This window comes from Notothenia rossii (assembly GCF_949606895.1).
Source record: "Notothenia rossii genome assembly, chromosome: 1".
Classification (NCBI taxonomy): domain Eukaryota; kingdom Metazoa; phylum Chordata; class Actinopteri; order Perciformes; family Nototheniidae; genus Notothenia; species Notothenia rossii.
The window spans coordinates 73,952,447-74,023,401 of NC_136912.1; the positions used below are offsets into that span (position 1 = coordinate 73,952,447).

Genomic DNA, 70,955 nt, shown 5'->3' on the forward strand with positions numbered 1-70,955 from the left:
GAACAAAACGTGATCCCTCTCTTAAATGTGTGTCAACCACAGACCTTATTTCGAGCTATTTTCCAAAATCCTATGGAGAAATTGCATTGGTTTTTCAAGAAGGAACCGGAAGAAGTTTACTTCCGGGTTTTATGACGCGTCACTGCGGTTCTCTATGCAGTGCGCAATAGCTTAATGTGAGCGGGAGCTCAACGTGGGCGGAGCTTCACAGATGACGCGTTACATCCTGTTTCCGGGGTAGCAGTTCTGTTCTGTTAATCGTCAGAGTACGATGGAGGTAAGTATCCCTAAATAAATTAACTATTGGTTTTTCCTGCGGTTTAAAATGTGTTGATTTTAAGTCTCACTTATTTGCTGTCAAATGTGCGCTGTCGCTACTAGTGTTACAATAGTTGTTATATGTTTCCACACGGACCCTGTTGAGGGGAACACACACCGGAGCAGGCATGCAGATGAAGCCAGGGTGTAAATGTTATGCTACGTTCTATGTAAAAGTTTAATTGTGTTAATTAAGTGTAAGCAGCTAAAAGTGCTTCAACCGTCCATTCTTGTAATATGAGGGGCAAGAATGAAACATGGTGGCAGCGGAAATTGGAAACTTGGAAGTAAGAGAGCAGTACAAAAGAAGAAAAAGAAAACAAACTTTTGCTGTGCAGCTAACCAGCTAGCCTGTAGCTAATAACAAGCAGTGGGCTGGGGAAGACCAGTGGCGTAGCCAGGAATTATTGTGTGGGTGGGCCTGGAGAAATGTAGGTGGGCCAGGGGGAGACATATTAAGCGTGGGATCTGAGCTGAAACTTCATTAATGATTTTAATGATTTTTTAATGCACTAATAGAACATAAGCATAAATTAGCAGTGAAAATAAAACATAGGCACGGCGGCCTCAGAATGTGTGTAAAACTGACAGGGATGGGTATCGTTAAGGTTTTAACTTTTATCGATAGCGCTTATCGATCCGGTCCTTTTAACCAGTGGTGTAGTGGGCGTTGGACGCGGGGATACGCCGTACCCCCACTTATTTGAAGCATGATTTCCTTTTTTAATAGTCTAATACATCTAAAATCATTGCCAGTGTTATCAGTTGCAAGTGTGTGTTTGTTGTATTAATGACGAAAACATAATAGGCAGATTTCACAGTAATAAAAACGTAGCTCAAGCATTTATGCAACTTGATTTGAAGCGTATGTGTGTGAAAGGCAGAACCGTGTGTGTAGGGTGACCAGGTGTCCCGCACTGTGCGGGACTGCACACACAGCATTTTTATTATTTGTCCCGCGTCCCACACATTGAGACTATGTCCCGCATTTGAGTGATAGTCGCGCAGAAAGGCCGGATCGGTTCGCTGACAGCCGGCACCGCCCTTTATTATTATATTGTCTAAACGGCATCATGTAAGTTGCGCTGACAGGCGACACAGAGGTCTCACTGTTCTGTACAGCAAGAGAAACCACTGGGTCACTTTGTCCACTTCCAGCGACAGAAGAGCAGCTTGACTCAAGATCTTCATCACCTCCCACGGGGAGAAAACTCACAGGAAGCAGGAGATTCCTGTGAACAACTTTTTCCTTTGACGTCACAGGGTCTCTAATGCAGTACACATTGATTCCTGGCTTCACAGATATCACTTCATAAACTGTGGAAACCCATCTGTCTGCAATCTTTCTTTTCCCTCTCTCACCACGATTTGCAAGCAAGACTCTGTCACCAATAGTGAGAGGTGACCCTTTTGCTTTGCAGTTGTAGTTCTTTACCTGACGCGCCTGTTCAGTCCGACTGTTCTGCCGGGCAATGTGAGCAGCTTCAGCCAGGTCACGTTTCAAGCGGGAATCAAACTCACAATGGTCAACAACAGCACTGCTAGAGAGGGGATGCTGGAACACAACATCAACTGGCAGATGTGGGATCCTCCCAAACATGAGAAAGAAAGGTGCAAAGCCTGTTGTCTCATGCTCAGTGCAATTGTAACAGAATGTCAGCATTTGGAGCATTTGTAGCCACCTGGCCTTGGAATGTGGAGGCAGGGCCCTTATCATGCCCCCAAGTGTTCTGTTGTACCGCTCGACAACTCCATTCCCCATAGGATGGTAAGGGGTGGTGTGTGACTTCTGGACGCCAGCTACCTCCATGAGCTCTTTAATGAGTTGACTCTCAAAATTGGCTACTTGATCTGAATGGATGCGTTTGGGGAAACCATATACAGTTGCAAGAAAAAGTATGTGAACCCTTTGGAATTACCTGGAGTTCTGCATAAGTTGGTCATAAAATGGAAGAAGCCACTGCTGTCCAGAAAAAACATTGCTCCACGTTTGAAGTTTGCAAAAGAGCACCTGGATGTTCATATTCTGTGGACAGATGAAACCAAAGTTGAGTTGTTTGGAAGGAACACACAACGCTATGTGTGGAGAAAAAAAGGCACAGCACACCAACATCAAAACCTCATCCCAACTGTGAAGTATGGTGGAGGGAGCATCATGGTTTGGGGCTGCTTTGCTGCCTCAGGGCCTGGACAGATTGCCATCATCCACGGAAAAATGAATTCTCAAGTTTATCAAGACATTTTGCTGGAGAACTTAAGGCCATCTGTCCACCAATTGAAGCTCAACAGAAGATGGGTGATGCAACAGGACAACGACCCAAAGCACAGAAGTAAATCAACAACAGAATGGCTTCAACAGAAGAAAATACGCCTTCTGGAGTGGCCCAGTCAGAGTCCTGACCTCAACCCAATTGAGATGCTGTGGCATGACCTCATGAAAGCGATTCACACCAGACATCCCAAGAATATTGCTGAACTGAAACAGTTTTGTAAAGAGGAATGGTCCAAAATTCCTCCTGAGCGTTGTGCAGGTCTGATATGCAACTATAGGAAACGTTTGGTTGAGGTTATTGCTGCCAAAGGAGGGTCAACCAGTTATTAAATCCAAGGGTTCACATACTTTTTCCACCCTGCACTGTGAATGTTTACATGGTGTGTTCAATAAAAACATAAAAACATATAATTGTTTGTGTGGTTTTAGCTTAAGCAGACTGTGTTTGTCTATTGTTGTGACTTAGATGAAGATCAGAACACATTTTATGACCAATTTATGCAAAAATCCAGGTAGTTCCAAAGGGTTCACATACTTTTTCTTGCAACTGTATGCAGAAAAAGTCATTCCAAAGTTGACGAGCGACCTGTTTAGCTTACTGATTTTTACACGGGAATGCATGAGACATTTTAGTAAAATGATCTGTGACTACCAAAACATCCACACACTTTTTGTCAGTCTGTTCAGCAGTCCAGAAATCAATACAGACTAGTTCCATCGGTTCAGAGGTGCAAATGCTTTCAAGAGGAGTACGGTCGTTAGGCTCAGGTGTTTTTCCAACCACACATCGGAAGCAATTCCTCCCATGATTGATGATGTCACGTTCCATTCTTATCCAAAATAATCTCTGCCTGGCAAGAGAAAGTGTGCGGGCCTGTCCCTGATGACCAGCTGAGCCATGTATGCCATTGAGGACTTGGGCCTTAAGGGAGTCTGGAACCACAATTTGGTGGATCGTCGTGTTCATTCGTCTGTCTTTCTTTACCTTGCACAAAATGCCATCCTTGATGGAGAGTTTGGGCAAGTGTCTTAGCAGTTTTGCCACTCAGCGAGACTCAGCAGCACGCTCACGTCTTGTGGGTCTCCTGCGGCGCTGGATGTAATAGAGAGCCCTGCCTATAACATCATCCTGTTCTTGGAGATTAACAAGTTCACTCTTCGGTAGAGAGGAAGTCTGGTCGACACCAGGAACCTGAAAAACAGCTGGTCCTGTTCCTCTCACTTGGCCGACACCTCCAGTGTCGTGTGCATCTAACAGTGCTGAGACGTCATGTGATGACAGGGACCCCTGAGAAGGAGACTGGGTGACGACTTCCTCATACTGATCAACAACCACCTGGCAGTTATTAGTACACCTAAATGCATCCTGCATTGTTCTATCCACCATCCCAGACATGTGGTTCAGTAAAAACGCATAAGGTTCAGTCACAAGACGGTGGCTCATGCACGACTGGACAAATGGCTCTCTACTTAATGCATCAGCGACCACATTCTTTGGACCAGGGATATAGTTCAGGTCAAAACTGTATGCTGCGAGCTTTGAAACCCTCCTCTGCTCACAAGCATCCAACCTAGGCTTAGTCAAGATGTATGTCAATGGGTTATTATCTGTCCAGACCGTGAAGAGTCGCCCTTTTAGCCAATGGCTAAATTTGTCACAAACTGCCCATTTAAGAGCGAGAAACTCAATTCGATGTGCTGGATAGTTCAGCTGAGAGTGGGAAAGTGTCTTGCTAGCAAATGCTACAGGTCTGGCCATCTTTCCATCAGGAGGCAACTGTGAAAGGACGGCCCCTATGCCATCAAAGGAGGCATCAACTGCAAGAATGAATGGAGCGTTAAAATCTGGATGTGCTAAAGTGACACTGTGCACCAGCTCATACTTCAATGTTCCAAATGCTTCTTTGCACTCAGCATTCCAGTCTGTTGGAGAGAGTCTGACATAGCATTTTTTAGACTTTGGTTTGTGGCCTCTCCCTCTTTTGTGTGGTGTGGCAGGCTCAGACACAAGGTTGAACAGCGGCTTAGCTTTGGCAGACATCCCTCAATGAAATGGTGGTAATAGAGAACCATCCCTAAGAAAGACCGGATTTTCTTAGCACACGGTGTTTGCCCATCTTGCTCCATCAAGTCAGCTTCCTGCATATCATTTATAACCTCCACTTTACTCGGGTCGGTTTTAACACCATCCTCACAAATAATGTGTCCCAGAAATTTGACTGACCTGCGTAGAAAATAGCACTTCTTAGGGGACAGCTTTAAGTTGTTGGCAGCAAGACGTGAGAAAACCATCTGTAGACGCTCAAGTGCAACCTGTTCAGATGGAGCATAGACCATGAGGTCATCCATGTAGCATAGCAGACTTGTGAAGTTCTCATCCCCAAAGATGGACATCATCATTCGCATGAAAGTGGCAGGGCTGTTCGACAAGCCCTGGGGCATCCTGTTGTATTCATGAAGACCGAATGGGGAGGAGAACGCCGTATATTTTCTGTCATCTTCATGCAGCCCGACATTGTAGAACCTTGACGTGAGGTCCATTGTGGAAAAGAACACATTTCCACCAAGCGCAGCAAGGGCATCAGTCTGATGGGGCAATGGATGTGCATCTTTTACTGTTTTTGCGTTCAACCACCTGAAGTCATTGCAGAGGCGAAGGTCACCATTTGGTTTGACAACGAGGACAAGGGGTGATGAGTATTCACTCTGAGATTTGCGAATGATCCCTAATTCCTCCATGTCATTCAGAGCAGTCCGTAGCTTGTCATAGTGGCATGGCGGAACCCGCCTGTATGGAAGTCTGAAGGGCTTGTCATCAACCAGGTGTATTCTGTGCACAAAACCCACTGCCTCGCCACAGTCCATTTTGTGCTCCGAAAATGTTGATTCATACTGCTCAATGATTTTCATCAGCTTATCTTTCCACTCGAGAGAGACCTCACAAGATGAGAGGTCCAAATCCTGCAAACCCATGTCACTCAAGATGCAGGACATCTCCTCCTCTGACCTTGGCTCAGGCGACGGGCTGTGTGTGTACTGTGCACTGGATTGGACGTGAACTGGATCTGGTAAATCCTGCACTGAAAGACAGGGGGACACATCAGCAACCTTTGCATTCTTTTTAAGGGTGAGTGGCTTTTCAGTGGGGTTTACAATTTTGACAGGAACCCAGCCATTTCCCCATAAGGACCAGACAACCCTCCCCACCACAATTTGTGCAGGTCTGGCTTTTGACTGGGTGGGCTCAATGATGACTGTACTCCCTACTGCAGAGACATCAGACTCAGGTACTTTCGCCCACACCAAACTTTCAGACATTGGCTGCAGAATTACACATCTTTTCAGTTTTGCCGTGCCAATTTTGTTAGTCACAGCTCCACCTTTGCATCCATCTGAGGAGGACAGCAGAGACATCAACTTGGGCAAACTATCATTCTGAACACTTGTCACAGGAGATGTGATATTTTGGCAACTTACAGTTTTTTTCATCTGCGAAATGAGCCACTTGATGGCATTGCTGTCCAGAATCATTTCATCAGTCTGGCCTGGCACAACTAGAACAGGAATTATTACCTTATAGCCATAAACTGATGCAGTAAGATCATACATGGCAGATGGAGTAACAAGGTGACCACCACAACCAACTATGACAAAGTCTTCAGCTGATTTCCTTTCCATGTTAGGGATAGATTGTGAAAGTCTTCTGTCAGCTGCCTCACTAATTGTACATGCCATAGATCCACTGTCCACTAATGCTTTGAGAGCATGTCCATTATCGGTGGTCACAGCCGTGTGGAATAGACTATCAGTCTGCGGGAGTCTTTGAAGCCTTTGTACAATCAGTGTCTTATTTGATGGCACCATGCTGCTGTAGGTGTCATACAATGTTTCACAATCATCAATGTCTTTCATACCCAAGGTGGGAGGCTCACTCACATAATCTGCACTATCCTCCCTCTTGCGCAGATCATTCAGTTTCCCTGCTGGTTGTAGTGAGGAGGACGTCTCCCCTCTGGGCAGTCACGTCTTGGGTGGCCAGGTAAGTGACACAGGAAGCAAAGTCTGTTCTCTCGACAGTGTATGAAAGCAGAATGAGAGCTGTCATTACATATAGAACAAGGCATGTCCGTAAAGCCCTCAATCTTTGGTGGCTTGTTGCTAGTATGTTGCCTCCTATTAGCTTGAGCATACCCAGGGGCCTGAAGCAACACCTTCTCCAGCATGCCAATCAACCTCTCGAAAGCAGGGGTGTTCTGGCTCACAGCTTGTGCCTGTTTGGGAATGTCTGACACTAAAGCAGCATTAGTGCTCACCTCAGCTACATTCATGTTTATCCTGCCTCTCTCTGTGGAAGACCTCAGTCCCTTCTCTAAATGGTATTCATCTAGCACTTCCTGAACTTCTCGTGCTGACCATTTATCAATTGTCTTGGACCTAAACGTAAGAGCTAAATCTCTGCTGGGGCAGTGTCTGATGAACATACGTGTGACTTCAATACTGGGATTATCAAACACCTTACCCTGTTCCCTAAGACAACTGTCAGCCACATCGACAGCTCTGTTTAGTCTGAGCCAGTACTCATATGGTTTCTCTTGTTCTTTTGGTAGGGTGGAATAAAAGTCAGTCAGGGGCACAGAAGAGCAATGGCTGGAGCTGAAATGTTTGCGGAGGAGTCCATAGATGGCCTGCGGGTTCTCTTGGACATCAATTCCACTATTTCTTATCCCAAACTTCACAACATCCTTTGCTCTGCCCCTCAGGTGAATCAGAATTTCTTCAGCTTGATGCTCTGGCTGGATACTGCTTTTCCTGATGTAATTTCTCATCAAATCAACAGGCAGTGTGTCTGAACTCTCTCCTCTGAACACAGGTGGGTCTTTAACTCCTCTCTGAGTGACTAGCTGGACTTGGGAGAGATCCAGTGTTTGGCTGGGGAGTGTGTCTTTTTTAATGCATGTTTCTTCCTGACTCGTGTGCATAGCAGCTGTAGTGTTAATGCGTGACATAATGCTATCAGCTAGCTGCTGTACAATAGTGCTCATTTGGTCAGCTAGTCTGACATCATCAGGAGGGTTGGGGACTGATGTGCTAAAACACTTTGGTGTAGATAACTGTACTATATGCTGGATGGAAGGTGTCATCACATCTCCACTTCTGATAGGACTGTGCACTGAATCCCCATCAAAAGTTTTCCTATCCCCCACCTTAAAGTCACCTAGTGGAAATGGAACAGGTGTGCTACATAGTCCTCTACCAACATTGAAAGGAGTCATTTCAAAGATATTAAATCTACTGGAACTCATGTTTCATCGATAGTAAACCAAAATAAAATGACAAGTTCAAAAGAATAAGGCTTATACATAGCCGTGGGAACATGTTTCAAATGGGGGGTGCTGTGGGGATGACACCAGGGCTGGTTCCGACCAATGTGCTGCTAGGCAAGATTCTAGCTGGCAATGAAAAACCTCTACAAAAGACCAATACACTGCAAAAAGAGAAATATATTGACATGGTGCACAGCTTATATAACAAGGCTTCAAATGTATTATATATTGTTTCAATTGGGGGGGTGGACTTCACATCCTCTAGGGGGGTCCGGGGGTACCCCCCCGGGAAGATTTTTTTAACATTTTAAAGTAAAATGCTTCAATTTGGTGCACTTTGAGCGCCCAATTAGAGACTGATCTAGGGGGTACAACTCTAAACACCCATATGAAAAAGATCGGTTTGCATTTTATTAATCAAATAAGTAGGTATGTGAACATTTCCAATAACCTACCATAGCCAATAACAAATACATGTAACTTATTTTATTTGTGTTGTTCATTCATATCTTATTTGACCAGTTAACATTTATTTATTTATGTATATTTTAAAATCTCTCCAGTTTTAAACGATATTTTTGGTTTACTGTCCGATAGTATACATTGGAATGATTTCAAACCTGTTTTTATTTATCATAATAATTATAAAGGTGTGCCTTGGAAATATTTGTTTACATAAATTGTGATCAAAACGTTTGAGACCCACTGAGATAACTTAGACTAAAGTGAACTATCTAAGCCCTCAGAGTCCTTTACCTCACTGAGGCTCTCAGTCTGACAGGAGAGGACCCTCCCTCCACATTATTGTAGAAACAGCTTCTTATATCCGTTAGCGCAGCAGAAGCTAACAACAATCCCCGCCGGTACCGCGGTATCCCCTCTCTCTATCTCTCTCACTTTGGCTGTGAGCTGCGGGCGCCTGCTAAGCCAACATCCCACACTTTCATCACTTACAGCGCCCATCGTACAGGGCAAATGGAAAATGTAACCGGGGTGAAAAGGGTGTTATCTTTACTTAATTATGAATGTTGTTACATCAAGGCTGATTTTTTTTTTTTTTTATCATATCTTGTGGAAGTGCAGATCCCCTGTCCTCCACCAGGGGGTACTGCAGCACCCTCAGCACCCCTACTTCCCACGGCCCTGGGCTTATATCAACAAAATAAACCTGAGAGTCCAACACACTGAAGGAATTGAAGCTCCAAAACGTTGCAGCGGCGAGAAGACATCCACCCTGGTCCGGTGAAGAACGGGTCACGGCACCAATGTAACCCCCGGTGTAGTGTCCCCTCGGCAACAAACCACTCAGAGCTGGTGAATACTTTGGTTTATTTCACTGCGTTTCTGCGTTTGAATTAGGGCTGGGCGATATATCGAGTTTACACGACACATCGTGGATTGCACTACATGCGATGTCGTAAATGACCAAATCTTGAACATCGAGTATTATGTTGTCAAATCAATTTCCCGCCGCGTCCAAAATGAGCTCTCCTTTCTCCCTCATAGACACAGTCACACACGCAGGCACACACGCAGGCCCAGTCTAACTTGCACACAAACATTACACACATGCACAGTGACAGAGAAGGGCTCGACATTATAAATGGCCCGCTGGCTCGGAAGCACTATTTAGACACCCCGGGCCATCATAACGTACTTTCCACTTGCCCGCTCGGGCCACTAAAAATATTGCTTGAAAGAAATAAAATTGTCCTGTGGTATAGGTATTTTGACAAGCAATGTTGTTAAATTGTTTTCGTTTATTACAACATTGCGTTTTGTGAGGCGGTTGTCGTTGTTGGGTGAAAAGCAAACAGCTGTTTGCTGCGGAGCCAGCGCGAGCAGGCTCCCGTTTGCCCGTGAGCGTCGGGCATCTTCAAATAAAAGAAAGTCACCGGAGGAGTTAAAGGAGAGTGACAGGTAGCATGAGAAGAAGAGGGAGAGAAAGTTTCAGCCAGCTTGATCGATGGAGTTGTTTTCTAGTGGTGCAGTGACGCGTCCTAAAACCCTTTTATAATCTATTGATTAGATTTATGATTCGAAAATTATAAAAGTAGGGTAGACATGTGGATATTATCCGGCTGAACAAAACGTGCATTTATCAAACAGGTTTGTTTTCCACAGACCTTATTTCCAGCTATTTTCCAAAACCCTATGGAGAAATCCCATTGCTTTTTTGTTGAGGGAACCAGCAGCTTACTTCCTGGTTTTAGGACGCGTCACTGCACCTCTCAATAGAGAGGCGAAGTCCCTCCCCTTCCGGGAGCCTCCATGGGACCCCGGAAGCGGAAAATTATACATTGGATTCAATGGAGAGAGAAAACGTATCTTTTGATCCCGTTTGAATTGTGCCACGAACTACACATATGATGTTTGTCAATTTAAAAGAACATTTTGCAAGTCAAAAAAATAAAAATGTGTCGTAAAACTGTGAAGTAACAATTTTTTTTGTGTTAAGCCGCTCAGTGAACTACATGTCTCTGGTCCCGCATAATACGCGTCACCAACACAAAGATGGCCGTCACGTTGGTACATTTCACCTCATTCTTTCAGAATGAGAATAAAAGTATAAAACGAGGTGAAAATCACTACAAGTCTGGGCACGTTGAGAGCTGTACATACACGAAAGGGGAGTTAGTCGGTTCTGTAAGAGCCAGCATGCGGGACCGGCTTTACAAGGTTTCGGTGAGTAACATGAGTGCAATGTTTAACGTTAATGTCAGTCAATAAGGAGGAGAATGAAAAAGAAGATGATGAACCACAGACCCGGCATATAATCACTGCAGTGTGCAGGGCTGTGTTAATTTATGTTACTGTTATCAATAGCATTAGTTGACTGAGAAAACCGTCAAGAAAAAAAGTTTAGCGATGTTACGAGTCGACTAGTATAATATGCCCACGGCTGTGATTGACAACCTGGACAGCCAGTCAGAAGCTAGAATGCCAACCTAGAGAGCCAATCAGAACCTAGAACGGGTGTACTGCATACGGGTGTGTATGCTGTGGATAACATTAGTGTTCACAAGAACAAGGTACACTCCCGTGTTTTGTTTTAGTTGCTCTTCAGATTGAAGCGGCCAGTTTTATATCGACTATACTGTATGTGTGATCTCCTTTTACATCTCGTTGTGTCATTTGAGTTTATTTGCTGTGTGTAGATTCAAGGATTTTGGTTATCTTGTCAATTTGTTTGGTTATCTAGGCACAGCTGTGTGTGACTCCCTCTGGTAAACTGGTATGTGTTTTCCTAATATAGAGAGCATTGATTAATTAATAAACTACACACTGAGTCTAGATCCTGACCAAATCCTTTTTTTTTGTTGATAAAATGTTTTTCAAAAATGCAATACACATTTAAAAAATACAATGTACAATCACAACCAATACAACACAAATTTTAAAAAAATACAGAAAAACAAACAATAACAACAATCAGACACATGGACAAAACTATGGAAAAATAAACCCTCCCACCCCCAGATCTGGACCATCCTTGTATTGATCATTCAATCTATTATAGCATGTTAACAAACATGGTACTTACTTTATTTGTACAGATCTACATGGGAGACGATGGCGCGATGCAGATCGCTGTCTGTGATTGTGCACGGGGGATGTACAAATGCAGCTACGCTGCAGCATTGGCAATATTTGCCATGTGGCAGATCAGCTCCACAGAAGTTGAGTGCCAGTGGAGGAAGCCTGGCACTTCAAAAGTAGTCCAGCCGGTGTCTCAACTCTACCAACAGCAAGAGGAGACATACAACCCACTGGCCAGAGACATCGCTACTGAGGATGTAGACTGGTTCAGGTCTGCACTGAGGGGCACACAGTGTGGCATGGCATGGCTTTTGTCACCTGAGCCAGGGCTGCAGCCTCAACATCAGGCCATTTTCACCGTGCCGGAGCTGGTGAAGGAGCATGGGGGTCGGGGGCTTGAGGCAATTCTTGCCTCAATGCGACTGAGCAGAGACCAGCAAGCTGCCATCCAGACAGCCACCGTAGGACAGCGGACAAATCCTCAGTGGCAGTTACAAAGGCAGGGCAGGTTGACAGCCAGCAATTTTGGTGCTGTGCTGAGGTCGGGACTTTCATCCACTCCATGCGCGTCCCTCATGAAGAGGGTGCTTGGAGGGTACAATTTAGACGGAGTCATGGCTGTCAACTGGGGAGTTGTAAACGAGGCCGAAGGGGTGAAGGCTTTTTTGCAGGCCTATCGGGTGACAGTGATCGACTCTGGTCTATTTGTGAGTGAGTCGGGTGTTTTGGGAGCATCACCTGATGGACTTGTGCAAACATCTGCCCTGCTGGAGGTGAAGTGTCCACACAGCCAGAGGAACATGACCATCGCGGAGGCAGTCCAGTTACCATCCTTCTGTCTCCGTGAGGAGGGTGGGTCATACATTCTCAAGAAGAATCACCCATACTGGCATCAGGTCCAAGGGCAGCTGCACATCACAGACCGGAGTCTCTGCTACTTTGTTGTGTGGACCACGAAGGAGGCGATCATCATCCCCATCCCCAAAGACCCTGCATGGCATGGAAATCTCCTCCTCCTGGAGAACTTCTACACTCAGCATATGCTCCCTGTGTTGGCCAGTAGGGAGGAGGACATGTAAATAAACACACAAACAAACACACACACACACACACACACACACACACACACACACACACACACACACACACACACACACACACACACACACACACACACACACACACACACACACACACACACGATATTTAACTAATAAACAATAAATCCCATGTTGTTGGAAAAGTAATAATGCTGCATGTATACGTTTTTGTTCAAATATCGCAAGTGTTATCGTGTTATGTGTTCCTGATATCGTGCAGCCCTAATATTAAGGCCTTATTGTCACATGCACAATAACTACAGTGCAGTTTTGGGCAATGAACATGTTAAGTCTCAGGCCCCTCTAAAATAAATGATATTTAAGACATATAAATAAAGAATTACTTTTACTGACCTACTACATAACTGTATTACATGGTTATATAAATAGTTTGAATGATTCATGACTGACAGAAGCTTGTTTTTACACTGACCTGTTATACTCATATCTATTAATGTCTTTGTAACTTCAGTAAACCTCAACAATTCCCCTTCTGGTTTCATGCATCACAGTTCAGTAAACTGAGTAAAATATGAACTAGTGTAATCATTATAATAACTTAGGATTGTAACTCTTTAAAAAAGGTGTAGGTGGCTCTTAAAAGAGCCGTTGTGTGACTTTGGGCTGGTCTCAGCAGTTTAAGCCCTCTCCGCGGATGCAGCGGGCCAGCTGGATGCTCCCCCCGGGGATCGCAGGCTGAAAGGTTTGGGAACCCCTGGCTTAGTCAACTTAGTCATCCCCCTTTATCAGGGGATTTTGCAGGTTCACCAAGGCACAGCAAAGCTGTACCAGCACATTTGCAGTGTTCCTGAGGTGGCAAGGGATCAGGTCCAGAATCCTGAACTCCTTTATTCTGGCATTTGCCCTCTCCACATGGATCCTGTTCTTGGCTATTTCCCTGGTAGCTCTCACTTCACTCTCTGTGAACTTACCCTTGTTCAGGAAAGGGGGAATGTTCACAATCACACCCGCAGGCACAATATCTGAAATTAAAAAGCCCTTGTCTGCCAGGATAAGGTCGCCAGCCACTAAATGTTCCAGAATGCCTGAATGCTGCATAATGGCCTTATCAGACACAGAGCCCGGGAAGAGTTGGCTGCAGAAGTTGATGACTCCATTTGGGGCCACAGAGATGAGCACTTTGAAGGAGTGCATCCCTCTGTAGGAGGAGTACGTCAGTTTGGCTTGGTCCATCTGACTTGGGGCGGCCACGTGGATGTCGGTGCAATCTACAATCATTCTGCAGTTGAATGCAGAGGACTGGAAAGCAGCAGGCATGCTGTTTTGTTTTTTTTGCCTACTGGGCACAGTGGACATCATTTTTTCGAACAGCAACCTGTGGAGCAGATGGACCATGGTGTTCACCACATTACCCACTGTTGCGGTACTGCAGTGGAACAGCTGTGCAAGGTGCAGGTGAGGATAATTCTGCCGGATCTTCATCATGGCCATGAAAACCTGGTCTGCCAGCAGGATGCCCTCCACTTTCCATCCAGCGTAATACACAATGGAGCCCTCAAAGCGCTCCACCAACCCCGCCACCCTTTTAAACATGGCCTGGTCAGGAAGCCCTGTTTCCATACGGATGACATCATCAGGTAAGCCTGCTGCTGAATATTTGGCCATTCGCATCCAAGTATCCCCTGCCAGGTCTGCGGAACAACTGGACTGCACACTGGAGGGTCCAGGTTCGGTGTCTGCGGACTGCACGCTGGAGAATTCGGGGTCAGTTTCTGCAGACTCAGGCCCTTTGCTGTAGCTGTGGTCGCTGGACTGATTAACCGCTAAGCTCCCTTTCTCTTTGGTCCACTCAAATACAGTTGGCCCTTTCTCTTTTCCATGAGGAAAATGGCAGCTGCATATTCTGCTTTTCTCATCTGGCTCCCTGTCTGCTTGTCTACAATGAGAAAATTATATAATTCATTACTAACAATCATTTAAACCTGCCAAATAGCCCCCCTGCCCATAGTTTAAACAGTCTGCACTCTTTTATTTATCTTGTGAAGCACTTGTAACATTCAGCTTGTGTGTGTTTTAGTTGTCTTTATTTCCAGGTAGAAGAGGACCAAGAGTGAGGAAGTGAGACAGAGCTCTTAAAAGGCCAAACAGTGTGTTTGGCCTTTTAAGTGTGACACATATGTAGTGATAAATGCTTCACCTGACCACTGTTCCTAAATAAAAAAAGTTTTCTGCATCGTCAGTCATTTTTTCCAAATAATTACCAATATTTCACAAATTCTTAATGTCAACTTAAGAGCACAGCTGTATGTTGACTGTCAACTTTGCTTGGTTCATCTTACTGGGGGGGCAGCTACATGGATGTCGGTGTAGTCCACAATCATTTTGCAGTTGAAGGCAGAATGAATGTATTATTGACTCAGAATGAAGCACAACTTCATGTCATACAATACATTGACTTTATTTGTAATTGTGTAAAAAAATAAAGCATTGATTAGCAAGCAGGACCTGCAGGAACAGAGAACGGTGATGGATGGAGCTGGGAAGAGAGAAGAATAAAGAAAACAGATCAACTTTATTGTCGGATATTAAAAATTCAATTTTCAAATCAAGTTGCCGCTCCTACAGTTTTCTAGTGTGTAAAGATGATTTCACATGACCTAAGCAAAATATCACACTCAATACATGTGTGTCTCTGGGGGGTGCATTGTGCCTTTGATGTATATAAATAATATACCATAACCAAATACTATTACGTACAGTGGAAATCAGGTTGCCAGAGCAGGTCAGTGTGCATGTTCCTCAGGGTCTCAGCAGTTACAGGTGAGGTAAAGAAAATAAAAGAGAAAAAGGTCAGTAACAACACTTTAAAGTAACAACACTGAATAATTATCTATTTTAATAATTTTCTCTCAGTAATCACTCAACTACTGTCTTTCCAACAAACAGATTGACTCACCCTCACTGTTATCACAATGACACATGTCCAGAAGAATGTCATGCAAAGCTCCCTGCCTGCCTGCCTTCCTTCGACTCTCCCTGAACTGCTTTCTTAGCACCCGGTGGAGGGCGCAGTAGGCTACTCTTCAAATGTTTCACAAAATACTTACCATGATGACTACTCTTACTGTTTAACATTTTGGTGTACTTCATGTAATAAAATAATAACTTCATGGTAAGGCTACTAAAAATGACAAGGCTAAGTAATGTAATGCTAACTAACGTGCTCGCTACTCGTCGCTACTAGCTAGGTAGCTAACTTGACTATGTTCCATGCACAACATGTATATTACCTATGATATTACCTGATATGTCTGATCCAGCGAGTCCTGGTCCTTTCATCAGACGGGAAGCGATAGAACGAGCAAGTGGTATGATCACTTTTGTGATTACAACATGGTACAAAGCACACGGGCATCTTGTAAAAGTGAATTTATTGGAGCAATCTCTTATATTTATTGGAGGGAATAAATCAGTTATGAAATCTTCTTCTTCGCTTTAATTACGAGTCGCAACCACTTGGAGCATTATCGCCTGTGACATCACATACGCGACCCAGAATGGGATTTGGGATTTGTAGTCTTTGTAGTCGCGTATTTTTCATAGTCTTATATTTCAACAGTATTACGACAAAATGTGACTTTTTTGACATGGAAATGATTGTTTAAGATTGACAAACATCATATGTGTAGTTCGTGGCACAATTCAAACGGGATCAAAAGATACGTTTTCTCTCTCCATTGAATTCAATATATAATTTTTCGCTTCCGGGGTCCCATGGACCGGAAGTAGATGGGCGTGACTTCGCCTCTCTATATGATGCCAATATAAACAAGGTCTTCTGTCGGTTCTGTACATCAATGCCGACCTATGCTGACAAGTAAGTGAAGAGTAGAAAATATAAAAGGTATTGGCTATAGGGAAATGTCCCAGCAGTTAAGGAGAATGAAGGTTCTAATCTAATCTAATACATAGCCATTACATGTCTAACTCCTGATAATGACAGGAAGACAGAAAACGCATTATACTAATAATAATAATAATAATAATACTCATAATAATAGCGTTAGAAACGGAAACGGAGTCGAAAGATAATCTTTCTCTCGCCATTGACTTCAATACATACTTTTTCTGAAATAATTAAGGTCCCCTGGAGGTCCACCGGAAGGGGAGGGACTTCACCTCTCTATTACGCTACTTCACTGTGACCGGTCAATTGCTTCAGTGGGAGGGACCAAATGCAGCTATTTATACCAGCACAGACACAATATGTTTAGAAGAAGGTGAAACCTTAAAGAGAGAAGCATTTATATCCAACAGAAGCTGCATAGTGTGAGGAGCGAAGTCATTTTACTTCAAGAAAATATGAAGTGGCCAGCGATTTTTGTCTTGCTGAGCATATGCTCACAGGTAAAGTAACGGACTAAAATGTGTTAATAGTCATTTTGCTTATTTCATTTCAGGCTCAGAAATCCTGTTTTTAAAAAGGAGTGATACAATGTTACAGTCAAGTAGTAGGAACTTGAATGTCATATAAAACCATAACCGTTTTAATATTTTATTATCTACATTTGCAGGCTGCAGCACGAGGTATGTATTTTATATTTTACCATAACTACACTGCAGATGGTAATATCATTTCCATATGAGAATGAAAGGACACAAAATATTGATGGTAGGCTATATGTATTTCTCAGGGTGTAAAAAAGTAGGCTACTATAAAGATGCTCTCTCTCAGATATCGAAGTATCCGTGTTCTCTGCAACATCGAAGAGCGTGATTCTCAGATGGACCAGGGTCTACGGAGCCAGCTCATACAAGGTCATCGCCGCCCCCCAGAACTCCCCAGGCAACCCCGTTGGTTATGCCGTGTTTGGTCCACACACAATGATGGGCACCATCAACTCTCTGTCCCCAAACATCATGTATACATTCACAGTTGCAGCTCTGGATAATGCTCAAGAGATACTAAACATTGGAACTATCGATTCTTCCTCAGGTGAGGTAACCTTGTGATGTTAAAGCACTTAATTGAGTGTTTTATTCTTGTTTAGTTTCATCACACACACACACAAACGTTCTGGTGCATTTGTTTTAGTTAAGCTAGTACAGTAGGCCTACCGTTTTATTCTGTGATATTCGGGCAAACTAATTATATATCTCTCTCTCTCTCTCTCTCTCTCTCTCTCTCTCTCTCTCTCTCTCTCTCTCGTGTGTGTATATACAAAAGTATTGGGACACTCCTTAATCATTGAATACAGGTGTTTCATTCAGTCCCATTGCCACAGGTGTATCAAATCAAGCACCTGGCCCTGCAGTCTGCCTTTACAAACATTTGTGAAAGAATGGGTCGTTCTAAAGCACTTTGAGCACCAGGAAAAGCGCTTTATAAAAGTAATTTATTATTAAAGAGCTCACTGAATTTGAACGTGGTACTGTAATATGCCACCGTTGCAACAAGTCAGTTCGTGAAATGTCTTCTTTCGTAGATATTCCACGATCAACTGTAAGTGTTATTATTGCAAAGTCTAAGCGTTTAGGAACCACAGCAACTCACGTAAAGATCACGTAAAGTTAGAGCGGGGGCGCAGAGTGCTTAAAAGTCGCCAAAGCTCTACTGACTCGATAACTGCGGAGTGCTGCCACTGAAGTGCTGCCAGAGCAGTGGAAACGTGTTCTGTGGAGGGACGAAACACGCTTCTCTATCAGGCAGTCTGATGGACGAGTCTGGGCTTGGCGAATGCCAGGAAAACGTTACCTGCCGGACTGCATTGTGCCAACTGTAAAGTTTGAGGGATAATGCTGTGGGGTTGTTTGTCTGGTGATTCTTAATGCTTCATCTTACCAAGTCATTTTGGACAATTCTATGCTTCCAACTTTGTGGAAACAGTTTGGGGAAGGCCCTTTTCTGTTCCAGCATGACTGTGCCCATGTGCACAAAGCATGGTCCATAAAAGCCTGGTTGGATGAGTTTGGTGTGGAAGAATATGACTGGCCTGCACAGAGCCCTGACTTGAACACCTTTGGGCTGAACTAGAACGGAGATTCTCCAAAATCTTGTAAAGCCTTTCCAGGAATTAATAGCTGCAAAGGGGGGGACCAACTTCATATTAATGCCCAAGAATTTGGAATGGGATGTCATAAAAGCTCCTTTAGGTGGCCCAATACTTTTGTCTATATAGTGTATGCACATTACAGTCAGAATATTTTTTTTAAACATTTGTTATCTGAATAACTAATGTAACGTGTACATTTTAAAACACTTAAATGGTAGTTTGATGATGAACAGAGGAGCACAGAAGAGTCACTGTTAGTTCCTCATGGTTTAAATAAGCCTTTCTTTAAGCAAATAGTTTTATTTTATTACATTCAGCATTCAAATTGACGTACTGTTGCAGACACAAAATAAATAGTTTGCCCTGAAATCTGTGGGTAAAAAGATGGATTGCATTGCCAACTATCGCTGAGAAGGTGGAGGAAGGTGTAGTATCTCGTCAAACTGTATTTCTTGTGAATCTTTTAGCTCCTGAGGTGATGGATCCAATCCTGACGGTGAAGTCGAAGGACAGCAAGACTTTTATCGTGTCTTTCAGCTTGAAGACCGGGGTGACATCTTACATCATACGATTGCAGAATCCAAACCGCTTCATCAGAGAAAACATCGTGTCCTCCTCCCCCGCTGAGATTGAGTCTCTCGACCCGTACACAGAGTACTCACTCAGCATCATGTCTGTGAACAGTGGAGGCCAGAGCCAGCCATCTTCACCTGTGACTGCAAAGACAGGTACTGTTGTAGTGTTTGTGTCCATAATTCAAGATTGAGAAACAAAACTTCAGAAATGTATTCAGTGGGTAAACAATTAAACCCCAAGGGCTGGATTATAGCAATGAGTCACATATTCAGTAAGAAACAATATGTCCTGTTCTTCTCAGTCTCCATACGCTGCAGGAGTCACTTGTTCTCCTTCATTGTCTCTTAGCAGAGTATACAGTCCTGTCAGGGAATGTATACACATTATCTTCAGTTTTTGTGCAAAAAGAATCCAGGGTTTTTCTTGCCGATCAATGCCTTAGGGTCTTTCCAGTAAAGACGGTAAGTATACCGGACCCTTCTCTGTTAAACACAATGGGAGGACCTGATCCTGAGAACATGGCTGGCACCTCTCTACTCCATCCACAGGGGACTATCTGATCCACATAAGTACAAAATAACATGCTACAGGCAGTCTCATCGTTTTTGTTCGCCGTTTGCCATTATTCACCTCTGATTTAATTTCCCTTCCTTGAATGTAGGTTTCTGTTTATGTAAGATTGAGAATAACTACACTATAGGTGGATATATTTATACATCCACCATTTTTCAAAATTATAACCGAAGCTTTCCACTTGCATGTTTGAAACTAAAAACAACTTTTTTTACATCTAAATTCAAACATGTGAGATTTGATTGCTCACTTATTCAGAAACAACATGAAAACTATGCTTTTCATTTTTTAGTAGGTGCATAAAAGTCTGTGCTGATACTTGGGTGCAGCCCATATTCTGACATCACTGCTTGGATCTGTGACTGCTGACAATAAAACAAAATTTAAAAAAATGGATTCACAAAAAAGTAAGGGCTTTACTAGGACTTAACTGCTGTAAAACATGACAAAAGATATTTATTCCCTTAAGACTTGGCTTCAAAAGCATACATCTTAAATGACTAAGTAAGCAACAATCAAAGTCAAGAGAAACATATTCACTCAAAGTACAGTCGCCCTAATCGCTTCATTATGTTAAACTTTGTCCCCCTCCACAGTGTTGCCCCCTCCTCAGCTCTCTGCCTCCTCTCCCAGCAATGACAGCATCACTGTGTCCTGGGCTCCTGTTGCCAACGCTGTCCAGTACAGCCTGTCTCTGTACAAGTTTGGCTGGAACACCACCTTCATCAAGCACAACACTTCCAGCACCAATTGGATCGTCTCCGGCCTGGATATGGGCTCAGTCTACGTCATAAAGGGTTTCGCCTGGGACCCCGAGGGCCGTCAGGGAGAGGACAGTCAGTACATCAACCAGATGACAAGTAAGCGTGCACTGAGACTCTTTTCTGTGTGTGGGAAATACCCATGATTGCTCCTACAAGTATATAGAGTCCATGTGCCTTTTTTATTTGATCATGTAAGAAATATTACACGTGTAGAGATGAGACACAATATTAACTAGGCTTGCAATTTCAAATGAACTTAACACAGTCACAGAGAACTTTTCATGTTATATATATATTTTTATAAGCATTACATGTTTTTTAGACGCTTTTATCCAAAGCGACTTACATACTCAATACTGTGGGCAATCCCCACAGGAGCAATTTGGGGAAAAGTATCCAGGGACACAATGACATTCTGACTGCAGAGGGGTTTGAACCTGTGACCCCCTTATCCGAACACCAACGCTCTATCCACTGCACCACACGCCTCCTCCACACAAAAGTTTTTGCTTTTCAGAAGCATTTAACCTCTTCACAGTCTTACACTTATTAGAAATATATAATGGTGGAACCTAAAACATGACCTTAAGACACAGAATATTGTGTAAAAATATATATCTTCAAATGATTATCATGGGATGTAGCCTATATAAGCTACAAAAAACATGACTCAAGTTGTTTGAAATAGTATTAAAACCCTTTGTTTCATAAAGGAAACTACTCCATACAAGAAAAGGTTCTACATTTGAACTTGGGCGACTCCTAGTAGTTCAAAAAGACACATAGGTAGCACTGGTCTTCTCTGGAGTGTCTTATTCGTCCACAGAGACTTATGCCATCATAAGAATACAAAAACTGTACAAATAGAACTAGTTATAAAGCCATGTTCAAATAACTCGATAAGTGTTGACATGTAAACAGTCATTTGATGCTGAAATAGTGGGTCTCTGTGTTGGTTTGAACTATATAAAATATTTTCAACCTCAGGCTGTGACATCTATATCTAAGAACGACAGCCATCTGATGAATACAGTATTATTAGTAATATTTTCTTCACAAAACATTACTGGTAAGAGTAATTTAGAAACTATTACTCTAATTATACTTCTCTACTCCTGTTAGTGTGTTTTTTATGTGTGCTTTTATTTAATGTATCATTTGGGCATGTTTTATTGTTTTCACAGGACCTGCTTTGCCATCTATTGCCAATGTCTCCATGGTGATGAATAACGGTTTGGCCGGTATCTCCGTGTCCTGGGAACGGGATGAGGGGGTCTTTGGGTCCCTCCAGTACCATGTGATGAGCGACCAGAACCTCACCTGTAACTCCACATCCACATCCAGCTCCTGCACCCTTGCTCCAGTGGGCTGCGGAGAGGTACACACAGTCCGGGTCAGCACCTCCAACGAGGCCGGGCCCAGCGACCAATCCGGCCCCATGGTGTTCATCACCTGTGAGTATTAGACTACATTTAGTTCCGATCACACTTGTGAACACAGAAGAATTCTTAATGTTCTCATCAATTGAATAGATTAAATCTAATATACAATGAAATAAAACGGATACTTTGAACATACACTTCGCTACAAGAGTTATGATTACATTTAGTTGTTTAATGAGAAACATTATTGTGTTAATGCAAGAATTCTACGTAAAACATAATGTTTTTCTCATTAAACATTAGTGCTAGATATGGATACAAAAATGATGGCAGCACTAGTTTGCTCTGAAACCCTCTGTCATTAAAATATGACTAAACTCCCTGCTGTCCTGTCCGGTCAGCCCCCTGCCCCCCACAGTCTCTGGCTGTTGTGGAGTCGACAGAAGGAAGCTGCACGCTGACCTGGGACACGGTGACTCACGTCGACGGCTACACAGCCTTCATCAAGAGAGGAGACGGTGCAGAGGAGAGCTGCAACACCACCAGCAGGAGCTGCACCTACAACTGCACATGTGGCCACACATACCTGATGTCTGTGATGGCCTTCAACCAGGCTGGCAGCAGTCCTGAAGGACAGGTTCTCAACGACACCATCTGTAAGTAGCCACTGAGGGGACAGATTTGAATTCATGATTTTCTGTATATCACACCCCCTGTGTGTCTTTCAGTGCTCTGTTGTCCAGAGGGTGTATCCATCTCCGCGGTGAGCACTGACATGTTTGAGATCACGTGGACGGTCTCTCGGGGGGCAGAGCTGTACCAGACTCGAGCTGCAGAAAGTTCAGAGGTCATCCTGTGTAACGACACGGCTCCGGTGTGCGCCCTCTCTGACCTCAGCTGCGACAGTTCCTACAGCGTGGTGGTGACACCCTGCAACGACATCAGCGGATGCAACCGGGCATGCAAAGCTCACACACAAATCACAGGTAGGAAACGTGTGCCCACATGTATCCAGCAAATATCCAGTTACATTTTTAAGTTGTAAAGTTTTCCACTTTGTTTCATTTTCAGATTTCCCATTTAAACAGCAGTAAAACATCAGTGAAAAAAAGTTTTGAATGACTTCAAATGCTTGATATCTAATATTATGAACTAGACTGGTCATCAGAGAGCTACAGTATATTTTAAAACTACACAGGCCTACAGCCAGTTCATTAATTTCACATCCATTCCTCATGTACTGTATGTGGAGTAGTCTCAGAGGTTTGATCATGCTCTTAATTCCTCTTTTCCTCCACCCGTCAGCTCCATGCATGCCGATGAATCTGACGTTGACTCAGAGAAACTCCTCCTGCTTCAGTGTCAGCTGGACTCCAAACAACAGGCTTGCTATTTACACCGTGACAGCGTCGGGAGATGACGGCACACGCACCTGCAACACAGACGGAAACAGCTGTGACATCACTGACCTTCCTTGTGGCTCTAATTTTGAAGTCAGCGTCATAGCAACCAGCCCCGCAGGCTTGGGTTTACCCAGCTACTCTGAATTGTTGGAAACAGGTGAGTGGTCAAAAGTTGGGATTGAACCATTTTATTATAAAGCACAGGCAGGACTTAAAAACAACAATATAATAGCGTGCTAGTGACATGTAGCGCCACCTACAGCCTCAAGAACACCTTCAGGGTTCCTCAGCATGGAATACGAACAGATATATTTGTAATAAAAACTGATTTCTTAGTTAATATCAAGCTGTCTTTTGCTCTTTTCTGCTGTAACAAATGTAAATGTCCCCTCTGTGGGAAGAATATAGGTATTCTGATTTTTATAAAGATAGTTTTTTGTTCCACTCCTTAACACTACATTTATCATCCTCTTCTCCAGGACCGTGCTGCCCGGTGGATCAGGTGGTGGATCAGGTGACGCAGGCAATGAGCAATGTGTCATGGTCTCCTGCTAAAGGGGCGCATACATTCATCACTTCCCTAACATCAACACGTGGCCACGCCCGCTGCCACACCATGGACTCCCACTGCCTCATGGGATGCATCACCTGTGGGACCAACTACACCGTCACCATGGAGGCGATCAGCCACAGCGGGCGCCGGTCAAACTGCTCCTATGAGGGCTTCTCGTCCAGTAAGTGATTGGGTTTTCTTCCAATGAAAAGAAAATACTTTGCAACTGTAGTGTATCTACCAGAAAGCACTGACATGACACTTTTATTATAAAAAAGAAGCAATACATATCTATTACGATTGTTTATGGTATGTATCAATATAAAAGTAGGAATCTTAATCATTTTCAATAAAATTGGATTTGAAACACTTGTTATATTTATTTGTACAAAAGGGGTTCTCACATGTTTGTAGTTTTTAAGATTTAAAAAAAAATCTTGAGGACGAGCATCCAAAGTAAAAACATAACTAAATGTTTAAAACATGTAGCTGCTATAAAAAACTATAAATGTTTTGTAAATTACTGACAAATGTAAGCCTACTTCTATTAATCGAACCATTTAGCATTATCTTCGTGGCCCAATAGATGGCGCTCTGACACCCACACAACAGTAGAGTCCGTACCCTTTTTGTAAAACAACAAAATACACTTTAAATTCAAAGCCATTTCTTGACTGCTTTGCTCATGTGCGTCAGGATTAACATTTGACAGATCGGTGAAATATATGTTCCAAAAATTAAAACAATTTGTCATGCTCTCTTTGAATGGGCTGGTTATCTTTCAGACATTAAAGCCACTGCAGAAAGCTCCCTTCATGTCTCTCTCTCTCTCTCAGGTGCCTGCTGTCCATCAGGCGTCCGGCTCTATGGGATGGCCCACAGCTCTCTGCGGGTGCACTGGCGCGGTGCTGGCAGCAGCCACAGCTACGTCACAGAGCTGGTGGGCAGCAGGAACAACTACACCTGCACCGCCTCCCCCGGGGAGAGCAGCTGTGATGTTCCCAACATCCAGTGTGGGGATGTCTACACTGTGGTGGTGACTCCGCTCACACCAGAGGGCAGCAAAGTCCTCTTCTGCACCCAGAGGATCTACTCAGGTAGGATTGTGACATCTCTCACAGTTGTTTATGATGATAAATAATATAGGAATTTAGTTTGGCGCTAATGTGTCCTTTTGTTTATATTAAAAGTTAACCCTCTGTTTATGCTCTTAACGGAAAAGTTTTAGCACTAGTGATTTTATGTCTTTCTGTATTTGGGAACACAAAAGCAGTAAAGACGATTCAATCCCCACAGGACAACAAAGGTGGCACAGCTGAATCATTTTAAAAATGATTGACAACATTTTGACTGAATTTCAACTTTTTTTTCCCTGCTCTCTCAGTCTCTTGCGAAGGCAGCAACCTTGGTACAGGTGAGTGTTATAATTTGCAAAAATATATTTATAACTCTATTTTAAGTCTCACCCAAACATTTATTTGACTTGAGAAGTAAAATTATTATTTTTCTCTAATGTCATTTCAACCTGTTGTTCTGCAGTGATATACAGAGGAAAGAGAAGCGTGGACTAGATATGGTAAGTAAAAATACGACAATTATACAGAAACTGTAGTGGAAGCTGTACATAGCAGCAACTGCTATAGTGGTTGACTAAAGACGCAAGCATAAAGTTATGTGAAGCCAGTGAGCTTGCCTCTTTGAGACCAGCTTTAAATCATCTTTTAAACTTCAAAATATAATTAACAATAAAGCAAGCTAAAAGATGAACTTTTATGAAAACACCAATATTAAAGCAACGCAGGCACGACATGAAACGAGAACAGAAACAAAACTCTGATACTTGTTACAGTAAGACATAATAATTAAGTATATTATACATGTTCAGGTATAATGATGATTCTCTCTGCTGGTCACAATAAAACATTATTTTGATCAAGATCTGAAAACTTTGATTTGACACTCTGCTGTTATAAGATGTAACAATTTACTTAATGGATATACATTTCTTCAAACTGAATGTGACTGAATCTCTTCTCCACAGACGCAACACCGCCATCTTCCTTTTCCTGCTCTTCCTCCATCAGTCCCGCACCACTGCAATAAAGCCAACTCATGGATGAATAGAAGGACTTGCCTGCACTGGACAACATGCCTGTGTGTTGTCCAGTGGTGATAGTGAAATCATTTTAATAATACATTTGTATGTGTTTTTATGTCTGTATCACTGATAAAACAATACCCCTCTATTCCCTAAACGATCTTGATCAAGCACTCGAAGAGACGAGTGCATATGTTTGCTGCTCATGAGGCAACATGTACAATGTGGACATGAAACATGTTAAAAGTACCTCTTGAACAAATCACCATATTGACAAAAAGATCAATTGGCAAAAGAGTAACACTGCCTAAGCAGACCTTGAAGAATATTTTTGCCCCTTCATTTTCTGAATAATTGATTGGATGGTTGGCCAAAAAGTAAATAATTGTAGGTCTGCCCCCAAGTAGGAAGCCTCCTGGTGATCTGTGTCACCTAATCATGTGTTCTCAGGATGAATTCAACTGTTTGTGATATGTGTCTCTGTTGTTGTGAAAACCTGATTCATAGATCAGTAAATAAATTATTCCGAGCATCATTTTTGTGATGTGTGGTTTATTTTGCCCATAGATTTGTGCTTCAAAATCTTGTTTTATGCCGTTTGTTGCCAAATTGTGGCGGACCATAACTAAGTGTACCTACTCCAATACTTTGACTCCACTATAATCCAAAGGCTAATGCTTTTGACTTCCCTCAGTTTGTTTGATAACTTTTGAATATACATTTTTAACTAAAAGGTATTTATATTTAATGTCAGCTTCAGATCTATCCATCAGATTCAATTATAATACAATATATTATACCGAAACGGGCCTTTTATATAATGAGGTATTTTACTTATCTTTTTCAGTAGTGTTCACATTTACTTTCTATCTTTCTTACCTAAAAGAATAGTGACCAACATTGTTACCCAGCCACACTTTGGATATTTTCTTTTCCTGCTCCAAAGAAAGTTGTCCGGCAGGAAGTGCTTTTGGCAAGTTTTCATAACTGGTGAAAATGCTCAGACACCTTGGTGAAAATGTATCGTAGTTGTGAAACTGAAACTAAGGTAAATCAGGCACATTTGCTTCAGTGTGTTGTTCTGACCCCCTGGGCAATTTACTAACAACATTAGTCCTTATTTAATATGTATTCCTTTTATCTATTCAATCTGATATCTGATGTCAGATATCCTGTCCTTGATAAAACATCTGCTCAGTATCCCAGAGTCAAAAAGGTTTTCAGGTTATTTAAAATTAAAATATTGATATCAAATTGGAAACAATGAATCTATATACAAGTTGACTGATTTAACTAATTGCTTGAGCTCTAGTTGACAGTTTGTAATACTGTTTACATGTCCCCTTAAGTCTGGAAGAGGTGTGAAAATGTGTTTATAACTGAACATATAAAATGTGTTTGACAATAGCGGTATGGAGCTTTGGCAATGCAGTTACAACTTATGTGTCCATTGATTGTTTTTAAACTTGTTTATTCAAACTCATACCTTTTTAGAAGTATTTGTATGGAGGAGTATTAGGGCCAGAACAACTAGAGTAGAACGTTTTTTAATTTTAACAATAAAGTTTAAATGTCTGTATTCTCGATATTTTTACTTTAACATTTCCACTAAAAGTGCAAAATATATTTAAAGCTGCAGCAGATTTGTTAACCATGTCTGTATTTAAGTTAATTCTGTTTGGAAACAATGTTGGGCTCTGCAAAACGCAATTCTTTAGAAAACTAAATAGTTCCCCCCCAGTTTGAATAAGGTGCCTCGGATGTTATTGTGACTGGACCCTAAACATCTTCTTTATCATTTCCCCCCTCTATGTATCAAACTAAAACTCTTCTGTGGGACTCGCTACCTCATGTTATTTGTCTTTACTCCAAATATTTCTTCTTTTTTACATTCCTGGCAGAAATAGGTTTTCTACAATGAAAGTTCATCAACAGAATAGAGCAGGGGTCGGCAACCTTTCTGATATGAAGTGCCATTTAAAAAAAATATGTTTTCAGCGTGCCAACGATCGAGAATTACCAAGGGGGGGGGGGGGGGGGGGGCGTTGAGGAGCTTGACGCTCGTCAACTATCACCCGGAGGGCGGGGGAGCCTCGCTGCGTTGAAGCAGTGTGTGGACCTGTCAGCGCAACTTACATGATGCCGAATTTAACAAACACATTTAAATAATTGGTTTAAACGGCATAATAATAAGGACGATCGTCCGTTCTGTGATTTTCCAGAGCACACATGTTATGATATTAGGGTCATGCAGAGTGAGATGAGATCGATGTCCCTTTAAGAGAGAGAGAGAGGGGTGTGATGTATTTTGTGAAACAGAAGAACAGCTAAATAAATTCAACGGCCTCCGAAGAAGAGCTCGCCTCTCTCCAGTCATTTAAGCTAAAGTGGGTTATTGAACCTGAAGCTTGTTGCTTCTGCCCTCCTCGACTACGGTCTGGGAGCCGACAGGAAAGTTCAACACACAGATGGCCAGTCCGCCCCTTTGTAGCATATTATTTCGATGAGAGATGAGCAGATCGCCACTGGGCTTTCAACTAAATAAACAGCCACGCAAAAACTGCGGCATTTGTACAGCTCCTTATGGGTACTGCAATTAGTGAAGTGCTTTCCTCCGTGGTGAAACAATCAGCACTGCACCACGGAGGAAAGCGGCAGAAAGTCACCTGGAGTTAAAGAGAGCCGGGCTGCGTTGCGTGCATGGCTTCCTTCTGCAGGTAACGGGGAGACGCGCTCTGGCGGCGGTCTCGTTCAGGATCCGAAAATACAATTTAAATATTTTGCACACTTATTCCACTTATTCCTAGTGTGCCACTGGTTACGGTGCCGCGTGCCAATGCTGGCACGCGTGCCAGGGGTTGCCGACCCCCTGGTATAGAGTATTGGAAATGCTTTGAGGCCTTAAGGTAGAGGAAGTCCAATTCCTTTTTCAGACCCATACAGTAGAGTATCCAGGGTATGGCTGGGGTAGGCTACAGCCATACCAAGAAATATCTTAGCCCCACCATGAAAGATTATGTTAAAGTAAGCAAAAAAAAAGTCAGCCGAGTAAATTGCACAGACAGCAGCGAGATTGATTACAGTAGCCACTTGTCTGGAAATGCCGAGGACTAGAAACGGTTTTGAAAACTTTTTTTTTTTAAAACAACATATTTGCATGATATGGGTCTCTCACCCATATCATGCAAATATGTTGTGGTATCTTTACTACATCCTTGAATATAGAGTATTGTGCTACAATACAAATGTTTTTCCTTCTCTTTAAGAATTTTCGAATCCTAAATCTATCGAGTAGAATAGTTCATAAATCTAATCAATAGATTCATGATTCAAAGATTCTAAAAGTAGGGTAGACATGTGCAGTGGCGTTTCTATATGTACAAAAGTGGTGGGGCACAAAAAACTTAGATGTCTATATATAAGCTTCTGCAGTGACGTGCAGTGAGGTTGATGGCTGGTGAGGCACTGACTCTTCAGGTTTACACATATTATATTTTGACCTAAATCAAAATATAATATTATTTTCAAAAGCCTTTTTCGTCTGATGCTTCGATTAATTTTAAACAGACATTTCAACAAAAGGATACCCAAAATTTTTAATTTTATCATTTAAATATTGAATTGTTCTCTCTTATTAAGATCCCATTTTCAATCAAAATTGTGGTCTAACTCCCAGTTTCCACTGGGTCCATCTGAGCCGCGCTGCGTCGCGTCACGGCTGCGCCGCGGTTTTGGTCTCGCGCCATAACGGAACCGACTAACTCCCCTTTTTCGTATGTACAGCTCTAAACATGCCCAGACTTGTAGTGATTTTCGCCTTCTGAAAGAAAGAGTGTGTTTAGTGTTAAGAGTGCTAACGTGACGGCAATCTTGGTGTTGGTGACGTGTGCAAGACCAGAGATATAGTTCATTGAGTGTTTCACACAAATAAATGTGTCAGTTTTACGACACATTTTAATTTTTTTGACTTGCAAAATTATCCTTTAAATTGACAAGCATCATATGTGTAATTCGTGGCACAATTCAAACGGAGTCGAAAGATAATCTTTCTCTCGCCATTGACTTCAATCCATACTTTTCCTGAAATAATTAAGGTCCCCTGGAGGTCCACCAGAAGGGGAGGGACTTCACCTCTCTATTACGCTACTTCACTGTGAATGGTCAATTGCTTCAGTGGGCGGGACCAAATGCAGCTATTTATACCAGCACAGACACAGTATGTTTAGAAAAAGGTGAAACCTTGAAGAGAGAAGTATTTGAATCCAACAGAAGCTGCATAGTGTGAGGAGAGAAGTCATTTTACTTCAAGAAAATATGAAGTGGCCAGCGATTTTTGTCTTGCTGAGCATATGCTCACAGGTAAAGTAACGGACTAAAATGTGTTATAGTCATTTTGCTTATTTCATTTCAGGTTCAGAAAAACTGTTTTTAAAAAGGAGTGATACAATGTTACAGTCAAGTAGTAGGAACTTGAATGTCATATAAAACCATAACCGTTTTTATTTTATTATCTACATGTGCAGGCTGCAGCACAAGGTATGTATTTTATATTTTACCATAACTACACTGCAGATGGTAATATCATTTCCATATGAGAATGAAGGGGCACAAAATATTGATGGTAGGCTATATGTATCTGTACATGAATTAATTTCTCAGGGTGTAAAAAAGTAGGCTACTATAAAGATGCTCTCTCTCAGATATCGAAGTATCCGTGTTCTCTGCAACATCGAAGAGCGTGATTCTCAGATGGACCAGGATCTACGGAGCCAGCTCATACAAGGTCATCGCCGCCCCCCAGAACTCCCCAGGCAACCCCGTTGGTTATGCCGTGTTTGGTCCACACACAGTGATGGGCACCATCAACTCTCTGTCCCCAAACATCATGTATACATTCACAGTTGCAGCTCTGGATAATGCTCAAGAGATACTAAACATTGGAACTATCGATTCTTCCTCAGGTGAGGTAACCTTGTGATGTTAAAGCACTTAATTGAGTGTTTTATTCTTGTTTAGCTTCACCACACACACAAACGTTCTGGTGCATTTGTTTTAGTTAAGCTAGTACAGTAGGCCTACCGTTTTATTCTGTGATATTCGGGCAAACTAATTATTTCTTGTGTGTGTGTATACAAAAGTATTGGGACACTCCTTAATCATTGCATACAGGTGTTTCATTCAGTCCCATTGCCACAGGTGTATCAAATTAAGCAACTAGCCCTGCAGTCTGCCTTTACAAACATGTGAAAGACTGGGTCGTTCTAAAGCACTTTGAGCACCAGGAAAAGCGCGTTATAAAAGTAATTTTATTATTAAAGAGCTCACTGAATTTGAACGTGGTACTGTAATATGCCACCGTTGCAACAAGTCAGTTCGTGCAATGTCTTCTTTCGTAGATATTCCACGATCAACTGTAAGTGTTATTATTGCAAAGTCTAAGCGTTTAGGAACCACAGCAACTCACGTAAAGACCACGTAAAGTTAGAGCGGGGGCGCAGAGTGCTTAAAAGTCGCCAAAGCTCTACTGACTCGATAACTGCGGAGTGCTGCCACTGAAGTGCTGCCAGAGCAGTGGAAACGTGTTCTGTGAAGTGAGGAAACACGCTTCTCTATCAGGCAGTCTGATGGACGAGTCTGGATTTGGCGAATGCCAGGAAAACGTTACCGGCTGCCGGACTGCATTGTGCCAACCAGGGGCGGACCGGGGGGGAGGAAAAGTGGCCCGGGGATTAATTGACAGACAGGCCCACTTAATGCGCGATATGTATCGGCCGGCCGGCGACGAAAGTATGTTACTTAACAAAAAACCCTATGCATTTAATGTTGTTTTGGACAATTATTCATATAGTAATCACATTACCTGAGCCCTGGAGTTGCCTAGAGCAAAATAGTTACAGCATATATTTCGCAATTTTAATGTTAACAGATCATTGATGAATTAACATTTTGACCCAATTTGCCTGACTTGACGAATGGAAAAAAACATGGGCGTAGGAAGCATCCTCAATGTGGGTGAGACAATTTAACAGGGGTTGTGGGCAGGTGGTGGACCTCACCACCTCTAGGGGGGTCTGGGGCAAGCTCCCCCGGGAAGATTTTTTTTTAAATGTTGAAGTTAAATGCATCAATCTGGTCCACTTTGAGAGCAAACTTAGGGACTAAATCTATGGCAGTCAGTAGGGGCTTGGACTGTGAGCCGTAGGGTCGCCGGTTCAAGTCCCCGACCAGACCTACTTTTGGAGTGTGGACTTCTACTTGGAGAGGTCTCAGTTCACCTCCTTCCCTGCCGTGGTGCCCTTGAGCAAGGCACCGGACATCCCCCTTCCCCCCTCACTCCCATTGCTCCCCGGGCGCTGTACAATAGCTGCCCACTGCTCCTAGTACTAGACTCCTGGTACTAGGATGGGTAAAAGCAGAGAACACATTTCACTGTGTGCTGTGTGCTCTGCATGTGTGACCATTAAAAAGTGTTTCATCCCTCCCAATTCTTAGTCAACACCCATATAAAACAGAACTGTAAACAAATTTACTTTTTCTTTCAACATTTAGTTGAACAGCAAGTGGAGGCAAAAGTGACTGCACCAAAACAATAAATGTGGGCAACACGTTCGGCGCCACAGCCGCGTGACCGCTGAGGCAGACGGACTGCCTCCTTTTCACTCGCCTACGGGTACAGCCACTCCCCCTGAACCCAGGGCTCGCTACAATACTGTATACGCAAACTATACAAAAACGCCAGCTTTGGAGCTTGTTTATCCATCTGTAAGCAACTGCCAGCTAGGTCTCTCAGTCACTAACTCCTGATCGTTCACTGCGTAGTGACAGCTGCTTTGGGCCGGTATGATTTAGGCAAAATAACAAATATTTTATTTATTTATTTTTGGCCCTCCGGCCCACACACGGCACCGGCCCACCGGGGGAATCTCCCGGTATTCCCAATGGCCAGTCCACCCCTGGTGCCAACTGTAAAGTTTGAGGGATAATGCTATGGGGTGGTTTGTCTGGTGATTCTTAATGCTTCATCTTACCAAGTCATTTTGGACAATTCTATGCTTCCAACTTTGTGGAAACAGTTTGGGGAAGGCACCTCTTCTGTTCCAGCATGACTGTGCCCCAGTGCACAAAGTATGGTCTATAAAGGCCTGGTTGGATGAGTTTGGTGTGGAAGAATTTGACTGGCCCGCACAGAGCCCTGACTTGAACACCTTTGGGCTGAACTAGAATGGAGATTCTCCAAAATCTTGTTAAGCCTTTCCAGAAATTAATAGCTTCAAAGGGGGGGACCAACTTCAAATTAATGCCCAAGAATTTGGAATGGGATGTCATAAAAGCGCCTTTAGGTGGCCCAATACTTTTGTCTATATAGTGTATCTGTATACACATTACAGTCAATGTTTTTTTAAACATTTGTTATCTGAATAACTAATGTAACGTGTACATTTTAAAACACTTAAATGGTAGTTTGATGATGAACAGAGGAGCACAGAAGAGTCACTGTTAGTTCCTCATGGTTTAAATAAGCCTTTCTTTAAGCAAATAGTTTTATTTTATTACATTCAGCATTCAAATTGACGTACTGTTGCAGACACAAAATAAATAGTTTGCCCTGAAATCTGTGGGTAAAAAGATGGATTGCATTGCCAACTATCGCTGAGAAGGTGGAGGAAGGTGTAGTATCTCGTCAAACTGTATTTCTTGTGAATCTTTTAGCTCCTGAGGTGATGGATCCAATCCTGACGGTGAAGTCGAAGGACAGCAAGACTTTTATCGTGTCTTTCAGCTTGAAGACCGGTGCGACATCTTACATCATACGATTGCAGAATCCAAACCGCTTCATCAGAGAATACATCGTGTCCTCCTCCCCCGCTGAGATTGAGTCTCTCGACCCGTACACAGAGTACTCACTCAGCATCATGTCTGTGAACAGTGGAGGCCAGAGCCAGCCATCGTCCCCTGTGACTGCAAAGACAGGTACTGTTGTAGTGTTTGTGTCCATAATTCAAGATTGAGAAACAAAACCTAAGAAATGTATTCAGTGGGTAAACAATTAAACCCCAAGGGCTGGATTATAGCAATGAGTCACATATTCAGTAAGAAACAATATGTCCTGTTCTTCTCAGTCTCCATACCCTGCAGGAGTCACTTGTTCTCCTTCATTGTCTCTTAGCAGAGTATACAGTCCTGTCAGGGAATGTATACACATTATCTTCAGTTTTTGTGCAAAAAGAATCCAGGGTTTTTCTTGCCGATCAATGCCTTAGGGTCTTTCCAGTAAAGACGGTAAGTATACCGGACCCTTCTCTGTTAAACACAATGGGAGGACCTGATCCTGAGAACATGGCTGGCACCTCTCTACTCCATCCCCAGGGGACTATCTGATCCACATGAGTACAAAATAACATGCTACAGGCAGTCATCGTTTTTGTTCGCCGTTTGCCATTATTCACCTCTGATTTAATTTCCCTTCCTTGAATGTAGGTTTCTGTTTATTTCAGATTGAGAATAACTACACTATAGGTGGATTTATTTATACATCCACCATTTTTCAAAATTATAACCGAAGCTTTCCACTCACATGTTTGAAACTAAAAACAACTTTTTTACATCTAAATTAAATTCAAACATGTGAGATTGATTGCTCACTTATTCAGAAACATGAAAACTATCATTTTCATTTTTTAGTAGGTGCATAAAAGTCTGTGAAGTGGCTGATACTTGGGTGCAGCCCATATTCTGACATCACTGCTTGGATCTGTGACTGCTGACAATAGAACAAAAAATAAAAAAATGGATTCACAAAAAAGTAAGGGCTTTACTAGGACTTAACTGCTGTAAAACATGACTCAGGATGTTTATTCCCTTAAGACTTGGCTTCAAAAGCATACATCTTAAATGACTAAGTAAGCAACAATCAAAGTCAAGAGAAACATATTCACTCAAAGTACAGTCGCCCTAATCGCTTCATAATGTTAAACTTTGTCCCCCTCCACAGTGTTGCCCCCTCCTCAGCTCTCCGCCTCCTCTCCCAGCAACGACAGCATCACTGTGTCCTGGGCTCCTGTTGCCAACGCTGTCCAGTACAGCCTGTCTCTGTACAAGTTTGGCTGGAACACCACCTTCATCAAGCACAACACTTCCAGCACCAATTGGATCGTCTCCGGCCTGGATATGGGCTCAGTCTACGTCATAAAGGGTTTCGCCTGGGACCCCGAGGGCCGCCAGGGAGAGGACAGTCAGTACATCAACCAGATGACAAGTAAGCGTGCACCGAGACTCTTTTCTGTGTGTGGGAAATACCCATGATTGCTCCTACAAGTATATAGAGTCCATGTGCCTTTTTTATTTGATCATGTAAAAAATATTATACGTGTAGAGATGAGAGAAAATATTAACTAGGCTTGCAATCTTAAATAAACTTAACACAGTCACAGAACTTTTCATGTTATTGGGTAAGTATTACATTACATGTTACTTGTTGGATGCTTTTATCCAACACGACTTACATACTCAATACTGTGGGCAATCCCCACACGAGCAATTTGGGGTAAAGTGCCCAGGGGCACAACGACATTCTGACTGCAGAGGGGTTTGAACCTGATCCGAATACCAACGCTCTATCCACTGCACCACACGCCTCCTCCACACAAAAAAAGTTTTTGCTTTCCAGAAACATTTAACCTCTTCACAGTCTTGCACTTATTAGAAATATATAATAGTGGAACCTAAAACATGACCTTAAGACACAGAATATTGTGTAAAAATATATATCTTCAAATGATTATCATGGGATGTAGCCTATATAAGCTACAAAAAACATGACTCAAGTTGTTTGAAATGGTATTAAAACCCTTTGTTTCATAAAGGAAACTACTCCATACAAGAAAAGGTTCTACATTTGAACTTGGGCGACTCCTAGTAGTTCAAAAAGACACATAGGTAGCACTGGTCTTCTCTGGAGTGTCTTATTTGTCCACAAAGACTTATGCCATCACAAGAATACAAAAACTGTACAAATAGAACTAGTTATAAAGCCATGTTCAAATAACTCGATAAGTGTTGACATGTAAACAGTCATTTGATGCTGAAATAGTGGGTCTCTGTGTTGGTTTGAACTATATAAAATATTTTCAACCTCAGGCTGTGACATCTATATCTAAGAACGGCAGCCATCTGATTAATACAGTATTATTAGTAATAACATGTTCCTCACCAAACATTACTGGTAAGAGTAATTTAGAAACTATTACTCTAATTATACTTCTCTACTCCTGTTAGTGTGTTTTGTGGGCATGTTTTATTGTTTTCACAGGACCTGCTATGCCATCTATTGCCAATGTCTCCATGGTGATGAATAACGGTTTGGCCGTTATCTCCGTGTCCTGGGAACGGGATGAGGGGGTCTTTGGGTCCCTCCAGTACCATGTGATGAGCGACCAGAACCTCACCTGTAACTCCACATCCACATCCAGCTCCTGCATCCTGGCTCCAGTGGGCTGCGGAGAGGTACACATAGTCCGGGTCAGCACCTCCAACGAGGCCGGGCCCAGCGACCAATCCGGCCCCATGGTGTTCATCACCTGTGAGTATTAGACTACATTTAATTCCGATCACACTTGTGAACTATCTGTTTGTAATAGGGCACCGTAGACCTATAATGAGCAAGCCATAATAATGCAAGGAGTATTGGATTAGTCACAAGATACTGTATAAGTGTTGGTTGGTTGGAAGTTAGTTCATTACATCTTATTTAGAATCACTTTTATCCAAAGTTACTTCGATGCCATAAATGTGACTACAGGATCAATTTGAACCTCTGATCCTTACATTAATGGATTATCAAAATGGTTTAATTTGAAAGTTGACAAGAAATCTATTCGTCTTTGCATATTTATGATCTGTTTACGAGACAGCTATAAGATCATTCAATCTTCACATTCTCTTCAAACATAAAATACATAAGGCTTTTTCTTACCATCAGAAGAATTCTTAAATAGATTAAATCTAATATACAAGGAAATCAAACGGATACTTTGAACATACACTTCCCTACAAGAGTTATGATTACATTTAGTTGTTTAATAAGAAAAACATTATTATGTTATATGTAGAATTCTAACATTAACACATTAGTGCTAGTCTAGATATGGATAAAAAAATGATGGCAGCACTAGTTTGCTCTGAAACCCTCTGTCATTAAAATATGACTAAACTCTCTGCTGTCCTGTCCGGTCAGCCCCCTGCCCCCCACAGTCTCTGGCTGTTGTGGAGTCGACAGAAGGAAGCTGCACGCTGACCTGGGACACGGTGACTCACGTCGACAGCTACACAGCCTTCATCAAGAGAGGAGACGGTGCAGAGGAGAGCTGCAACACCACCAGCAGGAGCTGCACCTACAACTGCACATGTGGCCACACATACCTGATGTCTGTGATGGCCTTCAACCAGGCTGGCAGCAGTCCTGAAGGACAGGTTCTCAACGACACCACCTGTAAGTAGCCACTGAGGGGACAGATTTGAATTCATGATTTTCTGTGTATCACACCCCCTGTGTGTCTTTCAGTGCTCTGTTGTCCAGAGGGTGTATCCATCTCCGCCGTGAGCACTGACACGTTTGAGATCACGTGGACGGTCTCTCGGGGGGCAGAGCTGTACCAGACTCGAGCTGCAGACAGTTCAGAGGTCATCCTGTGTAACGACACGGCTCCGGTGTGCGCCCTCTCTGACCTCAGCTGCGACAGTTCCTACAGCGTGGTGGTGACACCCTGCAACGACATCAGCGGATGCAACCGGGCATGCAAAGCTCACACACAAATCACAGGTAGGAAACGTGTGCCCACCTGTATCCAGCAAATATCCAGTTACATTTTTAAGTTGTAAAGTTTTCCACTTTGTTTCATTTTCAGATTTCCCATTTAAATAACGCTAAAAGATCAGTTAAAAAATAGTTTTGAATGACTTCAAATGCTTGATATCTAATATTATGAACTAGACTGGTCATCAGAGAGCTACAGTATATTTTAAAACTACACATAGGCCTACAGCCAATTCATTAATTTCACATCCATTCCTCATGTACTGTATGTGGAGTAGTCTCAGAGGTTTGATTATGCTCTTAATTCCTCTTTTCCTCCACCCGTCAGCTCCATGCATGCCGATGAATCTGATGTTGACTCAGAGAAACTCCTCCTGCTTCAGTGTCAGCTGGACTCCAAACAACAGGCTTGCTATTTACACCGTGACAGCGTCGGGAGATGACGGCACACGCACCTGCAACACAGACGGAAACAGCTGCGACATCACTGACCTTCCTTGTGGCTCTAATTTTGAAGTCAGCGTCATAGCAACCAGCCCAGCAGGCTTGGGTTTACCCAGCTACTCTGAATTGTTGGAAACAGGTGAGCGGTCAAAAGTTGTGATTGAACCATTTTATTATAAAGCACAGGCAGGACTTAAAAACAACAATATAATAGCATGCTAGTGACGTGTAGCGCCACCTACAGCCTCAAGAACACCTTAAGGTTTCCTCAGCATGGAATACGAACACAGATATTTGTAATAAAAACTGATTTCTTAGTTAATATCAAGCTGTCTTTTGCTCTTTTCTGCTGTAACAAATGTAAATGTCCCCTCTGTGGGACGAATATAGGTATTCTGATTTTAATACAGATGGTAGTTTTTTTGTTCCACTTCAACACTAAATGTATCATCCTCTTCTACAGGACCGTGCTGCCCGGTGGATCAAGTGGTGGATCAGGTGACGCAGGCAATGAGCAATGTGTCATGGTCTCCCGCTAAAGGGGCGCATACATTCATCACTTCCCTAACATCAACGCGTGGCCACGCCCGCTGCCACACCATGGACTCCCACTGCCTCATGGGATGCATCACCTGTGGGACCAATTACACCATCACCATGGAGGCGATCAGCCACAGCGGGCGCCGGTCAAACTGCTCCTATGAGGGCTTCTCGTCCAGTAAGTGATTGGGTTTTCTTCCAATGAAAAGAAAATATTTTGCAACTGTAGTGTATCTACCAGAAAGCACTGACATGACACTTTTATTATAAAAAAGAAGCAATATATATACACGATTGTTTATGGTATGTATCAATGGGGGGTGCTAGTGGATCGCCGGAGCTGTTAGATTAATATTAACATGCTTATTGTAGTTGTAAGTGCACTGCCTTGCGGCCTGTAGCACCTGTTACAGGGTGGTTTAGGCTAGGTTGCAGCTCTACCCTGTGGACGTATTGTGCCTGTGATATATATCTGCCTCACGTGACTATACCTCAGTTGTATGATTACCTGCTTAATGTGAATACACGGCGTTGAGACACAGCCTGACTTGCCTTGTTTATTAATGCACCTACATCTACAAACATGGTGTCAGAAGCTCAAATAGGACCCAGCTGTGGACTGCATGCTACTGTCCGTCGCTGAAACAGAGTGCGTTTATTTGTTTTGGTGAGGTTTAGCAGTTTAAGTTAGCCTGTTAGCATTAGCGTCACGTTGGAACAATGATGATCATTGTTGATGGAGCATATGTGTGGACTGGACCTGCATTTTACAGGAAAGGAGTGAGCAGAGAGTAGAGTAGTTGTCGATTCTTGTTCTGTTTTCTCTGAATATCTGCCTCTCCCTCTCAGACATTGAGTCGCGCGCGCTACTAAAGAGACGTGTTACCATGGAAACCAAACAATGGTGTAGCTTATTAAAGTCCGAGTGGAAACAGTCGTGTGTAAATCTGATTTTGTCAGAAATGCGGGAGAAATATGACCCCGGGAGGAAACCGGGAGAGGGCAATGAAATCGGGAGTCTCCCGCGAAAATCGGGAGGGTTGACAAGTATGACCCACACCCAACCTACACTCAACCAGATGACTGGTTTCAGGGCCAGGATAACTAAGTCCACGTCTGAAAAAAATAACCAGCTCACTGGATTGCACTCGACTGTAGACCACTTGGAGTGGTAGAAAATAAGGGGCTGCAAAAGGTACTACAGATTGCATCGTCTGACACAACATATGAGCTGCCATGCAGAAAGACAGTGACAAAAAGAATCCAGCAGCTTTATGACAATGAAAAGGAAGATAAAGAGAATTTATTGGAGAAAGCCGAATGTGTTGCCCTGACTGGGGATCATTGGACCCCGGTAAGCAATTCAAAGTACCTCTGTGTGACGGCACACTTTATTGACATCTTCTCACTGTTCTCAGGTCAAATATTTATATGTAATTAAAAATGCGATTAATTTCGATTAATTAATTAAAAAATCTCTAATTAATTAGATTAATGTTTTTAATCGAGTCCCGGCACTACAAAATACACTTTAAATTCAAAGCCATTTCTTGACTGCTTTGCTCATGTGCGTCAGGATTAACATTTGACAGCTCGGTGAAATATATGTTCCAAAAATTAAAACAATTTGTAGTGCTCTCTTTGAATGGGCTGGTTATCTTTCAGACATTAAAGCCACTGCAGAAAGCTCCCTTCATGTCTCTCTCTCTCAGGTGCCTGCTGTCCATCAGGCGTCCGGCTCTATGGGATGGCCCACAGCTCTCTGCGGGTGCACTGGCGCGGTGCTGGCAGCAGCCACAGCTACGTCACAGAGCTGGTGGGCAGCAGGAACAACTACACCTGCACCGCCTCCCCCGGGGAGAGCAGCTGTGATGTTCCCAACATCCAGTGTGGGGATGTCTACACTGTGGTGGTGACTCCGCTCACACCAGAGGGCAGCAAAGTCCTCTTCTGCGCCCAGAGGATCTACTCAGGTAGGATTGTGACATCTCTCAGTTGTTTATGATGATAAATAATATAGGAATTTAGTTTGGAGCTAATGTGTCCTTTTGTTTATATTAAAAGTTAACCCTCTGTTTATGCTCTTAACGGAAAAGTTTTAGCACTAGTGATTTTATGTCTTTCTGTATTTGGGAACACAACAGCAGTAAAGACGATTCAAGCCTCAGAGGGCAACAAAGGTGGCACAGCTGAATCATGTTTAAAATGATTGACAACATTTTGACTGAATTTCAACCTTTTTTTCCCCTGCCCTCTCAGTCTCTTGCGAAGGCAGCAACCTTGGTACAGGTGAGTGTTATAATATGCAAAGATATATTTATAACTCTATTTTAAGTCCCACCGAAACCACCCAAACATTTATTTGACTTAAGAAGTAAAATTATTATTTTTCTCTAATGTCATTTCAACCTGTTGTTCTGCAGTGATATACAGAGGAAAGAGAAGCGTGGACTAGATATGGTAAGTAAAAATACGACAATTATACAGAAACTGTAGTGGAAGCTGTACATAGCAGCAACTGCTATAGTGGTTGACTAAAAACGCAAGCATAAAGTTATGTGAAGCCAGTGAGCTTGCCTCTTTGAGACCAGCTTTTAATCATCCTTTAAACTTCACAATATAATTAACAATATATGTGACAATAAAGCAAGCTAAAAGATGACCTTTTATGAAAACACCAATATTAAAGCAACGCAGGCACGACATGAAACGAGAACAGAAACAAAACTCTGATACTTGTTACAGTAAGACATAATAATTAAGTATATTATACATGTTCAGTTATAATGATGATTCTCTCTGCTGGTCACAATAAAACATTATTTTGATCAAGATCTGAAAACTTTGATTTGACACTCTGCTGTTATAAGATGTAACAATTTACTTAATGAATATACATTTCTTCAAACTGAATGTGACTGAATCTCTTCTCCACAGACGCAACACCGCAATCTTCCTTTTCCTGCTCTTCCTCCATCAGTCCCGCACCACTGCAATAAAGCCAACTCATGGATGAATAGAAGGACTTGCCTGCACTGGACAACATGCCTGTGTGTTGTCCAGTGGTGATAGTGAAATAATTTTAATAATACATTTGTATGTGTTTTTATGTCTGTATCACTGATAAAACAATACCCCTCTATTCCCTAAACAATCTTGATCAAGCACTCGAAGAGACGAGTGCATATGTTTGCTGCTCATGAGGCAACATGTGCAATGTGGACATGAAACATGTTAAAAGTACCTCTTGAACAAATCACCATATTGACAAAAAGATCAATTGGCAAAAGAGTAACAGTGCCTAAGCAGGCCTTGAAGAATATTTTGCCCCTTCATTTTCTGAATAATTGATTGGATGGTTGGCCAAAAAGTAAATAATTGTAGGTGTGCCCCCAAGTAGGAAGGCTCCTGGTGATCTGTGTCACCTCATCTGTTCTCAGGATGAATTCAACTGTTTGTGATATGTGTCTCTGTTGTTGTGAAAACCTGATTCATAGATCAGTAAATAAATTATTCCGAGCATCATTTTTGTGATGTGTGGTTTATTTTGCCCATAGATTTGTGCTTCAAAATCTTGTTTTATGCTGTTTGGTGCCAAATTGTGGCGGACCATAACTAAGTGTACCTACTCCAATACTTTGACTCCACTATAATCCAAAGGCTAATGCTTTTGACTTCCCTCCGTTTGTTTGATAACTTTTGAATATACATTTTTAACTAAAAGGTATTTATATTTAATGTCAGCTTCAGATCTATCCATCAGATTAAATTATAATACAATATATATACCGAAACGGGCCTTTGATATAATGAGGTCTTTTACTTATCTTTGTCAGTAGTGTTCACATTTACTTTCTATCTTTCTTACCTAAAAGAATAGTGAACAAAATTGTTACCCGGCCACACTTTGGACATTTTATTTTCCTGCTACAAAGAAAGTTGTCTGGCAGGAAGTGCTTTTGGCAAGTTTTCATAACTGGTGTAAATGCTCAGAAACCTTGGTGAAAATGTGTCCTAGTTGTGAAACTAAGGTAAATCAGGCACATTTGCTTCAGGGTGTTGTTCTGACCCCCTGGGCAATTTACTAACAACATTAGTCCTTATTTAATTTAATATTTATTCCTTTTATCTATTCAATCTGATATCTGATGTCAGATATCCTGTCCTTGATAAAACATCTGCTCAGTATCCCAGAGTCAAAAAGGTTTTCAGGTTATTTAAAATTAAAATATTGATATCAAATTGGAAACAAGGAATCTATATACAAGTTGACTTAACTAATTGCTTGAGCTCTATTTGACAGTTTGTAATACTGTTTACATGTCTCCTTAAGTCTGGAAGAGGTTTGAAAATGTGTTTATAATAACTGAACATATAAAATGTCTTGTTTGACAATAGCAGTATGGAGCTCTGGCAATGCAGTTACAACTTATGTGTCCATTGATTGTTTTTAAACTTGTTTATTCAAACTCATACCTTTTTTAGAAGTATTTGTATGGAGGAGTATTAGGGCCAGAACAACTAGAGTAGAACGTTTTTTAATTTTAACAATAAAGTTTCAATGTCTGTATTCTCAATATTTTTACTTTATTAACATTTCCACTAAAAGTGCAAAATATATTTAAAGCTGCAGCAACAATGTGATTTGTTTACCATGTCTGTATTTAAGTAAATTCTGTTTGGAAACAATGTTTGGCTCTGCAAAACGCAATTCTTTAGAAAACTAAATAATTCCCCCCCAGTTTGAATAAGGTGCATCGGATGTTGTGACTGGACCCTAAACATCTTTATCATTTCCCCCCTCTATGTATCAAACTAAAACTCTTCTGTGGGACTCGCTACCTCATGTTATTTGTCTTTACTCAAAATATTTCTTCTTTTTTACATTCCTGGCAGAAATAGGTTTTCTACAATGAAAGTTCATCAACAGTATAGAGTATTGGAAATGCTTTGAGGCCTTAAGGTAGAGGAAGTCCAATTCCTTTTTCAGACCCATACAGTAAGTATCCAGGGTATGGCTGGGGTAGGCTACAGCCATACCAAGAAATATCTTAGTAAATTGCACAGACAGCAGCGAGATTGATTTCAGTAGCCACTTGTCTGGAAATGCCGAAGACTAGAAACGGTTTTGAAAACTTTTTTTTAAAAAACATATTTGGATGATATGGGTCTCTCACCCATAATGCAAATATGTTGTGGTATCTTTACTACATCCTTGAATATAGAGTATCGTGCCCTACAATACAAATGTTTTTCCTTCTCTTTTAGAATTTTCGAATCATAAATCTATCGAGTAGAATAGTTCATAAATCTAATCGATCGATTCATGATTCAAAGATTATAAAAGTAGCGTAGACATGTGGATATTATCCGGCTGAAAAAACGTGCATTTATCTAACAGGTTCGTTTTCCACAGACCTTATTTAGAACTATTTTCCAAAATCCTATGGAGAAATCCCATTGCTTTTTTGTCAAGGGAACCTTATTATACATCCATGGAGGGACCATGTTCAGCTTACTTCCGGGTTTTAGGACGTGTCACTGCACCACTCGAAGTCCCGCCTTTCTATTAGTCAACTAGAAAGACTACAAATCCCGTAAGTGGTGTCATTAACGTTACACATTACACTCGTGTTACTCACCGAAACCTTAGAGGTTTCTCAATACTCAAATTTCCCCTCCTCGACTCCTCTCCTCGAGACTTGGTGCCGCCCACAGGAGATGCGAGCGGAGGACTGAGGAGGGGAACCGAGGAGAGAGGAGTGGAAGTGTGACACTTGGTTCCTGCTTTGCTGTTGCTTTCTTGTACTTCACCAGAGTCAGTTTAAAATATCAATCAGCTTTTATTCTGCAAACCATGGATTAGACACACAGATCCACAGTTTAGCCACAGTATAGTGAGATGTTGCTCCAAAGCTAAGAATCCTCTAACACTGTTACGGCCCGTCTACACTACAGGCATCCAGAAATGCTTTCAACGGTTCGCCCATTGACTTGAATGGGGTGACGTAGAAGATTTTTAATCTTCGCCGAACTGCATTGTGGGGAGCATGGCATGGCTTTGCAAGCATCACGAGCACCTATCGGCATCAAAAGTTGAACAATGTTCAACTTTTGAGGCTCGATGCTCGGCATCAGCCAATCAAATCCTGTTTATGCAATTTCCGCCAGTACAAGCGCTAGCCAATCAAACCGCGTGTATGCTGATACTGCAGGTCTTGACTATTTTCCAGATGTCATAAAATGGAGGATAAATTACCGTAATTTTCGGACTATAAGGCGCACCTGAATATAAGCCGCAGCAGCTAAATTGAATGATGTGTACATATATAAGCCGCACTGGACTATAGGCCGCAGGTGTTTTAATGTTTAATTACCATATGTAAGGGTTCGTGCACAGAGGGGATTGTCGGGAAAGAGATTGCTGTTTGAGGAAGCTCCCATTTATTAACATTTCAACAAACAAGTTGCATATTTGCATAACGTATTCAAGTGTTACCATTTAGTGCAATAGTAGCTACAGAACATGTACTGTGCTGTGTAAACTGTATCACATAGCGTTTCAGACACACAAACTTTTCAACTTTCAAACTTAAACGGTGCGCTCCCAGCGCACATACCGGCAGTGATTTACAGCAGTGGTTTTCAACCAGTGGTACGGGGAAAAACTGTCTCGCTCTCGTAATGTCTGTCTGTCTTGCTCTCGTTCTGTTTCTCGTACCACTCTCGGTTCCACTTTTACTTTTGCGCGCTACCTGTCTCACTCTTTTCCGGCCTCCAGCTTTTCCTGCTGGAGCCCGCCGCTTAAAGGTGGGGGGCGCGGACCGACCATAGAGCCAATAGAGTTAAAGGTGGTGGACCGTAACCTGTAAAATCCATAGATTTAGGAGCTCCCCTAGTGGCCGTTAGCTGTAAAAATCCATAGATTAGCCGCACCGTTAAATAAGCCGCAGGGTCGAAAAATGGGAAAAAGGCGCGGCTTATAGTCCGAAAATTACGGTAATCGTTGCTGTGGCAAGTGTCCCAGTCCTGTATTACTGTACTCTGTTCACCTACCGGGACCTAAACCGGAGGAACCAGGCATGGCGGGAGGTGGCAGAGACAGTTGGTGAAACTGGTAGGTTTTCAACTGTTGGGGAGTTTATATCCAGTTTACTTCGTTGAAGAAGCGGGCTTTTTTTTGCTTTGTATGCCGTATCGGGCGGGAGATTCCTGATTGGTTGTTGGTCGCCTTGGGCGCGAGAAATCGCCAAGCCTCAGACACGCCCAGCTTCAAGATTTTTTTATGCCTTTAGTGTAGACGGGCCGTTACAGTGATCGTATAGTGGTATCATTTGTTTAGAGAAAAAGGATTCTAAATACAAACAAAGAAACCCAATAACATTTATTACAAACATAAAACAATTTAGTTTGTAATTGTGACAATAAAGATTAATCAAATTACTTAGATGAACAGTATTCAATAAAAACATTTAACAGCTCAAAATAAACATACCTGCAAACCATGGAATAGACACACAGATCCACAGTTTAGCCACAGTATAGTGAGATGTTGCTCTACAAAGGAAAGTTTCACCTCAGTGACGTAAATGCCACATGTACTCCACGACGTTAGTGGCTAACTAGTTCGCTGAAAAACGGCTCACTCTCAGTTTATGTACAATTATTTTAAAAAGTGATACACTATGGAATCTGAAGACATTTAGCTAAACATAAAATATAACCAATAAATGCAGATAGATTATACACAGAATAGTACACGTAGATCACAATTATTATTATATTACAACTGAGTGTGAACACAGCCACAACTCACCCAAAGCTAAGAATCCTCTAACACTGACGGATTCCCAAAATGCACCACATTCAGCGCAACACTATCTTCCGGCTGCGGCTTTTCAAAATAAAATAAAAGGACAAAACTATGTTTAACAGGATTTAATAAAACAAACATTCATTATTTACACTGTTGCATACACCCCCCTTAAATTATATTAAACTACAGGCAAATACTGAACATCATCAAGACAAGAGGGTAAGAAGAAAAAGAAAAAAATATATATTTGTGGTGGCTGTTCGAGGTGAAACCAAATCAAAGACACAAATTACAGTCGATACAAAATCCTCCCATAAGGAGTGAAAAGGATAGGGAGGTACCAGGCCCAATACTTTTCTCAGACCAGCAGAATATGCCATTTACACCTTCAAAGCATCTCATCTAAGGCAACACACATAGCATACCCACAAATCTAGAAACGCATACAAATACTACTCGGATGTAACCCATAAAAAACTGGTAGAATATCCTGACGGCTTAAACCTCAAATATCCTATGGAAGAATGCAAAAACTGAACTAGTAACAGATGAGGTATCTTCAACCTTCTGTGCTGCCATCTCATATATCAACTTTTTAGGAGGTTTGACATGCCTCCCACATCTAGTAGTGACTGAACCACCACAGCTCGCATGAACACTATGAGGTTGCGTGCAAATAGCATTGGTTTCATCAACAACTTCTGTGTAAGTTAAACGAGAAACACCAACTGAGTCTGGGTCAGTCAAGTCAGCAGCACTCACAGGGTCTGGGTCAGGTGGTAGAGTCACACTGTCAGGGTCGGTTGGTAGAGTCACACTGTCAGGGTCTGAGTCAGATGAGTGAGCATCAATGGCAGGGAATGAGTCAGGTGAGTGAGCATCACTGGCAGGGACTGGGTCAGGTGAGTCAGCATCACTGGCAGGGACTGGGTCAGGTGAGTTCATGAGCCAGTCCACAGTGCGATCGTAGCCATCTTCATTGTCCACATGCACAGAGACTTGACCTCTTCCACATTCCTCATCCCCATTATCTGAGTTGACAAACGAGGCAGGAGTTTCAACCTCGTCTATGAAAAGAAAGTCAACCGGGAGAAGCAGGTTCCGATGCACCTCTCTCTCTTTTCCAGATTGGGCATCTCTTATCCTGTACACGTTAATCCCAGCCCTCACCGACACAACATCATAGGGCGTAGAAACCCACTTGTCAGCAAGCTTTCTTTTGCCCCTCTCACCACGGTTGGCCAACAAAACTTGATCACCCACACCCAGCGGAGAACCCTTGACTTTGCGGTTGTAAAGCCGAGCATGACGGGCTTGCTCATTAAGGCTGTGATTTTGAGCAATCCTTGCAGCTTCACACAAGTCCTGTCTCAACTGAGAGACAAACTCATTATGGCTGACCACTCTTTCATCCTGAAGCCCATGCTGGAACACAATGTCAATAGGGAGACGTGGCACCCGGCAAAACATGAGGTAAAAAGGGGCAAAGCCGGTTGTCTCATGTACTGTGCAGTTGTAGCAAAAGGTCAGCGTCTGCAACACCCGGGTCCACCTGGCTTTCATTGTTGGGGGAAGGGTTCTCAACATATTCCCCAGCGTCCTGTTAAAGCGTTCTGTCACGCCATTACCCATGGGGTGGTAAGGTGTGGTGTGTGACTTTTGCACCCCCGCCACCTCCAAAAGGTCCTTAATCAGTCTGCTCTCAAAGTTGGCACCCTGATCTGAATGGATTCTCTTGGGGAAGCCGTATACACAGAAGAAATCATTCCATAACCGGCAAGCAAACATGTTTTGCAGACTGACTCCGACAGGGGAAAGCATGTGCCATTTTTGAGAAATGGTCAGTGACAACCAATACATCAACTGTCTTCTTGTCACCAAGTTCAGCTGTCCAAAAGTCAATGCACACCAGTTCCATAGGTTCGGATGTCTGAATGCTTTCCAGAGGCGCCCGGGCTTCGGGTTCAAGTGTTTTACGAACAACACATCTCTCACATCGTCGCACATGGTCATTTATGTCTCTTTCCATTTATGTCTCTTTCCATGCCAAAAAAAACTTTCCCTAGCAAGGGACATTGTTCTCGCACGGCCCTGATGACCAGCATTGTCGTGGAGGCCAAGGAGAATCTGAGGCTTGAGATCATCCGGCACAATGAACTGGAAAAGCTTTTTGTTCAGTCGATGGCATGTTCTCATTCTGTACATAATTCCATTGTGGACTTTAAGCTTTCTCCAGTGTCTGAGGAGTTTTCTGACGCCGCCTGGTTCAGATGTTGCCTCGCGTCTGGTAGCTTTCCTCTTTTGATGCATATAGAACAGGACCCTGCTTATGGTCTTGTCTTGATCCTGGAGATTCAAAAGCTGGCTCTGAGGAATAGGAGTGGAAGAGTCTTCCTCAGGCAACTGTGGCAGTGATAAGTTAGCACTGGGTAGGCCACAATCACCATGAGCCCTCAATGCAGCTGACACTTCTTCTGAGCTGATGGAACTTCCCACGGGCTGGTGAACAGGCCCAGCACCACGGTCAGATGACGTAGACCGGGTGCCTTGGACAACCTGGCAGTTGTTTGTCAGCCGAAAAACATCCTGCACTGTGCCCTTGACAACTCCATTGACTTCCTCCAGTAGTGCAACATACTGTATGGCTCTTTCAACAAGCGGTAACCAACACATGACTGGACAAAAGGCTCACGGCTCAAGGCATCTGCAACAATGTTTTTAACACCCGGAACGTACTTAAGATCGAAGTTGTATGCTGCAAGCTTGGCCACCCACCTTTGTTCACAGGCATCCAAACGTGGTTTTGTCAGAATGTACGAAAGGGGGTTGTTATCTGTCCAAGCGGTGAAATGTCTCCACTTTAACCAATGGCTGAATTTGTCGCACACAGCCCACTTCAGCGCCAAAAACTCCAGCCTATGTGCTGGATAGTTCATTTGAGACCGGGTCAGCGTCTTACTTGCAAAGGCGACTGGCCGTTCAACTGTCTCACCAGGTGACACTTGTGACAAGACGGCTCTAATACCATCAAAAGAAGCATCAACAGCGAGGATGAAAGGCTCATTGAAGTTCGGGTGAGCCAACGTGACACCATGAGTGAGCTCACTTTTCAGAGTTTGTAATGATTCCTGACACGCAGGTGTCCAGTCATTAGACGTAAGAGCTGCTGGGGCAGAGGACTTTTTCTTGAATTTCTTGCCTTTCTTCACATGTGATTGAACTTGTCGGCCAGAAATGAGTCTGAACAGAGGTTTGGCCTTCGCAGAGCAATCGGCAATGAAATGCTGATAATAGAAGACCATGCCCAAGAATGACCTGATCTTCTTCCAGGAAGGCGTGACACCATCGCTCTCCATCAACTCTGCTTCCCCCACATCAGCAATGGTCTTCACTTTGTCAGGGTCTGTTCTCACCCCATCTGGACAAACAATATGACCCAGAAACTTAACTGAACTCTTCAAGAGATGACATTTCTTAGGGGCCAGCTTGAGGTTGTGATTTTTCAGACGGGAGAACACCATTTCCAGACGTTCAAGAGCCAGCTGTTCATTAGGGGCAAAAACCATCACGTTGTCAAGGTAACAGAGTAAGCTGCTGAAGTTTTCATCTCAGAATATTGACAACATCATCCGCATGAAGGTTGCGGGACTGTTGGACAGGCCTTGAGGCATTCTATTGTACTCATGGAGGCCGAAGGGGTGACGAAAAGGCTGTGTACTTTTTGTGCTCCTCATGAAGTGGCACGTTGTAGAACCCAGAAGTCAAGTCCATGGTAGAGAAGAAGATATTTCCTCCCAGTGCAGCAAGAGCATCGGCTTGATGAGGCAATGGGTGTGCGTCTTTTATAGTCTTTGCATTGATCCATCTGAAATCAGTACAAATGCGCAGACTGCCATCCTTCTTCCACACCAAGACCAATGGGGATGCATACTCACTGTGAGATTTCCTGATTATGCCCTTTTCCTCCATCTCATTCAGTGTAGTCCTCAGCTTCTCATAGTGGCTTGGTGGAACCCGGCGGTAAGGCAAGCGAAACGGCCTCTCGTCCACAAGGTGTATTTTGTGGACAAAGTCTGTAGCCTCCCCACAATCCATCTTGTTTCTGGAAAAGATGGAATCATACTTCTCAAGAAGCTGAAAAAGTATATCTTTCCACTGCTCAGACACCTCACAACTCTCCAAGTCCAAATCTTGTAGCCCCAGCTTGTTTAGAGCGTCCTTTCTTTGTTCAGGGGTCTTTGTTGTCGAAGAGCACTTTGAGACACTATGGCTATTTACTGAAACCTTTTCAGCTGGGGGCAGTTGTTCAACTGCAACACATGGGAAGACATCTGCAATCTTACAGTTTCTCCTCAGAGTCACTGGCTCACTGCTTGGGTTAATCAGTTTGAGGGGAACCCACCTGTCACCTGAAGGATTATTTGAATTATTTGAAGTATTAAAGTAACGGGGTATGACAGGAAAGTTAAATCTGGTATATTCATTTTGGTGTCACCTTATATATGTTCATGTGTGTTAAATTTGAAGGGACAAAGTATCCTTTCCCTCCCCCAATATATTGAAGTGAAGTCTGTGTGTTTAGAGAGAGATGGGAGCAGGGGACACCCTTATTTGGGAAGAGGGCCAAGACGCTGGAATGTTTCCCTCGTAAAAGAAGGGTGTGCTTACACAGGCTTGAAGCAGATGTGTGGGTGTTTTCATTGAAGTAAATATAAGTGCTACATGATTACTGGTCAACTATACCTCTGTTCTTATTCTTTCATGTGTGGGTACTAAATGGCTACAAACATTGTGGAGAAATTAGCTTAAACATCTTTTATTACTCTATATGAAATGGAAGCAGTTTTTATGACAGGGACGAGAGAGGTGGGGGAGGGAGCGCATTCCGAGGAGTTTCAGCATATCAATTGTCAGGGGAATCGACTTGTTTTCAATAAGAGGTGTGTGGTTGGTTACTTTGTATTAATAATAACAGTATGTGTAAAGGAAGCTGGAAATATACAATGTGAAACCTTTTATTTCAAGTAAAGATGTGAACAATAGCTCAAACAAATGGAAAGGCTGTAAGACAAATGAGTGTGTTCTCTGTATTGGGCCGGTGTGAAGTTTGACTATTTGAAAAGCATCACTAATACTGCTTAAGAGCATAGGTAACGTGTTCCTCGTTATTATTGATATGAAAGTAATTAACATGTATTACGTATATTTAGCCAACTATAACAACTATATCTTAAAACATACTTTTAACTTGTGTGTGGTAACCTGAAGGGGGGAAGATGGACCCAGGGACAAAGGGCCATAAAAGGGGTGGGGGCTGGCTACAAGATGTGAACGGGGTTTCTTCTGCTGTGTCGCACTGATTGGGTACGACAGGCCATGTCTTGGTCTCTGCCAATAAGATGACCTCGGGGGGAAAGCCCGCACACACCCCCTCCTGTGTTTTTAGTATGAAACACTGTGTTTTCCCGGGGTTCACACTCTTTTTTTCTTCAGGCTGACCAGGAGGGTAGGACAGGAGTAGAGCAGGAAGTACTTCCTTTGTCTTTGTGTTTGTATGTGTATTTTGGGTTGTTACTGTATATCTTTAAAGCAAGATTATTGTTTAACTTGTATTCTGGTGTTTCTTAATCCTTTCCTTCTCCCGAATTCACCCAGCTTATCAAACGACACGCGGAGACGAGGTTGGTTTTCAACATCCTCCAAATCTCCAACAAGTGGTGACCCGACGTTTCTGAGTGGGGTGTTTTCGGGGAAGAGACCACCAGCGGCAAGCGGACGGAATAGTCCAGGGCTAAACATCTCGGCTTCTTCTGACAACTAACAACAGAGCTCTGACAATAACAGGTAAACAGATGCCAGTTTAATTCGAAATCTGTGATTTGACCATATTCCAAATTTTAGGGTTGTCAGACGAAGTTTACAGTGTTTTTTATAGTAACAATGCAAATGCGTGTTTTAGTAGTTAAAATCGGATATCAAGTTCCGACAGGCCAGAAGGGTATTAAAGTCCCTGGCTTGGAAGTGGAGGTATAAGAGTCCCCACAGTTAAAATCGGATATCAAGTTCCGACAGGCCAGAAGGGTATTGAAGTCCCGGGCTTGGAAGTGGCGGTATTGAGTCCCCACAGTTAAACTGTCTAGAGTAGTCAGTAGGTTGTATTAAGTCTCCATATAAGACTGACTCAAAATAACGAATCCACAGCTCGACGGGGCAGGGGACTAGTTATTTATGTTATAAGTGATCCAAAGGAGAGTAACGCAACCTTCAAAAACCAATTTTGGAGTGACCGGACCTCATTAATCCTTTGTTCTGTGAGGGTTGAATCTATGAAGCCAAACGTCACGATAAAGAGTTCTGTGAAGCCTGGGGACTACTCCATGTCAGCGTCACATCGTTGAAAGACGGTGTCGAAGCGCGCTGAGAGGCTTGCTAAACTTGTTGAAATAAACATCGGACAATAAAGGCTGAATAGACTGTACGGGGAATTTTTCTGTGAATATTTACTGGTCAGATAAAGAAGCAAAGTTTGAGCCTGCTGCTTCCAAAATCATTTCTCCCCTCAGTGAGGTGGAGCTCATTCCTGGTCGGGTGCCGCCATCTGGTGGCAAACAGGGTGTGGCACAGAAAGGACAGACTAGCGGTTCGAGTATTGCTTAATGGTATAGTTTGTTGGCTCCATCTGCTGGCCGTATTTTGTAGTATCTCTTGCAATATTGCATTACACCTGGAAGACGCTTTAATCCAAAACAACTCACAATAACTGCGTTTCACCAGGAACATACAATCAAAGAAGACAGGATCATTAAATTACGATCAGGGTTTATAGGTGCCAAAACATTTCGAGTGCTACTCAACTGGCTTTCAATAAGCCAGTCCGCTGCTCCTATAGAAGCGCTTTATTGGTACTTTTCTGTTATTACATTTATCCCTCAAGGTGGAGTTCAAATACAGGTGTTTGTACACTCCAACTATTTACACGTCTAGACAAAGGCAGGGAAGCTAAATAAATACAATAACTACATTAGGAGTGACGACGAGCATTGTCCTGTATATCACAAATTACTAGTGAACACATATTAACCTAGTCAGATAAATACACGCGAAGTCAATATGGAAGGGCAGTTCAACAAAAGTGATTTAGACGTCCCAATTCCCGGGAGTTTCCGAGAACAATGGGGACAGATTGAGGGATTGATTCTAAGTGGAACAAAACAGGGAGACAAGAAGACGGCTTGTGCCGACCTTAGGTTCCTCCATGATAAAATGATAAAAGAAGATAGAGTGGGAGGGGATGACACTCTAGGAAATTTGGGCTCAGCTCTGAATCAGTATGAGCGACAGCTGGTAAAGAAACTGGGTAACCTAAACGAGCAGAAGCCCGGATTTTTTGCCCGTCAGAAACTAAAGGGAGAGAGAGAGGCGGTTGATAAATTAAGGAGGATTTGCCACAACGCAGCAATTGTCAGGAAGGGGATGATTGTGGTTCGCCCCCCAGTCAACAATCCCCCAGTCATGGTAGCAGCCCAAACACAGGGGGGGGAGTTTCAACGCTCTAGTGACGTTGGCACTCTCCTGTTCCCCCAGGACAGTAGGGAGGCATGCGTGCTGACACCACCACCCACAGATGACGACATACATCAATATGTTGCAGAACGTATCGCATTTTATAGGGATATGACTCAAAAGGACACCTCGGCCTCAGACAGGAGGAGACGAAATCTCAGCAGTGCTGTAAATAACGGGTGCACTGCAAGAACGGCTAGTTCAGGAGAGGGGTCTCAGACAGGAAATATAGGGGATCAGGATGTCTCCATTCAATCCCCCCTGATTTATCCGGATTTATCCAGTGTATCTACACAACCGCCTCCTTACCCTTCCCCTGTCCCGAACGCACCCCCCAGGTATAGTCTACAAATGCCACTGGAAAGAGTGGGCTCTGAGTCAGCCCAAGAACAAGCAGGTGTAAGGGGGGGTAACTTTAAAATAGTGGGTGATGTTTCGCTAACTCCTTTAAGGAAGACCTCCATTAAAAAGGGCGAGAGCAGCCCCACGCCGGAAGAATTGATCGCCATTGTAGAAAAATATGAGGACAGGGAAAGAGCTTATGGTGGCGCGGACCATCAGGATAGGGAGGGGGTCCATTGTCAGGAAGCGGAAGAATCATTGAGAAGAGAGAAGGAAGAAATAGAACAAGTACTCCAGGACAGCATGAATAAAGAGCAGGGGGGCGGTAGCCAACAACAAGCAGGTGGGGAAGGGTACAGTGAAAGTTCTTCCGAGGGCGAGGGCAGTTTGAGGGACCTGCCGTTCCAAGAACGGCAGGCACAAACAGGCCATTACTACACCAGCAAGGGAGGGGCATCGGGGGATGAGAGGGGTGAGTGTTCCTCTGGAGCAAAACAGGGAGATGTCAACGGCAGGGTGCGCAAGAGCAAGGTTAAGTACATAAGTATGACAGGAACAATCTCTGAACTGACTGCTACACAGGTCCTTGCACTTCCCCGTATGACTTTGAGATCCCAACACACCTCAGAGGACAACACACCTCTTCCCTTTATGGTTCCAGTATTACAGGCTCCTTTGGTGGCACTCCCCAATGGGAATACCGCTTACCACCCTTTCTCACTAGGAGATGTGCATGCACTGGTTGACAAAATGCCGCTACCTACTGAGGGAGGGAGACATTGGATGAGAAAGTTTGCTGATATGTCAGTAGGACAAACAATCTGCCTTGGTGATTTCAGGAGGATATTAGCACAACAGACTTCCAGCCATGACGTAAAGAGAGTTGAGGAAAGATCAGGAACAGTAACAATGAACGATAACCAGCCTATCTCTTCCAACAACATACACAGCTTGCTGAGCTTGGCAATGAGAGCACATTTCCCACAGACGGGAGGAGGTTACGGCTCATTGTCTTTCACGTTCACACCTGGGGAGGCCGCAGCAACCATGTTGCTCAGGTCACGCCAACAATACATAGTAGCTACTGACTGTAGTCCAGAAAATAGTGACCAACATATGCAGATGTTCCGTAAAGCCATATTAGCAGCAGTACCTGCCGAGATTAAAGCTCTTATGGAGGACAACCCAGAAGTTGATCTACTAAACACGCAGACATGGGAGCGTCATCTGGGCCATCATGTAGGAAAATTTAACAAACAACTTACAAAGAATAAAACTGAGGAAGAAGAGTTAAGAGTGCAACTACTCCGTGCTCAGCTAGAAATAGCCCGTAAAACAGTTCAAAATGAGAAGAAGAGTGCCAAACAGCTGATTGTTCATCCTGTGGCGCCGGCAGACCAGGCACCGGGGCCGCAAAACCCAAATGGGGGTTTTCCCAACCAAGGTCCATTCTATAACCAGCCCCAATACGGCTACAATAATGGTTTTCAGCAACAGAGGGGCGGGTTCAGAGGCAGGCCTAGGGGTAGAGGAGGGTTTCAAACAGCTCCAGGAATGTACCAATATCAACAGAGGGGGTGTTTCATCTGTGGACAGACCGGCCACTGGTACAAGATGTGCCCGACGGGAACCCCTCCACAGGAAGGGCGGGGACAAGGGGGACAGAGAGGGCATGGACAAGGGAACAGAGCAGACATGCAGTATGTCCAGAAACCCCATGAGGCAGCCCCACAGGCCCAACACCAAGACCAGGGTCACGTTGCACCAAATGTGATGGCTGCTCCCTATGGCCAGTTTGTCCAGTACGAACAAGACTATTACCCACCACAATGAGGTCGCCCAGGGAACCCTGAATGTACGGGCCTGGCGGACCCTTACATGGACATGACTGTAAAACACGCGAAATTACCGTTCCTTGTTGATTCAGGAGCTCGATATTCAACTATCAACTCCCCCGTTTTTAACACATCCAAGTCCAGTAATACGGTCTCAGTCATAGGGTTTTCGGGAGCAATAGAGCAGGTGCCGCTCACTACGCCATTACCCACCAGAATAGCGGGCCAGCTATTTTTTCATCAGTACATTTTGGCACCCCAAAGTCCAGCTAACCTCATGGGGCGGGATGTTCTTATCAAAGCTAACGCCTCGATCCTCTGTTCCCCCGACGGACTAATAATATCATTCCCAAATGGCACTCGCCTCAATTGTTCACTGTCAACCATAAAGTCAGCTTCTCAAATGATGTTGGCCCAATCCACTGCAGCAGAAGCAACTCAGCAGGCCACTATATACTGGGGGTTGCTCGACCGGCCCCAAGACAACACACCAGGACTATTTTCCATTTTTCAACAATGGAAGCCGTGGATTAACCTCCTCAGGCCTTATGGTTCCCCTCCAGATCCTCCCCATCTGACGCTGAATTATGATAGAATGGACGACCAAAGTTATGCATATGCGTATGACGCAGAGGTGGCTATGTCCATTTGGGACGTAGCCACAACCAATTTATTTATGGGTCAAGCGGGGGTGGCTGCATCTGTTGAACTCACTGATGAGCAACTCTATTGGTACCGTATGTCAGCTGAGGCCACACCACACATTTCATTAGCTATCAGGAGGGGCTATGAAGCCAGGGAACTTGGTCCTATGGTAAAGACACTGCTAGAAGTCGAGGATTGGGAACCAACACAAATAGCAGCACTCACATACTCTCCCTCACACAAGGCTTATGCTCTAAAAATCTGCACACAAGAATGCATCTTCATGGAGAGACACGAAGTGGAGAGACATCACGGTAGAGAAAAGACTGACCATTCATTTACTGAAGACATGTTGCGTGACCTCCCACCTGACCTGTGGGCATCTGACTCTCATGACGTAGGTTTCTGCTCAAAGGCTGCACCAATAACATTTGAAGTGAGTAGCACTATGCCTGTATATCAACCACAGTACCCTGTTAAACCACAGGCCAAAGGGGGAATCAGCAAGGCAGTTGAGGGTCTGAAGAGAGCAGGGGTGTTGGAACCCTCACAAAGCGAGTGGAACACTCCAATACTCCCGGTATCAAAACCTAGCGGGGAGTACAGAATGGCTCATGATTTAAGGACCATTAATGCTATTACAACTACAGCTCTGGTACCAGTGCCTAACCCATACACGGCTATTTGTAATATCACACCTGAACATACCTGGTTCACCTGTATTGATCTGGCCAACGCTTTCTTCTGCATACCCCTGGCGGAGAAGATGAGGCCTATTTTTTCATTTACAATGGGAGGGGAGAAACTACAGTACACGAGACTGCCCCAAGGCTTCAGTCTGTCTCCAGGAATATTTAACAAAATACTCAGGGAACAGCTAGATGGCGTTTCATTACCAGAGGGGGTGGTGTTGATCCAGTATGTAGATGACCTTCTCATTGCAGCACCCTCCGCAGCCTCTTGTTTAGAGGCCACCAGGAACCTACTGGTTCGCCTCCATGCAACAGGGTTCAAGGTCTCCAAGAAAAAGCTACAATGCACCCGTAAAGAGGTGACATTTTTGGGCAGAGTTATCTCTCCAGCAGGTACGGGCATGTCAGCAACACATCAGGAGGTTATATTGCATCACCCAAAACCCAGGACAGTCAAAGACATGTTATCTTTTCTGGGTCTCACAGGCTACAGCAGACACTATATCCCAGAGTATAACCCAAGAACAGCTGTACTGAGGACACTGATCAATGAGAAAGGCATGCGCAATCTCACTGTCACACTGTACTGGACACAAGCTGCAGAAGCTGCGTTCATTTCTCTCAAACAATCCATGTCCCAGGTCACCTCTCTCGCCTCTGCATCCTATGCATTGCCATTTTTCCTTGATGTTTCTGAAAATGAGAACACAGTAAATGGTGTTCTATTTCAGAAAAAGGGGGGATGTAGGTCAATACTGATGTACATTAGTGTCACACTGGACAGAGTGGAGAACAGGGAACCTCCATGCACAAGACATGCAGCAGGTACAGCACGTATCTTAAACAAAATTTCACACATTGTGATGAGACACCCTTTGACAGTACTGACAACACATAGCATTGTCTCTTTTGTGAACTCAAGTGCATTCACAATGACTTCCACAAGACAGACCAGGTTAGAGAAAACTCTGACGCAAGCACACATCACCTACACACATGAAGGAGTTAACAGCGCAGACACCATTGGCAGCGGAGAACCCCATAGGTGTGAGGAAAGAATCATCCAGGATGTGAAGCTAAGAATAGATCTCAGAGACGAGCCTATGCCACATGCAGAAAACCTGTTCACAGACGGCTGTTGTTTTAGACACCCCACCAAAGGGCTCCAAGCGGCCTACGCAGTCGTGAGTCAAAAAGCTGAGGGAGAGTTTGAAGAAAGATCAACAGGAGAAGTAACAGGGAAAGTCTCAGCACAGTTGGCAGAAGTAATGGGAGTCATTGCAGCATTAGAGCTATCAAAGGGAAAAGATGTAAACATCTATACAGATTCAGCATATGTTCATGGTGTCATACATGTGGAGATGCGCCAATGGATGCGAGCAGGATTTGTAACATCCACCAATACTCCCATCAAACACGAGAAACAGATCAAAAGGCTTGCAGAAGCAGTAATGTTACCCAACAAACTAGCTTTACTTAAATGTAAAGGTCACAGCACGGTGGACAACTATTTGGCTTGGGGTAAACTTGCAGCAGACAAGGCAGCTAAAGCCAGAGCAGGGTATATACCCCAGTTTCAAATGCTGGTCTTAAAATCTGCTGACTTACTGCCCGCAGTAACAGATGATACTCTTAAAGAAGCTCAAGCAACAGGGTCTCCTCAAGACAAGACAGTATGGTTAGACAGAGGAGCTACCAACAAAGACGGGATATGGTACTCCCCAGATGGGAGACCAGTGATACCCCCAGGATGGATAAGATCAATGCTTAAAGAAGCACACGGCCCAACACATTGCGGCAAAACTCAAATGAACAGACACCTGACTCACTGGTGGCACCCCTACCTACCTGACATGATAGCTAATTACCTAGAGGAATGTGTAATTTGCTTAACCCATAACATCAGAGCCACTGTAAAACCGCACCAGGGAAAGTTTCCTTTACCTAAGATGGCAGGAGAAGAAATCATAATTGACTACACTGACATGATTGACAAAGTAAGAGGGTTCAGATACTTACTAGTTGTAGTCGATGCATACACAGGTTGGCCAGAAGCTATGCCATGCAGGAGAGAAGATGCAGACTCAGTGATCAAGTTCTTAGTCACTCATTACATTCCACTACATGGGTTTCCTAGGAAAGTGAGGTCAGACAATGGCAGCCATTTCAAGAACCACGACCTACGCACAGTAGAACAGTCTTTAGGACTAAGACACAGTTTTGGAGCTGTCTATCACCCCCAATCTCAGGGAAAGGTAGAAAGGATGAACCAGAACATCAAACAGAAACTCAGCAAAGCATGTGAGGAGACAGGCATGAAATGGTTAGAGGCCTTGCCTCTGGCTCTCATGTCAATTAGGAGCTCTATAAACAAAGGGACAGGCTTCTCCCCATTTGAGCTGACACATGGCCATCAGTTTCCTGGCCCAGGAGCCTTGAGTGTAGGAAAGGAAGTAGAGGTCCTGAGTCCGAAACCTTATTTCCAGCAGCTTAAGGGATTGGTGTCAGGATTTTCCACACAGGTTGCTGATGCCAAAGGGGGACCCGAAAAACACGAGGCCAACACAGCGGAGTTCGTCTGGCTGAAGGTCATCCGGCCCAAGTGGCTCAACCCCAGGTTCACCGGCCCCTACAGAGTGACCCAGCGGACATCCCATGCTGTCCGCCTAGAAGGAAAGGGGGACATCTGGTACCACTGGAGCCAGTGTGCAGCGGGGAAATCACCTGGAAGGACCCTCGACGACATCCGGACGGACCTGGCTATCATCAACGCGGACATCCCTACAGCAGACGACTTGGAAGCAGGCATCAGCGGACTGGAGGAGAAGGACCTCGCGGACATCCCTACAGCAGACGACTTGGAAGCAGGCATCAGCGGACTGGAGGAGAAGGACCTCGCGGACATCCCTACAGCAGACGACTTGGAAGCAGGCATCAGCGGACTGGAGGAGAAGGACAACAAGGACATCCCTACAACCGACAGCCCAGAAGTCGCCATCAGCGGGCCGAAGCACGAAGACACAGGACTTCACAGGAAGACAGAGGAACCTGCTCCCCTCTGATCAGGTTGCTATAAGCTACACATAGCACCTCTTTTACAACAAGTCCTCCAACTAATACGACCAAATAGGTCGATTGTTTTCCTCGTTTTCCGACCCATTAATACGACCCAGAGCAGCGTTTTCAATCAACGGGTGCGTCAGCCTGTATACCTTTACGACCCACGGGCGCGTTTTAAATCAACGGGAGGCGGCGTAATGACGTACAACGTCCTCGACAACTTCTGTTAACAACCATCGTTTTTCAGACACGTACACTCTTCAAAAATCACGGCTGTCTGTCGTAGAACAAAACGTGATCCGTCTCTTAAATTTGTGTCGACCACAGACCTTATTTCGAGCTATTTTCCCAAAATTCTATGGAGAAATCTCATTGGTTCTGACGCGAGGGAACCGGAAGTGGTCAAATGCTAACTTACCGGGGTTTTGGACTCGTCACTGCATCAGACAACATCCATTTATTTCCCAGACAAGCTAATAAACGTGAGTAGTCAGATATCAAAAGTATATTCATTTTGGGATATGTATTATGTTGTTTTATTTTGTCGTCTAGTACAGTGACTAAGATTACTATGTTTACCTAGGAATAATGATAGCAAAGCTAAATTAGCCAAAAGTAGAATCAGCTAACGTTAACGTGAGCATGGAAGTTATGTGATCCATCGGTTCATGCGGTTGATCCAAATGTTATCAAACGTCACATTCTTTATAACTATATTAAATACTATTTATCTATTAAGTGAAGAGTGACCAGGGGTGTAATACTGCCGGAACACCGCTCCGGCACCTAAAACGGGGATGGTTGTTAGCATCTGGTGCTAGCTAGCTATGATAACGGATAGGCTAAGAGGCTAATGTACCTAATGTAATGTTTACACAGTTAACTTTAGTCTAAGTTATCTCAGTGGGTCTGAAACAGTTTGGTCACCATATATGGAAATACATATTTCCAAGGCACACTTTTATATTATTGTAATGTTCCACAATAGGAGTCGGAAATTCAAGTTCTTAGGTTCAATAGCTCCTTTGGTAGTATACAAATACAGGTTCATAGGTCACAGGTTGCAGGTCGCAGGTTCAACGTCACACAGCACCCTAAAAAAAATCGAATGAATCTAAAACATCGATGAAATCATTACAATTCATACTATTGGACATACAACAAATGCATAAAAAAACAAAACAGTAAATAGTTAAATATGCACAAAGATACATTTAAAAAAAGTATTATTCTTATCATTTTTTTTATTATTGAAATGTATACAGTTAAGTTTCATATGGGTGTTGACAGATGTATCCATAGATTTAGTTAATTTTGCCCTCAAGTGCACAAGATTGATGCATTTAACTTCACGGGGGCCTCCGGACCCCCCTAGAGGACATGAGGTCCACCCCCACTTAAAACATATTCACATGGATAGGATACTAAATACATGTGCACACTTTTTATATAGTAACCTTTGTACCTCAGCAGGAGGGAGTTAGTTTATAAAGGTCCTTCACTGATCACTTAACTATCACACAGCTGTGTGCAGCATTTACTGTAAGAATCACACATTTATTCAATAATGCAGACTTAATAAATGACCATTCTTTGTTGATTCTGGCTGGAGTGTTAATTGACAGTAGTTACATAAGCTTCAAAACAAGCCACAACTGCGCGTGCACACGTGCAGAACTTATAGAATTAGCAATACACCCCTGCTAATGATGATTTTAGTATTATTTTCTGTGATGATGGAGCATCAACTTTTGGATCAACCAGATATTGACAGATTAGGGTTGTCCATAACATTCACTTTAAACATGTGACTGACTCTGTATAACATTGTTTTCCTTACTCTTGTGATTTTTGTTCATCCTATCTAAAAGATAAAAAAACATGAGTTCATTGTTTTAACAAGATTTTTCACGATATAATAAAATACATGAATCCTGTAAACATTTGGAGTATAGTATTCTTATTTTTGGTATTCCCTGACATTATCTGTGTTTCTGTTACAGATGCCTACTCAAAAAGTGTGCCAGACATGCAGGCAAAGCATAGGAGTAGCAAGTAAAAAATGCAAACAATGTGGTGCCATCCAACCCTACAAAGAGAAACTCTCCAAGCAAAAAGAAAAGGTTGCACAGGAGTGGAAGGCCACGCAACAGAAAAACCACAGTGTCAACAAAGTGTATGACTCGACACATTTACTGGTAAGCTTTTTTCTCTTGCAGATGTCAGTTATCATAAAAAAGTGTGTAAATAATCCCTGATCTTAATCTTTTTATACAAATTGTTAAATTACTGAATTGATTTATACTTTCCAACAGTCGCCCTCATTTACTTTTTAAAAATAATCCTAATTTCTTAAGTAAGTTTATGTGAGAAGTAGGGATGGGCATTTTAAGAAATCTCTTTAATCGATCATCGTGAGACGTTAACGATCAATTATCGATTAATCGTTAACATTTATACCCGTCAAAAAAACTGTATGACGTATTGTAACGTCCACCCGGACAGGTCGGAATGACGAGCGAAGCGTATACAATCTTAACAGCTTTATTGCGGTTACAGGAAGGGTCACTGTGGGCCGGGACCACGCCAAAACAACCAAAAACAACAAACCGCTCAACAACGTGCTGCTCTTCCTCTCCCTAACATGCAGCCTTTCTCACCCACACGCACGCGCCCACACAGACACGCACTCAAAAAGCCCTCTGCTCTCCACCCCGCCCCTAACTGCTCTCCTCACAGAAGCCTGACCATAAAACAACCGTTAACAGAACACGTGAACATTAATGCAGGTCGATACAGAATAACAGAAGTGAGAAACTCACTTTTATGTTTATTTAAATGTGCAAATGTTAAACAAAAGAAATATCCCCGACGCCTCCGCGACATTAAAAAAATAAGAGCCAGTGTTCTTAAAACAAACAAAAACAAAATAAATACAATTCCGCCTCTTTTAGACATAAAACATTAACTAACAATAGTATAATGAGAAACTCCTGTGTTTAAATGTGCAAACAATAAACAAAAGAAATGTCGCGGAGGCGTCGGGGATATTAACAAAATAAGAGCCAGTGTTCTCAAACAAAATAAATACAATTCCGCCTATTTTAGACATAAAACATTAACTAACAATAGTATCAGAAACTCACTTCTGTGTTTAAATGTGCAAACAATAAACAAAACAAATGTCGGAGGCGTCGGGGATATTAACAAAATAAGAGCCAGTGTTCTCAAACAAAATAAATACAATTCCGCCTATTTTAGATATAAAACTTTAACTAACAATAGTAAACACAAAACAATAACACGTTATAGGCCTCGGTCTGACTAAAGGCTACGGTGGTTAGGAGGCTATAGCTTACTTAACCTACTGGTTTTTGTTGAGGAAAATTAGCATGTTAACATGCTCGGGGGTGAGACGTGAACGGAGCCGAGTGACGGTCAGTCCAGCGGCTGAAAAGACCCGCTCTGACGGGACCGAGGTGGCGGGGATGCAGAGATAGCGTCTAGCTAATTTAGCCAGCCTGGGAAACTTTCCACCGTTCACTTTCCACCAATCAGTCGGGCTGCACTCCAGAGGTGGGGGTATGTCCCTCAGAAAGTTCTGAGTCTCTGTTTCAATGCCAGTGTCCTGTGGGGTAGATGAGTATTGCTCCCCCAGGAGAAGTGCCATCGCAGAAACGTGCGTAGTGGCAGTGACAGTTGTGGGACTTCCCCGGCATGACAACACCGCCTCCTCTCTCCCAGTCTGTGGGATAGCCGCCTCACCTGCATCAATTGCCTCTCCCAGTTCAACCAGTTTAGCATTAGCAATTAGTCTCTGTGGTGGCGAAAGAAAGCTCAAATGCTTGTGACGGGGATCCAGCATGGATGCAATCATTGGGGCGGATGTCACAAACTCGTCAGACCAAACCTGTATAAATAAATTATAGAAAAATGTCGGATGATCGATAAAAAACGTTTGAAAATATGCCATATCTAAATAAGCAAAGCACATAAGTGACATTTAGCTATGCCTATGTCAGTCTCGTCATCAGCGGCTATTTATTATGAGTGTCATGTCAACTAATTAGTTAGTTTACCTTCATTCTGTTGCTGAGGGAGGACTTCACTTTGGTCTTGAATTCGGTTACTCTGGTCTCGTCTCCTTCTCTCCGCATGAGATGGGTGTTGATGAGGCTGAAGCTTACTGGATAAATGTTTGAGATGGAGACGTCCTTCTCGGCAGACATGGCAGTTGTGACACACTTAAGTGCTGCTAACACAGGCTGTGCGTCCTCCATGAGCCGCCAGTGCTCATCCTTCAGCTCCAGGACCCTGGCATCTTGAAGCTTGGTCAGGGTTCTGTCCGAGAGGACAGCAACAACAGCCCAGCGCTGCTCCACAAGTCGCTCAAACATCTCACAGACTGAGTTCCACCGTGTTTTGCACGATTGAATAAGCCGGTGGGTGGCGAGGCCCATTTGCTCCTGCTTCTCCTTAAGCGCATTGGTTGCCACAGTGCTGTGATTAAAGTGGCTAACGAGTTTACCAGCTGCAGAGATGACCCGATGCAGGTAAAGAGCAAACCCGTCATTTATGGCTAATTGGAGAGTATGTGCAAAGCAAGCAACAGACACCCAGCTGACTCTGGTGGGATTGTTGGCAGCCGTAATGTTGGCCGCGTTGTCGTGGACGCAGGCGATAACTCTGGCTTCAAATCCCCACTGCTCTACAGCTTCATTCATCTTCTCAGCGAGAAGGTCGGCAGTATGCCGGCCTGGAAGGCTTTCAGTGAGCAGGACCGCTGAATTCATTTGCCAGTTGTCGCAAATGTAGTGGCATGTGATAGTGATGTAGCTCTCCGCTGTTAAAGCGGTCCAACAGTCTGTTGTTATAGCAACACTAGCTGCTGTGGCTAACTTGTTTAGGAGCTCCCGTTTTCGCTCCTTGTAGTGGGTTTCTATGACCCTGGTGATAGTGCGCCGTGAGGGAATCTGATACGCTGGTTCAAGTAAACTAACCACATCTCTAAATCCTTTCCCCTCGACGACAATTGTGGGGAAGATGTCCACTTCAATCATTTTGGCGATACTTTCTGTGATTTTCTCCGCCCGCTTCGCATCACAGCTCCTCCGGTTTAAAACTGAGGTGATGGTGGGCTGAACGGAGGATTCAGTGCCTCTTAACACGCTGGGATGAAGGCTCTTTAAGTGGTACATCATCGGAGTTGTTGTACTTGTAAACCGTGTCGCAGTGTATACAGTGAGCGGACTCGTTTTTTATCTCAAAATGGTCCCACACCGGACTTCGTTTCGCGCGCTTCATGTTGTTATCTTTGTGAGTGAGCAGCTCGCAGGAAGTTTTCTCTGCTGTCGCGACTCCTTACGCTATATCGCCCCCTGCTGGTAGGATGTTTTATTACCGATCATCGATAAGAAAAATACGAAATCGACAAAATCCTTAACGATCAATTATCGATCATCGATTAATCATGCCCATCCCTAGTGAGAAGTACAGACTAGTGCACGATTACTGCACTTCATGTAATGTGTTAAGCAAAATTGTTGTCACCGTTGTATTTAAATCTGTAAAGGCATAACACATTTTTTCGAACTGATGTTAGATAGTGTTTGTACTTGCAAGCACCCAGTTTTAGTAAAACATTATTTCTTAACCAGAAGTAACATAGTTCAGGCCAGTGGTAATTCCTAGAATCAGAGCTTCAATGTACATGTTTTTCTAATTATATCTTACAAAAAAACCTGCATTTTGGTGTTTTATATTTTATTTTGGAACTTCATAGTATAGAAAACACATAATTATGTGACTATGGTTTCCAAAAGTAAAATAAATGAAATATCATATACATTTTTGAATAAATGGTAAAACCAAGAATGTCAGTGAATCAAAACCAGCCCATATTAATATAGTGCTTGAAAGACAATCAAGACCTGGACAGAGTTAGTATTAATAAAGAGGCCCTTAAAAGCACTTTCATTAAGCTTACCAGAGTCTCTGACTTTGAGCCGTGTTCGAACAGTCATTTAAAAATTCCCCTGTAACACCAGCTTTACATCTGAAGTGCTGTTAATGCGGAACTTTGAACCTGAAATGATATAGGTTATAGCTTGCTGACATGTTTCAAAGCTAAATGTAGCTTATTCAGATATCTGAATGTGAGAATTAAATGGACAAATATTAGGCATGCCAGAAACTGACCATGATCAAAATCGGACAGCCCTGGCGAATATTAATTGATTATTCGCCGCCGAATTGAAACTAAGCCAGGAAAAAAAGAAATACATAAATAATAATAAAAATATATATAAATAAAATCGAATTTTAAAAATAATTTTCGATTATGGAGACTGTAACGAATATTCGAAAAATAGAATAATCGCTGGCATCCCTAACCCATATAAAAAGAACTATGCCCATGTAAAAAAAACTCAAAGTGAACCCGAGCTCGATAAACTTCTTTTTTTTTTACAGTTCTTTTTTAGGGGCTCCCCTAAAAGGGGTCTAAAATCACACCTGGTTAATTGTGGGGTGCCTTCCTCAATGTGCACACGTATCACATCAGTGCATTTTTCACTTAGGCAAAATAAATGGAGTTATAATGGCTTTAGGTGTGTGAAAATGTTTAGAACTGTTGTGTACATAATATTTCTTGTTTTTTTGTGTCCATTGTGTTCCAGCTCCACAAATGGAAAATGTTAGATCGGCGTCCCATCCTCCTTCTTGCCAAGAGAGGCACAAATGGTTTTTGCCGATTGCATCTGTCCATGGCAAATCGAGACAGAAGATGGTAACAATGCACTTGTTACCATAAAGAGGATTTACGAAAGCCTTATTAATGGTAAAGTATACAAATCTGCATGCTATATTTCAGTAATTTATCTGTTAACATTTTTTGTAAATTAGTTGCCCAGTTATCTGGTTTTAAATGTAAAAAAATGTGAATCACTGTTTACCAAGTAGTACAAATATGTCGTTATGTCTTGTTTTGTCAGTTAAAGGGCCCATGTCATGCTTTTCTGGTTATTACCCGTCCCCTTGTGTGTTATGAAGCTTTTCCTGCATGTAAACGGTCTGCAGAGTCACAAACCCTCAAAGTACACCCTGTAGCGAGTAAAACTCTAACACAGAAAATACCTGTCTATGCTGCTCTTTTTCAAAAAAAAATCTTCCTGAGTATAGTGACGTAACGGGGATAGTGACGTACCGGCTCACACACACTCACTCAGCCTTATCTTTTCTCAGCCGAGGCTCCGTGGATCTCCTCACGCACACACGCACTCACACTCACAGCCTGGATGTGAGTGTGTGTGTGTGTGTGTGTGTGCGCTCAGGCTGAGTTCCTCGCTGTCTCGCAGACCCCACACAGCAACCAGGAAACAACACCAGTAATCCAGCTCACATTGTCTGCTCCTCGAGCCTCAAAGGGCGGAGCAGCGAGCCCCCCAACGTCCCGCCAACACGGCACCCAGACCCCACGCAGCATTCTCATCTGTTTGTCCTTACTGGTGTCATTTCCTGGTTGCTAACAAACGCCATTGTAACACATAATCACTGATGTTCCGCTGTTTCATTTTTAGCTGTAATTACTCAGATTATAAATGTATATGGCGGATTATACTTGGTCATTTACTCACCATGCGTCTACTTTTTTTTCTTCTCAATAGTGACTTTGGCAGTTGAACCTGAGGGCCCTTGTACCACACAGGCAGAAATGGCCGCAGACCCAGGATCAGACTTGTCTGTACCTCTTACCACCGAGACTGACACTGAGTTCACTCTCTTCCTCACTCCTGTGTCCTCCGGCCTGACTCCTGCTCTCTCCTCCGGGCTGACTCCTGCTCTCTCCTCCGGGCTGACTCCTGCTCTCTCCTCCGGGCTGACTCCTGCTCTCTCCTCCGGGCTGACTCCTGCTCTCTCCTCCGGGCTGACTCCTGCTCTCTCCTCCGGCCTGACTCCTGCTCTCTCCTCCGGGCTGACTCCTGCTCTCTCCTCCGGCCTGACTCCTGCTCTCTCCTCCGGCCTGACTCCTGCTCTCTCCTCCGGCCTGACTCCTGCTCTCTCCTCCGGGCTGACTCCTGCTCTCTCCTCCGGCCTGACTCCTGCTCTCTCCTCCGGGCTGACTCCTGCTCTCTCCTCCGGGCTGACTCCTGCTCTCTCCTCCGGCCTGACTCCTGCTCTCTCCTCCGGGCTGACTCCTGCTCTCTCCTCCGGCCTGACTCCTGCTCTCTCCTCCGGCCTGACTCCTGCTCTCTCCTCCGGCCTGACTCCTGCTCTCTCCTCCGGGCTGACTCCTGCTCTCTCCTCCGGCCTGACTCCTGCTCTCTCCTCCGGCCTGACTCCTGCTCTCTCCTCCGGGCTGACTCCTGCTCTCTCCTCCGGCCTGACTCCTGCTCTCTCCTCCGGGCTGACTCCTGCTCTCTCCTCCGGCCTGACTCCTGCTCTCTCCTCCGGCCTGACTCCTGCTCTCTCCTCCGGCCTGACTCCTGCTCTCTCCTCCGGCCTGACTCCTGCTCTCTCCTCCGGGCTGACTCCTGCTCTCTCCTCCGGGCTGACTCCTGCTCTCTCCTCCGGGCTGACTCCTGCTCTCTCCTCCGGGCTGACTCCTGCTCTCTCCTCCGGGCTGACTCCTGCTCTCTCCTCAGTGTCTTCCTCACAGAAAAGAAGACCAACGAGGAATAAAGTGGCAATTAATGGTATGTGCGGGTTAATTTGTAATTATCTTATTTACATCGACTGAAACTGTGTTTGATTTTGCACATTGAATTAGTTAAAGAGAGAGAAAACAATCATCGGTACAATTAGAATACACCACCTTTTGTTTTGTTTAAGACTTTGCAGTATCAAAAGTCTCAGTGCCATTTTGAACAGTTTAATTGAGCCCAATGTGATGTTAGGCAATGTTTAGGAGGTTATTGCTGAACTTCAACTTATTACCATCTTTTAATTCCTTGCAGAATGTCCCATTCATCAAGGGTCAGACACTTTCCCCTACAAAAAACTACTGAGGGAACGAATCAGGGAGGTTTGTTTAGAAAATATTTTTAAATAAATAAACAATGACAATAATGTTTCCGTGGAACCAAGTCTTATCTTATTGGATTTTCGTATACTTTGTTTAAAAGGAGTGTTTCAGTCTTAAGCATGACTGCTAATGTAAATATTGAAATTACAGTAACAATAATTTATTATTAATTTAAGGTTGAGGTACTTGTGTAATGCTTCATGTCGCATTAATGCATCATGTCCAGCCATTTATTTGTATATTACATTTTTTCTTGTAATCCTTTGTAGGTGAATTCCTATTCTTGGCAGTACAAATATTTTTTTAAATAATAATAGTATTCCAAAATATTAAACTGATGGGGAAAATGCTATTGACTATGTTACAGTCCTTCATATGTTTGAGTTAATCGTACCTACTATTATTTCAAATTATCATTTGATTTCACTGGACTTTTTGTATTTACATGTATGACATTTGAAAAAAATGAAGTTTACCTAAAATCTGTGTTTCTTTACTCAGGGCCATACCGAGGTGTTGGTGCAGTGGCAGTCTTGCTCTGGATGGTATGTATCTAATCTGAAGTTTCCTTCAGTGTAGCTGATGGGTCTGGCAGAACAGGGGCCACAAAGTAGTCTTACCAACCAACTTCATCAACCCTGAGATCACTAACTTAAACATTTTGGGTTCCTCAGCAGTAAATTGAATTTAGTTGATCACATGGGAGTGGGGAGCCATGTCATCAATGGCTCTATCAGACGTTTGCGCCATAAAGTAAGACATCCAATTTCTCTGCCCTTCGTCATTCAGACATCGCGCCCTAGAAACGTTGTCTGATTGTAACACATAAGCAGGGAAGTAGCCTACATTGAAATAGAAATTAAAATATACAATAGAGTTTATCATTGATCAATATCACTAAAGGTTAAATGATTGATATGTGAGGCTGGATGGTATTTGATCTCTTTTGTAATTACTGACTTGTTACATTTGTTCTTAACAATTATACTATAAGTATAGTTAGTAGTAATAAGTAGTATTATTTCTGTGTGCAGTCTTGCAGGCAGTTGTCTAAGTTTAGTGCTGTATGTTTGGGCATTGATAAGACAGCAAATTCAAAGAATTGGTCAAATGAAACATTGACTTTGAAATAAAAAATGTACCTTGTATTATATATGATGTACGTGTTATATATAAATATATACATTATACTGCACTTTCATCATGATATTTTTGAGTGACTTTTGAGTATATCTTCTCATTTGAAATAGCATTGTCAACATACTGT

At 43.2% G+C, this 70,955-nt stretch overlaps 5 protein-coding genes and 1 long non-coding RNA gene across 8 annotated transcripts in view; 4 read left to right on the forward strand and 2 right to left on the reverse strand.

Annotated features, from left to right (window-relative positions):
- The first annotated feature begins 262 nt into the window (after window positions 1-262).
- On the forward strand, window positions 263-13,240 carry LOC307014953 (uncharacterized protein). 2 transcript variants are annotated; one of them, XM_079643239.1, is made up of 4 exons: window positions 263-277; window positions 6,557-6,629; window positions 7,351-7,460; window positions 11,472-13,240. In XM_079643239.1, exon 4 carries the CDS (start codon window positions 11,478-11,480, stop codon window positions 12,531-12,533), a length of 1,056 nt encoding a protein of 351 aa, XP_079499365.1. In that variant the 5' UTR covers window positions 263-277; window positions 6,557-6,629; window positions 7,351-7,460; window positions 11,472-11,477; the 3' UTR covers window positions 12,534-13,240. The 2 variants fall into 2 exon arrangements, with proteins under 2 accessions (XP_079499365.1, XP_079499366.1); XM_079643240.1 differs by lacking the exons at window positions 263-277; window positions 6,557-6,629 and having other exon boundaries at window positions 6,920-7,460.
- Window positions 13,241-17,195: 3,955 nt separating this feature from the next.
- Window positions 17,196-26,452, forward strand: LOC307039539 (fibronectin type III domain-containing protein 7-like). Of its 2 annotated transcripts, none has more exons than XM_079681674.1 (10): window positions 17,196-17,511; window positions 19,036-19,296; window positions 20,314-20,577; window positions 21,666-21,935; window positions 22,265-22,519; window positions 22,592-22,849; window positions 23,169-23,423; window positions 23,746-24,000; window positions 24,656-24,916; window positions 25,204-26,452. In XM_079681674.1, the coding sequence occupies exons 1-10, from the start codon at window positions 17,400-17,402 to the stop codon at window positions 25,299-25,301; spliced, it is 2,289 nt and encodes a 762-aa protein (XP_079537800.1). In that variant the 5' UTR covers window positions 17,196-17,399; the 3' UTR covers window positions 25,302-26,452. The 2 variants fall into 2 exon arrangements, with proteins under 2 accessions (XP_079537800.1, XP_079537801.1); XM_079681675.1 differs by lacking the exon at window positions 25,204-26,452 and adding an exon at window positions 25,116-25,153 and having other exon boundaries at window positions 17,197-17,511.
- A 4,130-nt stretch (window positions 26,453-30,582) lies between these two features.
- On the forward strand, window positions 30,583-42,238 carry LOC307019481 (fibronectin type III domain-containing protein 7-like). Its single transcript, XM_079650427.1, has 12 exons — window positions 30,583-30,878; window positions 33,628-33,888; window positions 34,910-35,208; window positions 36,193-36,496; window positions 37,151-37,405; window positions 37,478-37,735; window positions 38,058-38,312; window positions 38,637-38,891; window positions 40,426-40,686; window positions 40,973-41,002; window positions 41,137-41,173; window positions 41,651-42,238. Exons 1-11 carry the CDS (start codon window positions 30,770-30,772, stop codon window positions 41,166-41,168), a joined length of 2,319 nt encoding a protein of 772 aa, XP_079506553.1. The 5' UTR covers window positions 30,583-30,769; the 3' UTR covers window positions 41,169-41,173; window positions 41,651-42,238.
- Window positions 42,239-46,457: 4,219 nt separating this feature from the next.
- LOC307039569 (uncharacterized protein) lies at window positions 46,458-59,730 on the reverse strand. Its single transcript, XM_079681740.1, has 2 exons — window positions 59,626-59,730; window positions 46,458-50,631 (listed from the first exon to the last, which is right to left on the reverse strand). The coding sequence occupies exon 2, from the start codon at window positions 48,540-48,542 to the stop codon at window positions 47,028-47,030; it is 1,515 nt and encodes a 504-aa protein (XP_079537866.1). The 5' UTR covers window positions 48,543-50,631; window positions 59,626-59,730; the 3' UTR covers window positions 46,458-47,027.
- A 3,466-nt stretch (window positions 59,731-63,196) lies between these two features.
- LOC307039562 (E3 SUMO-protein ligase ZBED1-like) lies at window positions 63,197-66,148 on the reverse strand. Its single transcript, XM_079681727.1, has 2 exons — window positions 64,746-66,148; window positions 63,197-64,576 (listed from the first exon to the last, which is right to left on the reverse strand). Exons 1-2 carry the CDS (start codon window positions 65,865-65,867, stop codon window positions 64,031-64,033), a joined length of 1,668 nt encoding a protein of 555 aa, XP_079537853.1. The 5' UTR covers window positions 65,868-66,148; the 3' UTR covers window positions 63,197-64,030.
- Window positions 66,149-69,217: 3,069 nt separating this feature from the next.
- The window catches only part of LOC307039574, a 2,261-nt gene continuing 523 nt past the window's right edge, over window positions 69,218-70,955 (forward strand). The window contains exons 1-3 of the long non-coding RNA XR_013808262.1: window positions 69,218-69,359; window positions 69,621-69,688; window positions 70,190-70,233. This is a non-coding gene — a long non-coding RNA (uncharacterized lncRNA). The remainder of the gene's footprint in view (window positions 69,360-69,620; window positions 69,689-70,189; window positions 70,234-70,955) is intronic.

What these genes read in the sequence shown, in the direction of transcription:
- LOC307014953 (XM_079643239.1), top strand. Translation starts at nt 11,478, where the DNA reads ATGGGAGACGATGGCGCGATGCAGATCGCTGTCTGTGATTGTGCACGG.
- LOC307039539 (XM_079681674.1), top strand. Translation starts at nt 17,400, where the DNA reads ATGATGGGCACCATCAACTCTCTGTCCCCAAACATCATGTATACATTC. An exon ending in GGTTCTCAACGACACCATCT is followed by an intron (nt 22,520 to 22,591) that starts GTAAGTAGCCAC and finishes TGTGTCTTTCAG; the next exon opens with TGCTCTGTTGTCCAGAGGGT. An exon ending in CTATGAGGGCTTCTCGTCCA is followed by an intron (nt 24,001 to 24,655) that starts GTAAGTGATTGG and finishes TCTCTCTCTCAG; the next exon opens with GTGCCTGCTGTCCATCAGGC.
- LOC307019481 (XM_079650427.1), top strand. Translation starts at nt 30,770, where the DNA reads ATGGGCACCATCAACTCTCTGTCCCCAAACATCATGTATACATTCACA. An exon ending in GACTCTTTTCTGTGTGTGGG is followed by an intron (nt 35,209 to 36,192) that starts AAATACCCATGA and finishes TACTCCTGTTAG; the next exon opens with TGTGTTTTGTGGGCATGTTT. An exon ending in CGCCCAGAGGATCTACTCAG is followed by an intron (nt 40,687 to 40,972) that starts GTAGGATTGTGA and finishes CTGCCCTCTCAG; the next exon opens with TCTCTTGCGAAGGCAGCAAC.
- LOC307039569 (XM_079681740.1), bottom strand. Translation starts at nt 48,542, where the DNA reads ATGACCATGTGCGACGATGTGAGAGATGTGTTGTTCGTAAAACACTTG.
- LOC307039562 (XM_079681727.1), bottom strand. Translation starts at nt 65,867, where the DNA reads ATGATGTACCACTTAAAGAGCCTTCATCCCAGCGTGTTAAGAGGCACT. An exon ending in CCCTCAGCAACAGAATGAAG is followed by an intron (nt 64,577 to 64,745) that starts GTAAACTAACTA and finishes TTATTTATACAG; the next exon opens with GTTTGGTCTGACGAGTTTGT.